Source organism: Natator depressus, chromosome 10 (genome assembly GCF_965152275.1).
Source record: "Natator depressus isolate rNatDep1 chromosome 10, rNatDep2.hap1, whole genome shotgun sequence".
NCBI classification, from domain to species: domain Eukaryota; kingdom Metazoa; phylum Chordata; order Testudines; family Cheloniidae; genus Natator; species Natator depressus.
In genome coordinates, this window is record NC_134243.1 from 45701714 (window position 1) to 45756528 (window position 54815).

The 54815-nt window shown below is 51.8% G+C and overlaps 1 protein-coding gene and 1 pseudogene across 1 annotated transcript; both read right to left on the reverse strand.

Annotated features, from left to right (window-relative positions):
* Positions 1–11833: 11833 nt before the first annotated feature.
* LOC141995122 (COMM domain-containing protein 4-like) lies at positions 11834–23370 on the reverse strand. Its single transcript, XM_074965993.1, has 8 exons — positions 23172–23370; positions 21453–21524; positions 20721–20786; positions 19720–19759; positions 17668–17787; positions 17121–17201; positions 16145–16321; positions 11834–15869 (listed from the first exon to the last, which is right to left on the reverse strand). Exons 1-8 carry the CDS (start codon positions 23172–23174, stop codon positions 15829–15831), a joined length of 600 nt encoding a protein of 199 aa, XP_074822094.1. The 5' UTR covers positions 23175–23370; the 3' UTR covers positions 11834–15828.
* A 2531-nt stretch (positions 23371–25901) lies between these two features.
* On the reverse strand, positions 25902–29392 carry LOC141994664 (zona pellucida sperm-binding protein 3-like; annotated as a pseudogene).
* Positions 29393–54815: the final 25423 nt, after the last annotated feature.

The window sequence follows — 54815 nt, forward strand, 5'->3', positions numbered from 1 at the left end:
TTTGGAAATATAACTTGCCGTCCAGTTAATATCTCCAATGTAGCAAGCCAATGGTGGTTTTGTAATGGACCCTATGGCGAGGGTAATTTGAACAGCACAATTAGAAACACCCCCACTTGTACCCAATCAGGAAGATGGGATGCCCCCTTAGGGGCATATGAACTGTTTGGAAAAGCAGCCAAAGCAGCCTTAAAGATCCCAGGAATCCCCTTAAGAAACAGTCCTTACCGGGCCCTACAGGGTCACTATTTTGTATGTGGCCGAAAGGCTTACAAGGTGCTGCCAGCCAACTGGACAGGTAGCTGTTATATAGCTCATGGAGTTCCTCATCTGTCAATAACTGCCACACTGCCCAAAGGAAAGATTAGAAATGTCCGAGACACCTCTGTTGAGTCACAAGAAAAGACCCTGCGGTGACTGACTACGGCATTGGAGGGCAATATGAAGAATTCCTTCACAACCGAGAAGCTTGTAGGGTGCTCTGTGCTGGGAATAGCGCCACTATTTACCGGGCCAGCCATGGCATGCATAAGGCCGCTATACTGTGAGGCTGCAAATGGTACTTGAGAAAGTTGCCTTAGAGTTAGAGGACTCGGTTAGTGATTTAGGATCAGCAGTAAAAACATTAAATAAAGAGGTACAGGAGCTCAGGACGTTTTCCCTCCAAAACAGGATGGCTTTGGACTATCTCTTGGCATCCCAAGGAGGGGTTTGTGCCCTCGTCGGGCCCCGATGTTGTGTATATGTAAATGATAGCAGTTATGAAATCTATGAAAAGGTGGTACAGGCTGAGGCCCATGCCCGAGCCAGAGCACAGGTTTCCTATACTGCCCCAGAGAGCGATTGGTTGCAAACCTTGTTTTCACGCTGGGCTTTGTCGTTTTGGCTTGGTGGTTTATTTAGCCTGCTATTGAAACTTCTCTTTCCTTTATTGCTTGTATTACTGGTATTATGCTGTGCAGTATCATGTGTTAGGGCCCTTTTGCAAAAGTTAATAAGTCATTCTCTTCAGGGCTATCACAAAGTGCTTATGCAAAGTCCTATTGTAAAGAAATAAGTAGCCCAAGTGAGAAAACTCAGAACCAAGGCTGTTGAGTGTTCTCAAAGGAGGGAGTTGTTGGGGACACTGGGGCATGGCCACTAGGTAACTCAAGGGGATGGAAGATCACGAGTGTCGATGAAGCCCCCTCGCACTAGGCCCAAGTGTCCTTGGCCTCCCCTCCCGCCTGGAGGCACTCGCAGCAGCTCTGCGTACTAGGCCCAAGTGTCCTTGGCCCCCCCGCCAGGAGGCACTCGCAGCAGTTATGCTGAGGATCTACAACAATATGTTGCAGAGTCAGACTGCCTGAAACTAAGCAAGGCCAAACAGGGCAGATATGGAAGAACAATGCTGAATAAAGCAGCTTTATGTATGGTTCAAGAAATGATACAGAGCACAAGGGCACTAGCTGGGAACTGGACTGGCTGGCTATATGGATACTTAGGGCAGCTTGCTATTGGATAAGTATGCTGGGAAAAAGGATGTATAAAAGCCTGTGTAACTTCCTGCTCTGTGTGCAGGATTTGAGATTTTATTCTCCCTGTACCTTTTTGCAGCTGCAAATAAACTTTTCTGCTTCTCCACCCCGTTGTGATTATTGGGTGTAGCACACCGGGTAGCGAACCAACTCCAGCTGTTGTTTAGCCTCTCGGCACTGGGTGCAGGCAACAGCAGGGTTGCTAGCTTTTGCCATTTCATAGATTCCAAGGCCACAAGGGATTATTGTAATCATCTGGTCCAGTGGTGTGCAAACATTTCCAGTCATGCCCCCCCAGTAACAGAATCTGTCTGTGCTTCTCCTCCAATACTGCACAGCCAAGCAGGGCCATCCCTAGCCATTTTGGTACCCTATGCAGCCCCCCCTACGGGGGGGGGAGGGGTTTGTGGGGCCCTAGGCCTCCGTGGGGGGGAGAGGGAGGCTGGCCCCAGGCCTCTGCCGCAGGGTTGGACTGACCACTTCCTGCGGGAAGTGGAGTGACCCGGCCTCAGCCTGCTCTGCTCCCCTGGCTCCCAGCTGCGCCACCGGCAAGTGCTGGGGGGTGGTTCCCCCTCCCCCCAAGCCTGGGGCCGGGTGGCTCTACTTACCAATGCCAGTGAGCGCAAGGAACCCAACCCCTCCTGCAGTCCTCAGGGGAAGGGCTGGCTGGAGTGGGGGCAGGGCTGGGGCAGAGCAGGGGTGGGAAGGGGCGGGGCCAGGATGGAGGCCATGTGGAAAAGGCGGAGCAAGGGCTGGAGCAGCAAACAGCTGCGTATTTTGCATATGGGTAGGGACAGCCCTGCAGCCAAGGCTTCCTCAATGGTGGAGCTGGGGGCAGAACTGGGGATGGGGGAGGAGCTGGGGCTAGAGGCAGAGCTGGGCTGAGAGCAGAGAGGGAATGAGGGCAGAGCTGGGCTGGGGGTGGAGCAGGGGGTAGAGTGGAGCTGGAGGCAGATCTGGCCTGAAGGCGGAGCAGGACTGGGGGCTGAACAGGGTTGATGGTTGAGGGGTGGAGCTGGTCTGGGCGAGGAGCACGGTTGGAAGTGTGGTGCTCCCTCCCCACTGCCCGTGGGGGCTGGCCTGGGCCCCAGTGTGCACCCCCCCAAACATTCCTCCATGACATCCTAGCGGGGCGTGTACACAGTTTGGGGACCACTAATCTAGCTGAGCTCCTGTATAACACTAGCCAGAGAACTTCCTCAAAATAATTCCTAGAGCAGACCTTTTAGGAAAAGCCCAGTCTTGATTTAAAAATTGCCAGTGATGGAGAATGCACAACAACCCTTGGCAAGTTGATCCAGTGGTTAATTACCCTCACTGTTAAAAATATACATATTATTTACAGTCTGAATTGGTCTACTTCAACTTCAAGTCATTGGATGGTTTTAGATCTTTCATTTCTATACTGAAGATCCCATCAGTAAATATTTGTTCCCCATGTAGGTACTTATAGCCTGTAATCTAGTCACCTCTTAACCTTCTCTTTGTTAAATTAAATAGATTGGGCTCTTTTAGTCTATTACTATAGGGCAGGCTTTCTAATCCGTTAAGCATTCTTGTGGCTCTTCTCTGAACCCTCTTCATTTAATCAACATCCTTCTTGAACTGTGGGCACCAGAACTGGACACAGGATTCCAGCAGTGGTCCCACCAGTACCAAACAGAGAGGCACAATAACCTCTCTCCTCCTACTCGAGATTCCCCTGTTTATGCATCCCAGAAGCACATTAGCTCTTTTGGCCACAGCGTCACACGAGGAGCTCATGTTCAGCTGATTATCCACCACAAGCCCAGATCTTTTTCAGAGTCCCTGCTTTCCAGGATAGAGTCCCCCATCCTGTAAGTGTTGCCTGTATTCTTTGTTCCTAGATGAATACACTTACATGTAACTGTATTAAAACACGTATTATTTGCTTGTGCCCAATTTACCAAGTGATCCAGATTGCTCTGTATCGTTGACCTGTCCTCTTCATTATTTACCACTCCCCCAATTTGTGATAATTTTGTTTTCTTCCAAGTCTTTGATAAAAATGTTACATAGCGTAGGGCCAGGAACTGATCCCTGCAGGACCTCACTGGAAACACATATGCTCAATGAGGATTCCCCATTTAAATTACATGTTGAGGCTACCAGTTAGCCAGTTTTTTATCCATTTTATGTGTGTCATCTTAATTTTATATTGTCCTAGTTTTTTAATCAAAATACCATGCAGTCAAATGCCTGGCAGAAGTCTATTACATCCACACTATTATCCTTAGCTACCAAACTTATAATCTCATGAAAAAAAGATATCACGTTAGTTTGACAGGCCCTATCTTCCATAAACCCATGTTGATTTGCATTAACTACATTACCCTCCTTTACGTCATTATTAACTGAGTCCCATAACAGCCACTCCATTATCTTGCTGGGGATCAACATCCAGCTGACATGGCAGGGAGATAGAGTGTGTACTAGTCATTCTGCTCCCTGCTTCCCCTCCCCTCCTGTGAGCCATGGGTCTGTCTGCTTCGTACTGTCCCCCGCTCCTCTTACTGGGTGCAGCACCCAGGATGGGGGAGGAGCTGCCCCTGTGGTCTGCCAGGGAGAGAAAAGAGGATCCTGCTACAAGTTCCCCCTCCCTGGATCTTATGGTGGGGGATGAAGATCACTGGGAGATTCAGGGGGGCAAAATGGATGGCTGTGTGGGGAGGGGGCAGGTGTGGGGCTGGGCAAGGTGGGTCAGGGATGGGGTGGCAATGGATGGCTGTGGGGAGGGGTGGGTGTGGGACATGGAGGGGTGGGACAGGTGTAGGGTGATTGGATGGCTGGGTGGGAAGGGGTTGGGATGGGGTGGCAATGGATGGGTGAGTAGGGAGGGACAGAGCTGGGACTGACACTGGATGGCAGGGGGCGGGGCTGGGTTCCACACAGTATGAGTTGTTTCCAAGGCTGGGCTTGGGAAGCTGGAGGCTCAGCCAGGGCCCATGCAGCGGGGTCAGATCCCTCTATCTGTATGTTAGGCCTGTTGGTGCACTGCAGCTGCCCCACATGCACTAGGTTGGGGGGGGCACAGGGGGAGGTCAGTAATCTAAAGCAGACCAAGCCATGTTATAACCTGGTAGAAAAATCTCACTGTTTGGGGGCTAGTTCTAGGATTGTTGGACCTTACTGATGACAACTGAGCTTTTGGGGTTGGCTACACTGTGTTAGTGCTGCGGGGGTGGGGGGAAGGCACCTGCCCCCAGCCCATTGTGTGGGCCCTGGTCACCGTTGAGCCCCTGGCTAACAACGCCAATGTCAGAGCCCTAGGAAGATGACTCGATTTCCAGGGGGCGGAGCTATTCAAATTTAATCTAATCTGGGACCACAAATTCTGTTCTGCACCAGTCATAACGGAGTTGTTACAGCATGGAGTCACTACAGGGCAGAATTATGGATGTCTGGGAGCCTTAGCTGTGTGCTTCCACACTGTCACATGCTTGGGTTTCTTCTCAGTGTAACCTTGGCTCTGAATTTCTGGGGTTTGCAATGCTTGTTTTGGGGATTAGCCAAGCACTTATTTTTATTCTCAACCAGTTGAATATCATTGTTATTGGGGGGTAGGGCCCAGGAAATGAGCTCAGGAAAGGGGCTGAACGTACTTTATAAACAGTGACTGTCTGTTTGCCTCCTGGTCCCCTTTGAGGAAGTTCTGGAGCAGGCAGAAATGTGGGGCTTTCCCCCACTCCAGTTGGAAACAAGAAGACTGCTCAGGGCTCCCCCCTTGTTAGGGGTAGAGAGGCGAGGAAGAGAGCTCTTAGGCAAAGAAGAGAAAGAGAGCAAATGAGCCAGCCTTGCAACTCTGAGCTCACTGGCAGCTCTTCCATTAACTTTATTGGTGGAGGAACAAACTCAGTGCTTCTCTCGACAGGAGAGAAATTCAGGACGACTCCTCTCTCAGGCCTAGAATAACAAAGCTGCTCCTGGCGTCTCCTGGAGCCTGATACAGAACCAGGGAAGAGATCCCAGCTTCCCCTCTGTAACCTCTGAGGTTCAACCCAGACCAGTGTGAGCTTGTGTCACCCCCTCCCCTGTAACCCCGAGTGCCGTAAATGCTCTGCCACTGTGGCTCACAGCCCGGACACCAACAGCCAGCAGACAAGCATGTAGTTCCCTGACTGTCCATGTGCTGTGCCTCCCTTGTTCAGTGCTCTGACCCAGCAGCCTGCCTAGAACACAACAGTCCCTCCCTGGTCTCCTTTAACTGGAGTGAACAATCATTTCAATTCAAACACAGCACGGAGTTGGATTATAATCAAAATAGAGCATGTTTATTAACAAAAGGACATAGGTTAAATGATACCATGCAGGAGGGACTGAAGGTAGAATGGGTTACAATCAAAGACAAGTAAAAATACACTTTCTGATGACTAAGACCTAACTTAACAAGCGACAGATTCTGCTCTAGGTAATTTTCTCACCATCGGTCTTTGTCTAGCATGGCTGATCAGACCCTCTGGCCAGGACCCCATACACGGAGCACAAAGTGCCTGGTTCCTTTGTCTCCTCAGGTGGAGGCTAAAAATAAATCTCTCTCTGTCCCTTATATCCCCAAAGGAATTGTCTTTGTCCTAAAAGGCAGGAAGGTCTCCTCGGGATTCAGTCTCCTGTGTCTCTCTGGGGTGCAGGAGCCATATTAATTCTCTGTCTCTTGACTTCAGACTCAGAATAGCCCCACTGGTTTAGCTTGATGTCTTTGTTTACTGCTAAAATATACATTAGGGTAAACCCACATTCTTTTGTCTAGGATATACCTGTTTATTCCCTTTACCTAGGCTAGGCTATCTGGCTTTAGATATGTTCCAGTTACATCACACTGAGAGAATTTATAACTTCACATATAGAACCATAGGGTTAGAAGGGACTACAAGGGTCATGTAGTCTAATCCCCTCCAAGATGCAAGATTTGTTGTGTCTAAATGTTGTTACATATATTTTACAATGATATTATTCACCAGTACATTAATAGTTTTCAAACGATAGCTCAAAAAGTGTATTTTATACAGTTATCATTACACTAGTGTGTAGGGTGTGAATAAAGGGGTACGTGGGGTCACACTTTCCCAGCTCAGGAACCAGATGGATAAATATAAATGGACACACCTAGGGACAAAGAATACAGGCCATATGTACAGGATGGGGATTTTATCCTGGGAAGCAGAGACCCTGAAAAAGATTTGGGGTCATGGTGGATAATCAGCTGAACATGAGCTCCTAGTGTGATGATATCGCGAAAAGAGCCAATGGGATCTTAGGGTGCATAAACAGGGGAATGTCAAGTAGTAGATTATTTTGCCTCTGTATTTGGTACTGGTGCTACTTGTGCTGGGATCTGGTGTCCAGGTCTGGTGCCCACAATTCCAGGAGGAGGTGGATAAAATGGAGAGGGGTTCAGAGATGAGCCACAAGAATGATTAAATGATTGGAAAACCTGCCTTCTAGTGATAGACTCAAAGAGGTCAATCTATTTAGCTTAACAAAGAGAAGGTTAAGGGGTGAGTTGATCAAAGCCCATAAGTACCTACATGGGGAACAAATATTTAATAATCAGCTCTTCAATTCAGCAGACAAAGGTCAAACATGAGCCAATGGCTGGAAGCTGAAGCTAGACAAATTCAGACGGAAATACAGTGTACATTTTAACAGTGAGAGTCATTAACCGTTGGAACAACTTACCAAGGGTCATGGTGGATTCTCCATCACTGACAATTTTTAACTCAAGATGGGATGTTTTTCAAAAAGATTGATCTAGGAATTATTTCAGGAAGTTCTCTGGCCCGTGCTATACAGGAGGTCAGACTAGATGATCAAAATGGTCCCTTCTGGCCTTAAATCTATGAGCTCTGGGCTTCTCTCCCTTGGGTCCAAAACAAGGAAGCAGCTCAGGGTTTCCCCACTCTTGGGAAGCAAACGGCTATTGCCTCCCAGCTCGGGAACCAGATGGTGCTCATGGCATCATTCCTTCACAAGATGCACTGTTGCGGGCCATCCAGCTAATTCCTGAGTTTGTGTTGTAGCGGGAGCACATCTAGATATGGAAGATGTCAGAATTTCACTCGGTGACCTGGAGAAGGGCTTGGAGAACACAGCTTTCGACTCCATGGTAAATCTTCCCTTCTCTTCTGCACTGGCCTTTGGACCTGCTCTGAGAACACTGACTAACAGGAAGTTCTACAGGAAGAAGAGGGACTCCCTGAGGGAGCACAGAATCTGCCTCCTCAGAACAACAGAGAGGAGAGAGCTGAACACCCCACCTTCTGGAGGTATAGTAACCCCAGGAAGTGTCACTGCTCCCCATACAGCTCCCATTAACCAAAACACACACACTACAAACACAACAGTAAACCAGAGATTAGCGCACATCCACTTTGGGTATGTCTACACTGCAAGGTAAGCCCAGGCTCAGACTCAGGCTCAAACCCTAACCCCTCTTCCCTCTACTCACAAATCTCTCAGCCTCAGGGCCATGGTGCTATGACCGTATGAAGATGGAAGATCTGAGCCGGAGTCAAAGTGGGGCCCAGAGTTTGAGGCCTGTCATTTTGCACTGTAGATGCAACACCCCTTGGACATGGGATCTTGGAGTCTGCCGAAAGTATCCCACAATGCTATGGGCCGACTTCCTTTGTCCTCTCTCTCCCAAGAATCATTAATCGACTCTAGGGAAACGGAAGCACCTCCCCTTGTTATAGTACAGCAGCTTTGTGGTTAACCCTTTTGTTTTATTCTGACTGCCAAGCTGCAAATATACCTTAGGAGGGCACAGAGCAGTCTGTGTTTGCAACGGATACCAAACAGAAAGTGCTCTGCATCATGGTTGCAGAAGACAGCCAGAGCAAGATCTTGATTAATCTCTGGTGCTAGGCCTGCAAAACAACTGATTTTCGTAAGAGTACTGGAATGCCCCCGTATACCAGCAAATAGCAAAGAAGCTGGTAGAGTTGGAAATTTACCGACCAGCGACCAGTGTGGGGAACAGATGAAGGGACTCAAGAATGAGTTCTGGAAAACCAAGACTACAGCTGCACCTCTGGCAACTTGCCGGCATCATGCCCGTCTTATGATGAGAAATTCATTATTCCAAATTGAGCTTTATACAGCAACCCATATATAAACTTTAATTTCTGCCTAAAGCTCTTACAAAAAAAATATTGTTTTGCAAAGTAGTGGCTGGTGAGAGTATATGGCACAGAACAGAAGAACATACGAAAGAGAAGCATATAAAAAAAGGCAATTTTCAAGGATACACTTCAAAACAGAAAGAGTCAGGAGTGCTACTGAAGTAGAAACAGTAGGGGGGACATTTTGTTTTTAAGTACCCTAAATATTTAAATAGATTTCTTATTTTAGAAAATGTCCAGTTTCAAATTTATTGTATGTGTAATTATCTAAGGTCTTTGTTTAAAAGGGCAGTTATAGTGTGCATATCATTTCTCAATAGCGTGCTCTATGAATTTCCAGTTTCTCCTGTATACAAGTTTACTGGAATCTGATCATCATGACTGACTGCTGCTTACCTTGGTCCCTCCCTCCAGTGCATGCCTTGTGTCAGGAGCAGCGGAATCTCTCTAAACTGTGGGGGGGCCACTAGTGCCTGAATCATGGCCCCACCTCCCTGCACCTCCCTTTCTCCCCAAGCCCTGCCCATCTCCCTGTGGCCCCGTCCTCACACCGCTCCTTCTCCCCAAGCCTCTGCTCCTGCACACAGTCCATTCCCCCTGAGGCCCCACCCCGCCTCTTCCCCGGAGGCCCTGCCCCCCGCTCGCTCCTCTCCGCCTCCTCTCCTCCATCACTTCCCCTTATGGCCATTAAAAAGTGATGGGGCCATGGCCCTCTGTCTCCCCCTGTTCCGGCACCCCTGTCTTGTGTATTCAATTACACATTTGCATGCCTGACATTCCACAAAATGGCTTCCTCCATATGGTGTGTGTGTGGGGTCATGCTGTTCACAGGACATCATTTTAAAATGGCGTCCTCCATGCTCATTCAAGGGCTGGATGGAATCTGCCCTCGGGCCCCCAGGTTTTTCTGCAGCATGGGTTGCATGTGTAAGCGGAGGAATAGTCCCACTATTGTGGGGAACTTTCCTGGCATCAGCACTACCCCGGTGAAGTGGGCTAGCAAAAGGATCTGAGTCTGTAGAAGGTACGCCTTGTGAGGCATCCTTGGAAAAAAACTCGTAATTTGCTGATCAATAATATAACAAAATGCACGTAGCAGCGTTACAGGTGAAGTTATAAACATAAGCTGAAATCATGACTAAGGCTATGTTTATACTGGCACTTTTGTCGGTAAAACTTTTGTCAGCCGGGGTGTGGAAAAAACCCCACATCCCTAACCGACAAAAGCACCAGTGTGGACAGCACTATGTCAGTGGGAGATGCTACCACTGCTCATTAGGGGTGGTTTAATTATGCTGGCAGGAGAGCTCTGGCACCTGATGATGCCTGTTTACAGACAGCTTCGAGTGAGCGAATCTGGGGAGGGAGATGTGAGTGTGTCTACTGAGGGGAACCTGGCCGGCAGCCACAGCTCGCTCTGCGCTGCCTTCAGAGCTGGGTGGCTGGAGAGCGGCGGCTGCTGGCTGGGTGCTCTGCTCCGAAGGCAGTGCCACCGCCAGCAATTGAGAGAGGTGACTATGGGGGAGGGGGACCTAAGGCAAATGTTGGGGTGACTATAGCCCTGCAAGCTCCCCCCCCCCACAGTGCAGCCCCTGGTCTATTGAGAAAGTTAATGTAATTTAACCCCACTACTAAATATGTTTCTGGGGGGAAAATCTGGTGGTAGCAGACACTCTGCCATAGAGCCCAATCACACTCAGCTGCACATGAGCTTAAAGATGATGTAAAGATGTATATGGATACTGTAGATCAGTGGCTCTCAACCTCTCCAGACTACTGTTCCCCTTTCAGGAGTCTGATTTGTCTTGTGCACCCCAAGTTTCACCTCATTTAAAAACTACTTGGTTACAAAATCAGACATAAAAATACAAAAAAGTGTCACAGCACACTACTGCTGACAAATTGCTTCCTTTCTCATTTTTACCATATAATTCTAAAATAAATCAATTGGAATATAAATATTGTCCTAACATTTCAGTGTACAGTATATAGAGCAGTATAAACAAGTCATTGTCTGGATGAAATTTTAGTTTGTACTCACTTCGCTGGTGCTTTTTCTGTAGCCTGTTGTAAAACTAGGCAATTATCTAGATGAGTTGATGGACCCCCGGAAGACCTCTGTGCACCCTTAGGGGTATGCATACCCCTGGCTGAGAACCACTGATGTAAATGCATACAGACCAGTGTCAGAAAAGAGACAACACCAGCTACAACAGGCAACCCTGACAGACATGCAACTTCAAGAAGTTCTAAGTTACATAAGGGCCAGCTGGCCCAAATATCTAAACACCACTACGGAAGTGAGAAGAGACTGCTTTGCAGTACATGGACAATTAAGCGAGTCAAATGGACACATGACTCAAGGCGATTGTGTTGTAATTCCAAATGAAATGAGAGGAGAAATCCTAAACCTCACCCATGAAGGACATACCATGTTGCAGTGTAATCGAGAAACTGAAATGCACTTTTGCTCACTTCCAGAACAACTAATGACAGACAACAGACCACAATTCCCTGCAGCAGAATTTAAGTCATTCCAAATGAAATATGATTTTGACCGTATTACTAGCAACCCACATTACCCACAAGCGAATGGAGAGGCTGAGAGAGCTGTACAGACAGCTGAGAAAATCCTACAGCAGGAAGATCCATTCCTTGCTCTTCTGAGCTCCTGATCAACATCTAATGGGTCTAGTCCAGTACAATTTCTGATGGGAAGACAACTCAGAACTAATGAGCTGACTTACGTTATTTTCTAGTCTCCAAAGTGGCCAGACATGGAGAAAGTAACCAAAACAGATAAAAAGGCTAAAAGAACTTGCACTTTTACAACAGACATAACCATTTAGAGAACTGCCAGATATAGAACCTGGTGACCATGTTTGTGTCGGAATAGGATGGACAACTCCAGCTATTGTAAAAAAAAAAAAAAAAAAAATCCCACTTTCTCACACTCATTGCAACGACTGGCTGTGGTTGGTTTGGAAGCCTTGAGTCATCTTTGTGTTCTGCATCTGCCAGCCGTAGAGTTTGTTTTGAAAACAATCAATCAACACAGCAAACTCTACAGCTGGCAGATGCAGAACACAAAGATGACTCAAGGCTTCCAAACCAACCACAGCCAGTCGTTGCAGTTAATACACAACCAGACGATCAAACTTTCTCATGTTTGGATCATGTAATGAATATGACAAAGTGGGAACAAGAGACTGAGGGGGAGTGGGCTGCTGGACACATGTTTTCAGGACTGGGTCAGGGTAAGTCAGAGGGGAGAGGGCCTCTGGAGTCCGGATTCACCCAGACTTGGCTGTAACTTCCTGTACTAACAAAGAACTTTACTACGCTGTGGTCCAGACACCTAATAAACCCTTCTGTTTTACAACACTGGCTGAGACTCACTGCTGACTGAGGAAGTCGGGGGTACCTGGCTCGCCTTCGGGGTGCGTGTAAGGCTTCCCCAGGTGTCGTATTCGGGTGGATTCGCTGCGGGGAGCTCATGGCGTGAAACAGGGGTGCTGAAGGTTCCGAGGTCCGTCCCAGGAGGTGCTGAAGCCAAGGAAGTGTACCATAGTGAGAGTCCCCCATACAGCCAAAACAGAAGAGACCTTGCCACACCCACGCCCTCCCTCTTTTACATGGTGTAAAATAATGCGGATGTTGGATGTTCAGAAGCTGGGCTGGTTTTAAACTATCCCTCATCACTGAGTTTGTCTGACAGCAACCCTTCTCCTTTGCTAAAACAGGGACCCGGCCTGCTGTTCGACACACTGGGCTAATCCTACTGAGACGAACAGGCAGGCCGAGATGGATTAGTTTATATTCCATTTCTGTAGCATCTTTCAGCCAAACAGCTCAAAGCACTTTTCCAAGGGGAGTAAGCATTAGTCTCTGTAGTGGGGTTGCGGTCATCCCTCCCCTTCTGGGTCGGAGGCAGGCCACCCCCCCTTACTACGTCACTGGGATCACTGCCTAGTCTCAGGGGAATTAGGAGCGCAGGCGTTAATGTCCCAACCACCTTAATGGGCAAAACCCCAGCCAGTCTATAGGCACCGGCCCTCAGGCCCGGGCAGAGCAAACAGGGAGTCTATGAGCTCCGGCCCGGGAATAGCAACAAAGGTTTAGGGGTCCAGGCCTCAAACAGGGCACGGCACCAAACGGTCCAAGACTCCAGCCCTAAGGCAGGGCAGTGAATAGTCAAGTGTCCTAGCTTTGGCGGAGGGTAGGCTAACAATGGCCACCTGGCCACCAGCGGGGAGGTTGACACCCCAGAGGTGGGGTGGCAGTGGGTAGGGGGACCTGGGCCCATCTGACTCCACCGGGTCCCAGCCCAGGGCCCTAACAGTGGCGGAGTGTTCAGTCCCTGGGGCAGCGGGGAATCCCACTGCAACACGCTGATCGCGTTTCGGGCAGCACTACAGCCAGACTGGAGTTGGCTGCCCCTAGGCCACTTCCTACCCTCCCTTCGGGGTGTACCTGGATCAGTGGCTGTCCTCCGTCTCCCCTGGGGCAGGTGGCCAGCATCAGTCCCGACAGCTCCTTTGCTGACACAGGTTCCTCCAGGAACAGAGTGTTTCTTGGCTTGGCAGCGAAGCCAGCAGACTGGAGAGAGCAGTATGCATCTGTCTCCCTCGCTGTCTCAGCCCCAACTGAGCTGGATGCTTCACCTTATATACTTCCTGTCCTGCCTATCCACTTCCGATGAGAGGGATGAGATGGGTCTGACTCTGGACACAGAGGGTGGTTCCTCCCCTTCTGGGTCGGAGGGAGGCCATACCACCTCACACTCAGTGTTGCCAGCTCTCATGATACATTCTTAAAGCCCCAGCTCCTGGAATCATGTGATTCACAGCTTTCATTTAAATAAAACAAAACAAAAAACCTGACAAAGTACATTTCTAACCCTCATGGTTGCTGAGACAATAAGCGAAAACAGGAACCCTAAAGGCTCAAAAAGCAGAAAAAAATAAAACCCCAAGATTTATTATTTTTGAGCCAATCTCATGGTTTTGGGGGACTGATTCATGATATGTGAACACTTGGGGTTGGCAGTGCTGGTTTCCCACAATTGCAGATGGGGAAACTGATGCACAGACAGGCAGAGCTATTTGCCTGAGAATACAGAATCAGTGTCAGAGCCAGGAATAGAATCCAAAACTCCTGCCACTCTGGTTTACCTCCCCAGACCATGCTGCCTGTGATGGACAAACCAACCACCAAGAGATGATGGAAGAGGCAGAAGTGTAAGTCAAGACAAGAAAATGGGGATTAAAAATAACAAAATGGCTTTCTCCCCTCCCTCCAAGAAGAAAATGTTATAAAGGGATACCACATTTGGCCTTAGAAACGAAACAATTTCGGGTACCATTTTAACTGTACTGCCTTTCAATTAATGGAACACGGCCTTATTCTTAACAATACAGGGCTGCCCTGGTCCGTTGCTGTTCAGCAGCAATTTACCGAATGTAGTTCAAAGGCTGCAGTTAAAATGGTTACCCACTTCACCGCCTCAGGGCTACGCGGGCTTTGCACTAAAGAAGCAACTGCATCATCCCCAAGCTGTGACGTTCCTGTAAATCAGAGCCCTGAGCTGTAGCCAGGAAAGGGGGTTAGCACAATAGGGCACCAGTGGCAGGGGCCAATGTAAACGGAGCACAATTTAAATGAAGTTACCAAAACCCAACTGGTCTCCCGATGGCTGTGTTACCAGAGCTGTGCCTGGGGCAACGGCTGGACTAGCCAGGGTTGCTACAAGACAAGGCTGGGGTGAGCGAATAGTTTATGGACTTTGCCTACCCTGGCTCTGGTTTCTACAAAGGTCAGGACTGAAGGAGCGGGGAGGGTGTATGTGGGATGGAGAGACATTGACAGAGCTGCAGGGGGTGGGCACCTGCCGGTGTGATTAATTTTGCCTGTGGCATCAGTCCCTCCCATTCAAATACGAAAGATTTACTCCAGTTATTTAAAGACAAGTCTCTGTTCCCCATCTCATGAGGGTTTCAGAAACGAGGGCACAGGGGTAACGAGGGAGGCAGCAGCGCAAATTAAAAACGCTCCTGTGGGGCGCTGCCTTTTTTAACCACGTGGCTTTACTGGATCCCGCTGGCAAAACAGGAAACATTACATATAACTGGCTTCATGTGCCAAGGCCAACCGTAAACACATGGAGAGATTCGCAGATGCACGTTCCTGCTGATCCTTTATTCCATGCACTGAGCTGCCCTGGAAAAGGTGGTAGGTGTGCGGGGTGGAAGGAAAGATAGAAAAGCTGCATTTATCCCCCCACAGGCAAGAGGCTCCTTTAGAGGAAGTGGAAAGAACAGCGGCAAAGTGCTTTTTAGGGGAGGGATGCGGGGGAGCAAGAAGGGACTAGAGAACGCTCCATCTGCTTCAGCTGGTGAAACTTCCCAACCTCTTATGTACGACTGGGAGAGTTGCCCCAGCCACAGGCATCCCGGATTGCTGCAGGAGTTCAGTCAACAGGTGATGTGGAGCTGGCCGAGCCGCAGCGTTTGGTGGGCTGCAGCGCGCTACGTCTCCAGAGGAGACATGGGAGCCCGCACGCCTGACCTGGAGTAGCCACAGGAGACAATTCAGGCAGAAGCAAAAGGGCAGATCAGCTCCCTGCAGCTGTTCAGGAACAGAGCCACCAACAAAGGGCTGGGCAGAGGATTTCAGGGTCTTTCAGTGTTAAACTAGCCTCCAGCCGGCAGGCCTGGGTATTCTCTGGAAGTGTGTGTGTAACACGGTGGCACGGCCCAAGGGTTTGGACACCTTTGTTATGGGAACTCCGAGCTGAAGCTGGTCTCGAGGTGGAGATCTCATTAGCAGATGCAGAAGCCCCCATCCACCATTGCTCTGGGGATGGGTCCTGGGGTGGGGGTCCTGGAAGCACAAGGGCTTGTAGGCAGGTTGGAGGAGGGGCAGGGAGGAGACTCCACAGCAAGAGAGGTGGGCAGGGGAGACAGCAGCCAGCAAGAGTGGGAAGAGCAGTCATCAGTTTCAGCTGCAGTGGTCTGAGAAGGGAGGAGAGAGCCCAGACCAACCTCTGCCCAGGCAGTGTCTGCGGCTGTGTGCAGCGAGGGGCTTCCCCAGCGGAGGAACCGCACCCACCAGACTCTCCGACGGTCCGCTGCACAATCAGCTGGCTCCTTCCACGCTCGCTGCCCTCCTCAGCTGAGAGTTTTCATCATGGCATGGGCCTGTCTCAGCTCTGAAAGTGGAAGAGAAGATGCAAACAGCCAATGGGGGCAGAGTGACCTGGATCTCAACAGGGGGCGCTGCAGCCAGTTCCCAATTCACTGGTCACAGCAGGGCAGAGAATAACCTCTCCGCTGTGAGCAGGAACAGAGAAATGACATGACAGGAGACAGCCGATCTCTGCCCCAGCCAGTAGGGGGAGCAGAGGGGACACAGGAAAGGAAGCACCAGCTGGCAGGGCAGGGACGAGGCGAGCGATTCCAAGCTGCCCGTTTGCTGTCTACTCACCTGCCAGTAAGACACAGAACTTCTCTGCCGACATGGTCATGGCAAAGGGCTCCGTCCCGCCTTGGTCCCCGTCTCGCACGGTGAACTTCAGGTGCACAAGGGGCTCATTGACCTGCTGGAGCTCGCTGGAGCTGAGTGTGTGATCCACCCTCCAGGACACAGAGTCCAGACGGTTCACTGAGGACAGAGGCAGAGCCAGTCTCAGGTTTGCATTGTCAGTGTAAAACACTCTCTCTATGCACGAGCCGGCGATATGGATTTAGGAAGCATTTTTCAAGAGCATTAAGCGGCTTCTCCCACCCCTGAAATGCAGCCACCTCTGGTGTGTGCGCAACACAGCAACTGTCTTACCAGCCCACAGCGACAATGTAAGACATTACAGGAAGGAAATTTCTCCAGTTGAAATAACAAGGGAGTTTCGGTCAGTGGAGTGGAGCGCTCCGAGATAGCTGTGTTATCCCAGCCACAACCCTCATTGCAAAGATTCCCATGAGTCCAAGTGGTTAGCACCGCCTCAGCTCTGTCTCTCTTTGTGGCAGAGAAAGATAACGTAGAGGGCAGAGCACTGCCTAGTGCATCACCTGCACCACTCCCTGCTGCACTTGGATTATCCTGGAGGTGAACTAACCTGTGCAGTTCCTAATCTACCGGGCTGACAAGGTCCCAGCTCAACAGGGTCGGACAACAGTGTTCTGGTCCCAGCTCCTGGTCACCCCCTCGGTTGCTGCTGAAAACCCAGGCACCCTCAGCAAACTGACCCTGTCCCACAGCCCTCAGGAGCAGGTTCTCCCCAGGAAGTCCCAGAGGAGAATGGCTGGGGAAAGTCCTATTGAACTTCCATCCATGGACACAGGAGAACAGCTGGAGGAGTGGGGGCAGTGGGTACCAGCAGGGCCTGTACCCCTACTGAAGGACCATCTCCCATCCGCGGCCTGGAGCAGTGTCAGGTTTGCACGGCCAGAGGGGGAACACTTACATCTCAGGCTGCGTGCCCTCAGGCTGTCCTGTAGGGGGCTCTGTTTCTCCTCATAGGACCGGCACAATCCTGTGGCATGTTCTACAAAACACGGAGACCAAGAAATCACCCACCAAAGAGCATCAGATCAGTCCCTGCACAACACGACTCTGGTTCCAATGGGCTCAGAAGGGACCCTGGCTGCAAACAGCTGAGTTGGCCTGTTTAGCAGGGGGACTCTAGCAGGATGCTGATGCTGGGGTGTACATGGGATACCGGGGGGACAGTGGTACCCTAGGGCATTTCAATCAGAAGATGGCCCAGGTACTGCTCCAAAGTCCTTCCTGCTGGTTGACACAGCGAGTTCTAACTTCTCGCTGAAGGGAGAGTGCTGGAGCAAGGGTGGAAGGACACAATTATCCAGAGTTACAGCCTGGTGCATGGGGTGCACAGACCGGGCTCCTCCTCTGGCTGACGTCACACCAGACAGGCTGCTGCTACTGACCCCAGGGCTCCCCAGTGCACTGCAGCCCACTCCGAGGGACCCATCCCCTGGCACTTCCCCTACCTTTGGGCAGCCCCAGCTGTTGCAGCTCGCTGGACAGAGAGTCGCTGTCTACGCTGTGTTTGGCCGCGCTGGAGAGGATGAAGCTGAGCACGGCAATAGTGGCCTTCACATCCCCAGACTCTGGAAAGAGGAAGAGAAATCTTTGGGCCTCTGCATGGCAGCAGGGCTCTTCCCCGCAGGGAGGAAGCTTTGATAGACCTTTGCAAGGGTCTGTGTCCATTGACGTAGGATCCGACAGCCCTTGACGTGGCCTGCCCTTTGCAGTTCATCGTCTGCAAGAGACTAGAGAGGGTGCACGGACAGACGCCACCTCGCACTGGGCCACGAGGGGCAGCAGGGAAACAGGCATAAAGAGCTGGACTCATTGTCACCAACCTGGGTGAGAAGCAGCAATGGGCAGGGGACTGATATGTGTGTGGTGGGGGGAGAAGAGTCAAGTGCAACCAGCAGGGCTCAAAACAGGTTAGGATTTAAACAAGCCTGGGACAGGCAGAGGTTAAGTCTAACTAGAATCGACTGATGCTAGGGATCCAAATACTAATAATGGCCAAGGGCCAGAGGAGTAAGGGCCTGTCTAAGCGAACACTTAGCTCATGGCAAGCAGGGGTGTAAAGCTCCCCTGCCCTAGCCAGCTGCGCACTGTCCGTGGACCCTGCTGCTGCAGACTAACAGCTCCCTAGGGCACTTTCACCTACTCCTGTTTCCAAGCAGGGCGGATCCCAGGCGCACTGCGGAACTCGGGGTGTGGAGCAGGGTCCACCCGGTCACCTAGCACGTGGCCGATTTACACCCTGGTTTGCTGACTCTAACCATTCGTACAGCCAAAGCCTAAGGTTAACACTGCACCATAATCGGGCCAGTGGCAGTAAGACAGGGCCAAGCCACAGCACGGCAACTCAGCTGGGGTCAGCTCATTCATAAAAACCAAACCAGACATTTCACAGCTTACATCATGGTCCCATCTGGCCTCGATCGTCCAGTCTGACCTGTGTAACACAGCCCATTGGGCGTCCCTGAATTAATGCTTGTTTGAACCAGAGCAGATTTGGATTTAGAAATCGCCAGTGATGGGGAGCACTTGGGCAGTTGTTCCAACTGTTAAGGACCCTGTTAAAAACACCTTATTTCCAGTCTGAATTGGTCTAGCTTCAACTTCCAGCCATTGGCTCATGTTAGACGTTTGTCTGCTGGACTGAAGAGCCAATTATCAGCTGTTTGTTCCCCATGTAGGTACTTACAGGTTCCCATCACCTCACCCCTTAACCTTCTCTTTGTTGCACCGACCAGGCTGAGTTCCTGGGACCCATCCCCTCCCCTCTGCATTGCCACACTAAGACAGCAAGTTCTGCAGGGCAGGGACGGGGGCTGTTCGGGCAGCGCCTGGGAAGTTTTGATTGCTACTGTGATCACCACAACCATCAGGCCCAGGGCTCTTCCACACACTCAGGAAATGGTGTTATCCCCCAATGCAAGGGCCCAGAACCACCCAAAAATATAAAGCCAGGGCAGTGTTTGGAGTGAGAAGGGGAAACTCGTCAGGCTGCCGATTAGTAGCGTCTCCCCCAAACAGAACAGGGGCAAGGACCCTGGGAAATTAGCAGGGCTCCTGTGCTTGCTCACAAGCAGAGGGTGCCGTTGGTTTCCAATGGCTGAGCATTAACTCTTCAGGCTTCACTGCTTCAGGACGTGCCTCTCCACTCGAGACCCCAGCCAGCGACGCTTTTCAGACAATGTGGCTAACAAAGCCGAGCCCGGCGCCCATAAACACTGCAGGTAAAATGTTCTCAGGCCAGGGCACTGGGGTGTGGAATGGGCCGGTGGGGAGGTAAGAGTCAGCCAAAGCCTGGCCTAGCATCCCAAAGCCACCGGTTTCCCGCAGCCTCCCTGCTGTAAGCACTGACAGAGGAATGTCAGTTCTAGTAATGAAGCCAGCAAAGCTCCCTGGAAGGCGGGTGAGGCAAAGAGCCAAATCCACCGTGACGGCCTCATGGACAGCACTAGAGGAGCCCAGGCTACGGGCACCCAACTGTTCTGAAAAGGAACGACACTCACCAAACTTGGCATCCGATGTTAGCTTCAGGATCTTTTCATACTGCAAGAGAAGAGCAACACCCAGGTCCATCAGCCCCAGGGGACCCTGCTCCCGGCGCACACAGCACGGTGCAGAATGATCACTGAGCCCTCGCTGTGCAGATCCTCCATGGGGCAAGCAGAGCCAGGCTAAGGCCAACACAAGGGGCCTCTGGTTTTGGGTGCACTTGGAGTCAATAGGAGCAGTGGGGGCTCAGCACTTCTGAGTAATGGGGCCAAGGTGTCTCAAGGGGGGACCCAAATTACTAGAAGCTGTTGGATTTAGCCTCAGTAACTTGTCCAAGGCCACATGGCACCTGGCTGATCTGGGACTAGGACTCCTGGGTTCCTGGCTCCCACTAGACCAAGCTGCCTTCACAATGAGCGGGTACAGGATGGGCCATTCCCACTGGCTGCTAGTGCTCCAGGCATGTCCTACAGGGAACCTCCACAATCCAAACAGCGAGTCAGCTGCTGTTTGTGATGGGCGTTACAAATGGCTCAGGCCCATGTCCCCAAGCGGCCAAACCCCCTTGCTGGGAGACTGCAAGGGAATCCATTTTGTCAACCACCGGCCATTCTCCTAGCAATGGCAGGGCCAATGGGTGGATGAGATGAAACAGACCACACACGACCCTTAGAGCAACAGACACTATTATTTACTAGTAAGTATTTAGCAGCTGTACGACCCTTTCCACCAGCAGATCTCCCCGATGAGGGACTATCACTGGCCTTCTTTTACAGATAGGGACACAGGCTTTAGGCACCCTGCCCAAGATCAGTGGCAGAGCTTGGAATAGAACCCAGGTGTCCTGACTCCCACTCTGATACCCCACCCACTCCACCGCACTGCCTGCCCTGAGGCTGGCCAGCTCGACATGGCCCACACCACCCAGCCAGTGGGAGGGGAGACTTGAGTCTCTGCAATCGCAAGATCCCAGCTCAGCTGGGCTGAACGTGGGAGAAGAACGCCCTTCACTTACATCAATCCCCTCGCCCTGCAGGTCCTTGAGCACCTGGCCACAGATGAGCTTCAGCTTCACCGAGGACTGGAAAGGAGAGAGCAAGAAAATAAAACCCCACCACAATGCTGGGCCCGGCGGGCACTGTCTGGCAGGAGTCTGAGCTCCCCTCAAAATACACGCTCTCCGCTACATCAGGGGGACCCATTTCAGCCTTGCCCTTCCCCAGCCAAACAGCCACTGGTTTGGGTTGTTTTTAAACCACTTGCTTCTTGCCACTTTGGGGCACACCATGGTTTGGATTCCACAAAGAGACTCCCTGAGAGTTGGATGCAATGGTCAAGCTAAAGCCCCAGCCAGCTCTTGTGCTGCACTGAGTGTATTGCTCGAGCCCTCAATCAAAGCCTGATCTACGTACTTCCCAAGCCTCTCCCCGCTCTCTTAGAGACGCCCTCTCAACCAGAGACAGGTGCAGAGTTCACACCAGTCGCTCAGGGACCTGAGCTCTCCCCCTTCATCAGACACCTCAAGTCCCAGAGCTCAGATCGGGATGCATCACTCAGATATTCCCATTGCTCCCCCAGGCTGTAGATACCCCTCTCGACAGTCAAGGCTCCATGCTGACTGTCTGGTTTCACAGCACCCGATACTGTCTCTGCGGGGGTTTAAGAGCAAAAAGTGCTCAGATCCCAGGCTGCTGGGCACTGGGTAAGATCCAGAAGAAAACAGAGAAAGAGAAAGCTTCCACTTAACTATTTTGGCCAAGGTGCTGATTTCGGCCAGGACCCAGTCGGGACAGTCCAAGTCTCCGCAGAATCGGAACCTCTGGAAGGAGAAGATCAGGGGCAGTTAGGACCCAGGTGGCCTTTGGGCCAGGGGACATCAGCAGCAGAGAGTCCTTTGCAGGGCAGCCCTGCTCTTCTTGCCAGAGCAGGGGAACCCTCATTTCCCACCGTTATTGCTGCCCTGTCTCCATTGCACCAGAAGAGCCACCCCCCCAGATTTCTCTCCTCTCTGGGTACTTGGCTGCCCTCATCTCCGGTCTCTGCTCTGGCTGAGCCTGCTGCAGAGTCGGACGACAGCTGGGTCGATCCGGAGCTGTACAAATAACTCTCCTCCTCAGGCCCTGGGTCCCCACTGTATAAGGCCCCGTGAACTCAGGTGCAGCGGCTCCGTGCACGGAGGCCGTCAGCCTTTGGAGCAAGCTCCTGGGGAGAACAACCAGACTCAGCTGGCCAAGCTCAGCCCTGGCACGAGGGGATGCAACTACCCTGAATTCAATGGGCTTCCCCCAGGGCTGAACTGGGCCCAGAGTCTGAAGGAGACAGACTCATCCCCGGAGAAGGAAAGAGTTGGAGGGGCCTGGGGTATGCCCAGAGGGATCAGTTTGATGAAGGGGTGGGGTGAAGGTAGGACAGGGCAGACGGCCCCTTCCTGTTCCTAAACCTCTTCCGTTCCTAATAGCTGCCAGTTAGGCCGCAGCTTCAGCAGTTTAACCCAGCAAACACTGGTACAGACCATGAGCCCACATCCTGGAGCAGCTGCTTTATACCCGCTGCAGTTAGGCAGTGAGTGCAAGGGGACAAGTCCCTGGGAGCTCACGTATACAGGTCCACAGGCTACAGAACCAGGCATAAGTCTCTCAGAGCAGGGGGCAAACGGCTAGGTCGAGGGGAGCAGGATGGCGGATCCCCCCAGTGTTTAACATTAACGTGGCTCTGAAATGATCCTTTCCCCTCCCACTCATTCCCCTGCGCTTCCAGTGCTGAAGCCTTTAGTACTCCCTGCTTTAGAAACACAGGTGCTGCAACAGCAACAGCCCATCAGAGCCGGCATCCTGCCCCCAGCCCTGGCCAGTGCTGGCTGCTTCAGAGGAAAGATGCATTACAAGGAGTTGTTACTTGCCCCATCCTGCAGGGCAGTACTCTGGGTGGTGGGAGTGAGGCAGGGAAGGCAGCGTTTCCTTCCTGACCCCTGCAGGCTACTGGCCTGCACCCTGAAGCAGGAGATTCATTTATCCCGAGCACATTTAACTAGGAGAGGTATTAGAACTCAAAGGGGCGTCATTCCATTCACCGGCTGCCACTGTGGGTTCCCCAGGCCAATTACCCACTGTGCAAAGGGGCAGCTCTTTCTATTTGCTCCAACTCCTTCCTGGGACCCCACTGATCTCAGGTCACTGGAGGGAGGGAGCAGTTTTTAAGCCAGACCCTTCACAATGTTTGACCCCAAATCCCCTCTCCCCCCAGCTCTCCCCCTTCCCTGATGCACATGTTAGGAAGCTCGTGACACTGGCCTGGCGAACCCCAAGGACTGGGCTAGTAACGGGGAGCCCTCAGGCGTGGCTCCCGTTGTAGTACCCAGAGTCCCTGCTGCCCCAGGAACTCAGCTCTGCATCGCCCCCGGCCCCCAAATCCCAGCAAAGGCCTAGCACCCCCCAGCCAGCCAGCCATGCACAGCGCCTGCGCTCACCATGGTTTCCTGCTGTCTCTGCAACACCGGGCACGGGACCCCTCACCCGAGCCAGGGCTGGAGCCATCAGCTGATCTCGGAGCGCAGTCAGCTGACCACAGACTTCCCCGCGCCGCAGCCTGTCAGCAGCTCGCTGAGCCGAGTCAGCTGACCGCAGATTGAGTGACACTTCAGCCGCGGAGCCTGCTGACTTATTGCACAGACTGAGCCTCAGCCCCTGGCAGCTCTTCCCTGCTGCCAGCAGGGGGCGGCAGAGGCCTTCAGATCTGGGTCTTAGGCGTTCTAGTCCCAGCTGCGAAGCAAACAGCGTGGGTTGCCCCTGCCCGTTCGGCTACTCTGAAAGGGAAACAGACTGAATGAGCAACTGGATGTCCACTGGCCTGTTAACCCTGCTAGCTACAGCTGTGGCCCCCTGCTGCACAGGATGTGAGCATCTCATGCTCTTAATGTATTTGTCCTCACAAGGTTCCTCGGAGCTGTAGATGCTGGTGCTGGGGGTCGGCCCCACGCTGGCTTGAAGTGGTTCCCATCATATACAGCGTTTACAGTTTGGTTCAATAACTCTCAGCACCCCCACTAGACAAACTCTTCCAGCGCCCCTGCTCAGAGGGAGAGAAGTACATAGCACAGAAGAGGAACCGAGGCAGAGAGACTAAAGCCCAGATCCTGAAAGCTACTGCCTTCCCTTGATTTAAATTCAATGGAAGTTGGGAGTCTAAATATCTTTGAGGATCTGGGCCTAAGTGATTTGTGCAGGGCAGGGACTGGACGGGACCCCCCACTCCCGACAGCAGAGCCCCTTGGAGGAAGGGGACCTCTGCTCTGGAACCAGTGTCTGCCAGGGCTGTCCCGAGGGAGTGAGCTGGGCAGGGAACAAGAGGCAGCAGAAAAACCATTCCATGGACCACCCTTCCCCGGAGAACTCCCCAGCTCCACTCCTGGCGCGGCTGAGAAGAGCTCAGCTCACTGGGTTAGGAGCAGAGCAGGTGGATGCTGAGCTGTACTGAAAGTCCAGCCCTGCTTATCTGACCTTTGTCACCACAGGAACCCAGTGCCTCACAGTCACTAATGTGTACTACCCTCCCCACACCCTTCCACATGCTATCCCCATCATGGGGGGTGGGGAATGGAGGCCCAGGCTCAGGGAAATGAATTGCCCGAGGTCCCACAGGAAACCTGGGGCCAAGAGGGGAATGGAACCCAGCCGCCCGAGTCCCCACCCCGTGCCCCACCCCCAGGGCCATTCTTACAGCCCTGGCACCCGAGTCCCCACCCCGTGTCCTGCCCCCCAGGGCCATTCTTACAGCCCTGGCACCCAAGTCCCCACCCCGTGCCCCACCCCCAGGGCCATTCTTACAGCCCTGGCACCCGAGTCCCCACCCCGTGTCCTGCCCCCCAGGGCCATTCTTACAGTCCTGGCGCCCGAGTCCCCACCCCATGCCCCACCCCCAGGGCCATTCTTACAGTCCTGGCACCCGAATCCCCACTCTGTGCCATGCCCCCCAGGCCATTCTTACAGCCCTGGCACCCCCTGGGTTCTGAGCTCTTGAAATTTTGGCAGCACCTGTTCACTATTGTAATTAGCCAAAGGCTGCTGGGCACAGACCCACCAGGTTTCCTTTTGTAGGACAAAGGACACCCAGCTGCACCAAAATCCAGCCCAAACTCTCACCAAGGGAGGCTGGAGTTGGCCTTTTGAGCAGAGATGACACCATCCACGCACCAGCTGTTCTGAGCAGCTGGGCTCAGCCATGCCCCCCAAGCAGCAGAGCCATGCACAAGACCTTGCCATGCTAGCCCGAGAGCATTAACTCGTGCCTGGCTCCTAGAAATGGCTTACCATGGGATGTCGGTTACTGGAATCAGGGTGGGAAAGGAGGGACCCTCCCCACTAACTCCTCTTCCAAATCCATTCAGCCAGGACCAGGAGCTTGGGGAGGGGACTGAGCCCGGGACCTGTGGAGTCCCTGCTCCCACCCCCTGAGCCTCCAACCCCCTGAGTGGTGGGGCTGTGATGGGCAATGGGGCAGGAACAGAGCTGGACAGTTATCCCAGCTGAGCGGGGTCTGTGGTCTCCATGGTATTCGTGAGCACACTAGGTGGGGAGAGGCGCTGGAGTGTCTCCTAGCAGGAGGCTCTCAGGGTAATTTCAATGGAGAGCTAGAGGTAGGTTTAAGCTGACCCCTTCAGATCGCAAATCCATGAAGGCCAGCGGGTTTGGGGGACTCCTACCTTCCCCCCTGCGACAAGGAACAGACAGCAGGAGGGCTGAGTCCGCAGCTCCAGGGCGGAACAGGAACACATGAGGTGCTGTTGACCTCACCTTCATCCTGTGGCAGCTAGTTCCCTGGCAGCACCACACAAGGATTTCCACACATACACCCCCAAGAGTAGCAACATGGGGCTCCTGGGAAACAAAGCCCCACTCTGAAATGCAGCTCCCTGCCGCATACCCTGCCTCTCCCAGGGAGGCTCCTGAAGGGGAATAAAGGTGTTTTCCAAAGTGCCCAGGGGTCTGACCTCCTGGCCCCCTTGCTCATTAACAGCATTCACAGCAGCATTCCAGGCAATACAGGGGTCACCCCCGCTCCAGCCCACCCCAGGGAGGAGCTTCTCGTGGGAGAGTCTGGGATACAGCTAAAGGGGTCACCTCCTTCCTCGCCCATTCACTAGCGGGAACATCGCCCTCAGGCAGGCAGCAGCCACCTCAGTCTGCTCAGTGCTCTTCATTTACTCTGCACTGATGGCAGTGTCACTTGACAGCTCGGGCAGGGACTGGCTGGAGTTTGTGCCTACAAGAAAAGGTCCCACAGTAAGACAGGCCAAAGCTGGGGTAGCAGCTGCCGCGCTCAACCCCACCAGCAGCGCAGGATCTACGGCTGCTGGAAGAGGAAAGCCAGGGTTAGAACTGGAACCGAGAACTTCTGCCACATCCCTGTCACTTGCACATCCCACAACTGGGAGCTCACTCTGCTTCATGCATTACCAGACACTGCATCTGGAGCAACTGGGAGTTGTGTTTGTGCAGCATGGCTTTTGGAGGGCCCTGGGGTGGTGCTGCCTAGTATGATGGGCAGCAATTGCTTTATAATTCAGCCTACAGAACTGTTGATCATAGACCACAGCTTGGTGCATCAGCCTAGCCACCAAGGCTCTTCACAGCCTAGTTGTGATGGACTGGGGCAGGTATTCAGTGGAGAACCCACCCCCCATTTCAGAGTGGTAGCCGTGTTAATCTGTTTCAGCAAAAAGAACGAGGAGTACTTGTGGCACCTTAGAGACTAACAAATTTATTTGGGCATAAGTTTTCGTGGGCTAAAACCCACTTCATCAGATGCATGCAGTGGAAAATACAGTAGGAAGATATATATACACAGAGAACATGGAAAAAATGGGTGTTGCCATACCAACTATAACGAGACTAATCAATTAAGGTGGGCTATTATCAGCAGGAGAAAAAAAACTTTTGTAGTGATAATCAGGATGGCCCATTTCCAACAGTTGACAAGAAGGTGTGAGTAACAGTAGGGGAAAAATTAGCATGGGGAAATAGTTTTTACTTTGTGTAATGACCCATCCACTCCCAGTCTTTATTCAAGCCTAATTTAATGGTGTCCAGTTTGCAAATAAATTCCAATTCTGCAGTTTCTCATTGGAGTCTGTTTCTGAAGTTTTTTTGTTGGAGTATTGCGACTTTTAGGTCTGTAATTGAGTGCCCAGGGAGGTTGAAGTGTTCTCCGACTGGTTTTTGAATGTTATCATTCTTGACGTCTGATTTGTGTCCATTTATTCTTTTGCGTAGAGACTGTCCAGTTTGGCCAATGTACATGGCAGAGGGGCATTGCTGGCACATGATGGCATATATCACATTGGTAGATGTGCAGGTGAACGAGCCTCTGATGGTGTGGCTAATGTGATTAGGTCCTATGATGGTGTCCCTTGAATAGATATGTGGACAGAGTTGGCAACGGGCTTTGTTGCAAGGATAGTTCCTGGGTTAGTGTTTTTGTTGTGTGGTGTGTGGTTGCTGGTGAGTATTTGCTTCAGGCAGGGGGGTTTACAGTCCTTCTGTAAGCAAGGACTGGCCTGTCTCCCAAGATCTGTGAGAGTGAGGGATCATCCTTCAGGATAGGGTGTAGATTTTTGCTACTTCCCTCTTCAACCCTCACTGTTATGAATAATTCCCCCCACCCTGCCCCAGGATGAGACTTCAGGATTTTTCCCAGGTGGGTGGAAGCTCCCAGTCCTCCACCAACAGAGAAATAGATTCATAACACAATGCAGAAATCTCTCCAAGATGCATGCAGGTCAGTCACTAGGTACCATGTGATGCTGCCTGCATTGCTTCATGTTGGTCTTCTAGGAGATCCTTGGACCCTTGCTAGGCATCTAGGATTAATAGGGGTCCTACCACAACATGAGCCTCTGCTACCCTCACTGAGGACTCACCTGTGTGGGGATACAAGAGTGTTACCAAGAGCACATTAATATTTCATTAGATACACCCTCCCCCACTCATGTTGGGATGAGGACCCCTTAAAATAGGGGGTCAGTTTGACCAAGCCAGCCTCTGTTCTTCAGGGCAAAGGTGTATACCCTGCCCCCCTACACAGGTTGGGTGGGGAATCACAGAACCTACCATGCCCAGGGGCCACATCTCTCTGGAAGCATCTCCCTGGTCCTTTGTCCAGAGGGCTGCCTCTCCTGGACTGTCCCCCAAGCCAGGGCTTCTCAACCTTTTCCTTTCTGAGTCCCGTCCCCCGCATGCTATAAAAACTCCACAGCCTACCTGTGCCACAACAACTGTTTTCTGCATATAAAAGCCAGGGCCAGCATTAGGGGGTAGCAAGCAGGGCAATGGCCTGGGACCCCACACCACAGGGGACCCCGTGAAGCTAAGTTGCTCAGGCTTCAGCCACAGGTGGCAGGGCTCAGGGCCCTGGGCTTCAGCCCCATGTGACCAGGCTTTGGCTTTCTGCCCTGGCCCCAGCATATCTAATGCCAGCCCTGCTTGGTGGACCCCTGAAACCTGCTTGCAGCCCCCCAGGGGGTCCCAAATCTCTGGCTGAGAACCACTGCTCCAAGCAACCCACAGTTCCCAGTCTCACCACAGCCGTAGATATCTCTGGTGCCTTCCACTGGAGACCAGCTAGACCAGGAGAAGTGGCAGAGTCACTTACAGTAAGACTTGTCCTCTCCAGGCTGCCCATCCCACCAACCCCACCTGCTCACAAACCATCACCTCCATAGGGTCCTACTCCAGCTGCTCACGTCACCTGCTTTGTTGAAGGGATAAGCCTTGTTCAAGGAATCTGGGGCTTGCTCAGCTGCAGTGACTTTCAGATGGCAGGTGATCTAGATCTGAGGGGAAGTGGGAAGAGGGGTTAGAACCATCCCAGGGGACACTAACACCTGCTTAGCCTGGAGATCTGACTGGAGCAGAAATCTGGGAGCTCACCGTCTCCTGCAAACCTGAACACATCCACCATGAACTGCAGTGTGTCCTGCCTGGGGGATATGAAGGCTGAGGGGATGTCATCTGATCTCCCATCCACCAGGCACCTGCACACAAGAACCAAGGTTCAGTAAGAGTCCCTGATCAGTCTTGTTTTAGACTAGAAAGGGCTCCCAGCTCTTACCCACTGAAGTCAATGACAGCATAGCGAGGAGAGGAGTCCCTGTCTGGGGTCAGGGTGGCCACACAGTTGTCCACAAAGAGCCAAAGAGCCACATGATTCCCAGTGCTGACATCAGCTTGGATATGCATGACCTCCCCCAGCTGGAATCCATTGGAGGGTCTCTCAGCACTCCAGTCATCTGCAAGGCAAGTTCACAGTGAGCAGGACAGACAGGCAGGCAGTGCTGGGCTCCCCTGAAGGCTCCTCCCACCTACCATTCATCAGGTGCAGGGAGAAATCCAGCCTCTCCTCAGCAGACAGGGTGGAGCTGAAGGGAACCCACATCAGCTTGATGGCTTTACTGCTCACATTGTCCTTCCTGGGAGAGGAGCAAACCTGTCACTGAGCTAGATCCCACAACAGGGACTGAATGGGAGGGAGGGATCTGACCATCTCAGACATTCAATGGGAATAGTGACACTCAATGGGAATCACAGCTGGATTGGTTCTCAGGATCACTTGGTTGCTGGCAGGGGTGGGGTTATAGTTCAGGCTTGTTCTGTAAACCAGGGAGTCTGGGGTCATCTGGGAAGAACCAGACATGGAAGCGTTAACACTAGCATACAGGTCATTTGAAAAGCCATTGAGATAAGCTGAGAATGAGCCTCAGACAGACAGAAACAAGATTTAAAGAAGGGGTCTCAAACTCAATTTACCTTAGGGCCAGTGCCAGTCCTCAAATCCTCCCCGCGGGCCAATAATGTCACTGAAGATGGTGTTCAGAAAAGAAAATGTTTATATTGTATTTTTTATTTCGAATTTCTTAGAAATAATAAAACTTTCAAGTCATACAACGTTCTACAATTCTTCGCCTGCCAGAGAGTGTTTAGTGTTTGCCAGACATCTGGCAACGTTTCAGTTCTGTCAGTTTGTTGATGTTTGGCCTCAGAGACTGAGCAGTTGAAACCTTCAGGATTGCAGCAAGGTGTGCGCCAGAGAGTTGTGTTCGGTCGTTGTGGTTGACTTGTTTATATTCATTGTGAAAAAAAGGGATGCTGCCCCCATGGCTGACTCTGCCCGGCAACTAATGATGCTGCCTCCATGGCTGACTCTGCCCCGCAACTAACGATGGTATCTCTGTCCATCTCCCCCAGCCAATTGGAGCTGCGGGGCACAGTGCCCGCAGCAGACATCGGGCAGCATGTCTGCACACGTCTCTCCTCCGCAGACCGCAGTGGGAAGGTTCTCGGGCCGCAGATGGCCAGCGGGGCGGGACTTTGAGACCCCTAATCTAAAGTTTTCCAACAAGTGCCCAGTCAACTGGGAACTGCCTTTGAAGGACTGGACACTAGAAGCAGGGGATTTCAGAGTTCAGTCTGCTAGAACATCCATAGGAAGACTAGCGCCACAGTGGTGCCATTTTACACAACTCTACTCACCAGTTTCCTCTGTGCACATTGTGAAGGAATATCAGACAGTAACCCCCCCACCCCCACCCCTGCCCAGTATAACCTGTTGGCTGCTTGTAACATACCGGGGTGCTATCCACAGCAGTGGGAAGCTGTGTCACCCCTTGCCCTGTAACCAGCCACTAGCATGCAGGTCACCACCAGATGTTTTTGTGTAACTGCAACCTGCCAGTCACACCTTGGCTCTCACCAGCCTGGTTCTACTGCAGGGGGACCCCAACACACTCCCAGTCCTAGACTTCCCCCACAAATGTATGTACACAGACCCTGCTGGAGGTTGGAAGAATTCCACTTTTCAGATGTGGTTTTCCATCCTCTCTGGTAAGTATTTTTTTAAAACTGTATCTGTGTCTTTATTTGGCCTTTTATTTTACTTCGGTTTAAAAAAAATCACCCATTTAAGTTGCTTATGTCATATTCCACTGGTTCTTTATTCTGTCGCTTCAATATTGGCTGAAGCCCACAGACAGGCTTCAGGCAAAGTCTGCTTCATTTTATACCGTAATACCTTGTTTATTTGAACTACATAAAAAAGGGGAGCGGGGAAGTGTTGAAAAAACCACTTATTTTTGCTTCACAGTGTTTTGTATGTTTTTTTGTTTCATTAATTGCACACGCATTCACTGCATCATTGAAAGGCACTTCAGTGCTGTCTTTGAAAAATATTTAATACAAATATAGTAATCAAATCAAATCTACACTATTGTTATATTATTTTGTTTTTATGCTTAAAAGCTTTTTGATTTTTTTCCCCGTGTACAATGGCACCTGTACCACTGCAGCAGAGGAATACTTTTTAAAAAGAATGGCCCCTGACAATGAAAATTGTGAAAGTGAAGAACCATCCTTGAAAATGAACTGTGTAAATGCTTCCTCAAGTAACATTGTCCCTGCAGTCAACACAACAAAACAGACTGGATAATGATCATGGGTGGTGCGTAATGGAGGCTTGGGGAGGCAGGGCTCAGAGCTCCTCCAGGTGGCCAAGGCTCGAGACAGGCCGGGGCTCTTCCGGCCACAGTGAGGGGCTCGGGGCTCCTCCAGTCCCAGCAGGCAAGAGCTGGGGGACAGAGCCTTGGGCAGAAGAGGCGGGGTAGGGAGCTAGCCTCCCTGAATGTGGGGTTCATGCACCACTTATGATAACGATCCTTGTGCCAGTACATCAGTGGCCACCAACTACACCTCTAAGAATGTCCTGAGTGCGCTGACCTCACCAGCAAGGGTAGAAGGTTGTGTTAAACAGAGTTTTACCTGTTCATGTCAGGAAAAACAACATCTCCACAGCCATAGATATATCACTGCACAAAGAGGAACAACCAGTACAGCCCAAGATGGATTCATATCCTTCTGCAAATGGTCGGCCTTTCAAGTGTGGTTGGATTTCTTTATATCCCTTTGCTGAAAGCTCAGTTGTAGAGGATTCTGTTTTTAGCTTTCCACGCCATCACTTTGCTAGTCAAAGTACAATCGGAGCAGAAGAACAATTCAACAACAGAACATTCACTGAGCATGATGGCTGCTTGTGCATTTGATGGAGCTGCAAACTTCTCTGGAAGACATGGTGGAGTACAAACTTTGCTCAGACAAAAGTGTAACCCTAATCTCTCCTATACACACTGCAGAGGCCATCTACTCCAACTAGCACTAGTACGAGCTGCAGACTCTTCAAAAGACATTTTAAAAAGCTATACAATTAATATCTTCATTATATTCTTTTTTCAACAAGAGTCCAAAAAGACTGAATATCTTGGAAAATATAGAAGATATACTGGGACTGAAGTTAAATTAGTCCAACCTGGGAAAACCCTCTGGCTTTCTCATGAGCGATCCTTGGCTGTTGTCTTAATTCCAGCCGTTATTACTGGCTTTGAAAAATATCTACCAAGATGGAATAGATCTAAGTAGTGAGGCTGGTAGATTACTTTTGCTACTACATTCAGAGAAGACTATTGCCATTCTCTCTCTTGTAAATCTACTGTTGAAACCACTCGGATCATTAAACAATGCCATCCAGGCATCTGCTACAGCAGTAGTAGATCTTTGTCCAGAAGCTACATTTGGATCAATCAGAGAGCTATCCACTGAAAAAGTACTGGAAGAAGCAAAGACTTCAGTCCAGAAGTTGACTAATGAAGGCATTTATATTGAACCCTTAAGTGAAGAGGACAAGAAGTGTGTGTTAAGACAACTGAAAAAGTACAGACTTGATTCTTAAAAATTTACAACAGCGACTTCTAGATTCTACTCAACCTCTACGTAACTTTTACAGATCCCTGTCCTATAAAACACCGACAGTTGAGTGGAGTGAGGCACTACCAGCAATGGGGCTGCCATGTGCTCAGGACAGAATAGAGAATTTGAACACAGAGTGGAATATCCTACGACAAATGAATGAAGATTTGACTTCAACTTCTTTTTTTATCATCACTAGTGGCTCGACCTGATCTTTATGCTATGTTTCCTGGGCTAAAAGAAGTAGGAATTCATCTCTTGCTACTCCCAGTCACAACAGCTACAGTTGAGTGTTCTCTTTCATCATTGAATAGAATTTTGTGTTTGAAAGAAGTCGCCTTCTGCCTGATCATGTGAATGAACTAATGAGCATATCAATTGAAGGAATGGAAGTACTGGACACATGAGAAGCCACCAAAGATAAACACATTGCATTCAAGAAGTTCATTAACAGAGTTGTGCAAAATTATAACAAGAAACAAAGAAGGATGTAGATGCAGTGCTTCATAGAAGGCTTGAGTAGCCAACTTTAATTTGTGTGATGATTTTAAAACATGAGTTAAATCTAATAAAATGGTCATGAAATTTTTTTTGAGTTTTTACTATGGTGCCATACTGCCCACCTTCACCCTCAAGGTCTTACCCTTCATCGGCCTTGACCTCCACCCCCCGTAAATTCGAACACCCCCCCTAATTTCAGTTCCTGGGGAAAACACTGTAAGGGTAGGCTTCACCACAAAGGGATCCAGGCCCCCCAATCCCAGATTTAGGCCTGTAAATCCTGGGTTTGGCTCCACTGTGATCCACAAACTATACAGCAAACTCTGTAGGTGCCTAAATTCACTTAGTACCTACGTTTTTACAGTATAAAGCTCCCTAAGTGCCCGTGTTTCAGCCTCTGGGCATGTGCACAGACACCTGGAGGAAGGCACTATCTCCCCGCTAAGCCCCAGAGTGAATCGTGAACTGGGGGAAGTTAGGTGTTCCTCTGCCTAAGTTGCATGTGGGGCCCCATCCAATAGGTGTGCTTAGAGGCTGCTTACCGGATCAGGCCCCATTCACAATTCCAGTGTGACCCTGGCAGACCAGGGGCCAACTCATGCCAAGGCGCAAGCCTCACTGCACATTGACAAAGGCAGAGCTGGAAACCAGTCTGGCTCCCCTGTGGGTTACGATAGTTAAAACAGATACTAGAGTTATAAAAGTGTGTTTAGATTTTATGAAATGCTCGTAGGATGCTGCCTGTATTAATCTTACCTACAATATCTGTACCCCATGTTATAAGGTAGTGTTCAATGCTTACATTGTAACTATAAAAATGTTTGCTAAGATTGTAAATCCCCCACAGCCAGGGAAGAAGCACAACCACGTGTGAAATACCTGTTCACCATAAGAGGCGTTACCTCCTCCCCAGCAAAATAAAGACTTGCTCCCCCCGAGCCCTGAAGAGGGTGCAGTGCACAAGCCTTCGTCCCGTCACAGCTTGAATGTTGGGTGAAAGAAATAAAAATGCCTGTTAAGGAGAACTTATTGTTCCTTTGCTGATTGATCTCTGAGGGGCGAGGATTCCTAAGCATAAGCAAGGAGTCCCCAGGTGTTTTGCCTGGGTTACCCTAAAGGCCATACAGAGTCTGTTTATTATAGAAGTTGCCACTACCTTGTGTGACCTGACTGTAACTCATTTGTGTATGTGTGTGTTTACCTGCTTTAACCTTGTAAATAACACATAACAAATGACCCAAAGGGTTGGGGGTTAGTTAGCCCCTTCCCCGTCCCTAGTTACAGGCAACACATAACAGGACACAAACCCAGGGCCAGGCAACGGAGGAGCAGGGCAGGAAAGATCCATCTCCATTTTGAGCTCCCCCCTTGCCCAGTGAAGTTGGGGGAGCAGTAGGAGCTTAGCCTCTCTGGGCGTCAGGCCCCAAGCAGCTGAAGTGGGGCCCCTTGGAAAGTTCTGCCCCTCCCCTTGGTGACACCACTCCAATAGCCTCCCTTCCCCCGCTGGGGCAGGATTCCTTCTCATTTGGGGAGAGGTGGATGGGGGGAGACTGCCCAGCGTTCACTAGCAGTTGGGTCAGATTCTGCCCCCAGTGTCAATTAGGAGAGACCCCACTGAAGTCAGTGAGTGACCCTAGGTGAGTGGAGCGCAGAACCAGCCCGAATAGAGTGACCACGGGGAGATACTGTGGTGACTGGGATGAGGCCCCTTGGTTGTATGAAGCAGCAGGCTGTGGAATCTGCAAACCCCCAACCCCGAATTCCTTTCATTTGTGTTTTCCCGGGGTCAGAGCCAACCCACCCCCGCCACCGCACTTGGCCAGTGTGACCCCCTCCTCCTCAATGCTATGGGACCTCCGCCATTCCTGCCCCCAGCCGCTGGAAAAGCAGAGCACGATAGCTGAGGAGTGAGTGGCTCCTACCTCTGCTGCTGGCCTGAGAGCTGGGGGTTTGGCCGCTCCCCTGGAGCTTCTGCAGGGAACAAGACATAAGGGGCGCCTGGGGGCGGCTGGGCTAGGCCAAGCCAAGCCATTGTGGTGCAAAACCCCCCTCCCCCAGACAGCCTGGGCAGCGGGGTGGGACTGCAGGTGAGGGGGCGCCCTGGTTCCAAGGAGAGAGAAGATGCTCCCCCATCTACAGCCTTTTGGGGGGCATCAGATCCAGCCTGCTCATGCTGAACTGAAGCACCAGGTGCCTCCCTCTGGGCAGGGGAAAGAGGAGGCCCCAAAGGGGTGGGGGAAAGAAGGGACACACCACATCCCCCATCCCCTGAGGACCAGGTGGAATATTTGTCCCTCCCCTTGGAACCTGCCCAAACTTTCCCCAGGGTTCAACCCTAAACCAGAATATTTTCTGGGCTTCCAAGACAGTGGATGGGAAACACCCCCCTTCCAAGTCTACACCCACAAACCATCCATTGCCCGCGCAGCCCCAGAGACACAGCGGCAGTCAAGCCAGGCTCCTACCTGAGACTTTCGGGCCCCGGAAACAGCTTCCAACGTTGGCTGAAGAGTTCTCAGACCTGGCCCCTGGCTGGAGAGAACAGACCCAGCCCTGACACCTGGGGGATGGGCCCCCAGACCAATCTCTGCTGAGAGCTCCCCCTGGCGCGTGCTAATGGGGCCTGGGCACAGGCACTAGGAGGGAAAACCCAGAGCTCAGTTCTGGCATGTCCCAGCCAGGGCCCCCCATGCCCACTGAGACACACATCATGGGGCCCCCACTCCCTGCTGATGGGTTCACCAGCCCCCACCCAGTCCCCACCCAGTCCCCACCCAGCCCCCACCCCCCATCCCTGCTACAGAGACTGCCCCATTCTCACCCCACCCCACCCCGCCGTGCCCAGCCCCCGAAGTTCCAGCAATCAAGGGCTAAAGCCAGAAGCAGCTCCTATCTGGGCCCCTGAGGCACCAAATCACCAGATCCCTCTGCTCCTTCTGGTGGGCAAGGCAGGCACCTTCGGCTGGGGACAACACCAGGGATGGGCCAAGCCACACGGCTAGAAGAGGGCAGACCCTGCACTCACCCCCCCCATCACAGACCCCACTCACCCCCCATCCTGATTGTGTGGGGCTCCAGTGGGGCTATAGGGATGCACAGGCATGAAGGTGGTCCAGTTCATGACATGTAAAGTGCCAGACACCTGGCCACCCTTACAGCGTAGTCATGCTAAGGCCCTCCTCAGCAATTCTTGCTTAGCCCAGCACAGTTCCTCAGTAGCAACAAGGCCCTCCATCCATGTAGGTTCTTGGTCAATATGGTGCATTAATGGACAAATCCTCAGCCCAGGGCCCAGCCTGAGTAGCTGGCCCAGGCAGTGGGAAGCTGGGCAAGGGGACAAATCCCCTCTCCATCCCCCACAGGGGATGGGGAGGGCGGGGGAGGGGAAGAACAGAGGGTGCCACGCAGCAAGAAATGGGTCCTCCAACTCCACCCATCTCGTCTCCTACCCCGTCCTCATCCACTTTGTGCCCCGGCACGCCCGGAGCTGATCCACAACTGAGCTCTGTGCGGTGCCAGGGCGCTCAGGCCTCCTGCAGAACTCGGCCTTCCCTCCCTTCATGCAGCAGAACCCCGCCGCTTCCCCGATGGCCCTGCCCATTGCTGGGACGATGAGGGCACCATTCTGCCCTAGATGCCTGCAGTACTGTGCTTCCCTCCCCCACACGGCCTGTTGTGGAGAGAGCTCCCTTTGCAACACTTCATTGCTGCCGTGACCCTTTCGAGAGCTGCTCCTGTGACTGAAGCAGCCCCGAGCGGCTTTGAGATACTTCACCTCTCTTCCCCCATCCACCTGCCTGGCCAGGAACAATGGGCGGAAGGGAGAGCAACAGCTGCAGCCTGGAAACTTGCACCAGAACAACAACATCCCAAAGGGAAGCGAGAACACCACCATCCAGGCAGAAAAGAGAAACACGCCTCCCCTCGCCTGCCAGCGAGCTAAAGCCAGACTCCTCTCCGGGTCAGTGAGGGCTCAGCTTCGGGAGACAATGTGATCCGCAAAAAGAAAAGGAGGACTTGTGGCACCTTAGAGACTAACAAATTTATTTGAGCATAAGCTTTCGTGAGCTACAGCTCGCTTCATCAGATACATTCAGTGGAATTTCCACTGAACGCATCCGATGAAGTGAGCTGTAGCTCACGAAAGCTTATGCTCAAATAAATTTGTTAGTCTCTAAGGTGCCACAAGTCCTCCTGTTCTTTTTGCGGATACAGACTAACACGGCTGCTACTCTGAAACCTGATCCAGTTGCTCCCTCCTATGCTGGGCAGATTATCCGATGTACTCAGTGGTGAGCTGGAGCCGGTTTGCACCGGTTCGCTAGAACCGGTTGTTAAATTTAGAAGCCATTTTAGAACCGGTTGTTCCGCGAGGGACGACCGGTTCTAAAAGGGCTTCTAAATTTAACCCACCAAAAGTGGCGCCTTTGGCCCTGGAGCACCCAAGGGGAAAATTTGGTGGGTGCAGAGCACCCACTGGCAGCTCCCTGCCGCCCCCACCCCCGGCCCCAGCTCACCTCCACTCCGCCTCCTCCCCTGAATGCGCCGCCCCGCTCTGCTTCTCCGCCCCCCCCTTCCCACGAATCAGCTGTTTGCGCGGGAAGCCGGGGCAGGCTGAGAAGCAAGTGGCGGCTTCCCGCTCAGGCCCAGGGAGGCGGAGGTGAGCTTGGGCGGAGGGGCGCAAGGAGGGCCGCCCGCGCCGCAGCAGATAACCCCGTGGGGGGGGGGGTGCAGGGGAACCGCTCCCTGCCCCAGCTCACCTCCTCCATCCTTGGCCTGAGCGGGAAGCCGCGGCCTGCTTCTCAGTCCTCCCCAGCTTCCCGCCGAACAGCTGATTCGCGGGAAGCCGGGGGGGGGGGGGAGGGCGCAGAGAAGCAGAGCAGGGCAGTGCGTTCAGGGGAGGAGGCAGAGGCGGAGTGGAGGTGAGCTGGGGCCGGGCGCGGGGCGGGGAGCTGCCGGTGGGGCTCTGCACCCACCAATTTTCCCCGTGGGTGCTCCAGCCCCGGAGCACCCAGGGAGTCGGCGCCTAAGGAGCAACTTTTGATGTGATCAGAGGGGGAGCAGCTGCTCCCCATGCTCCCCCCCAGCTATGCTCCCCCGCCCCTAGGAGCCAGAGGGACCTGCCGGATGCTTCCTGGGAGCTGCCCCAGGTAAGCACCGCCGGGACTCCCCACCTCACCCCCTGGCAGGTGCCTCTGGTTCTCAGGGGTGGGGTGGGCACCCACTACGGTGGCCCACGAGACCCTCCTGCCTGGTTCTGGGGGCAGTCAGGGGATGGGGTGGATGGGGCAGGGGTCCTGGGGGGGCTGTCAAGGAACGCGGGGGGGTTGGATGGGGCAGGAGTCCTGGGGGGAGGGGGTGGGCAACGACCCCCTCGTGGGGTGAGGAGAGAACCCGTTGTTAAGATTTTGGCAGCTCATCACTGGATGTAGCCCCTGCCCGGGTGAGCACAGACCCTGCCCTGGGGCCCCAGGAACTATCAACAGTCCCCCCTGTGCTGAGGGCTCTGATGCCACACGGTGCCCAGATTCCAGGAGGAAAAACCCAGAGCTCCCCGCCTGCATCCCCCCCTACTCCTAAGCCAGGTCAGGACCGAGGTGCCTGGGCAGGGCTGGGATCATGGGATGGGGTTGGAGGAGGCTGCAGGTCAGGACTGATGGGCATCAGGCCTGCATTCCTTCTGGCTTAAGTACCAGGAAGCACTCCAGCTCAGTGTTAAAGTGCATTAGCCCCAGGCAAGTTCACCCAGCCCCTGCCCATGCCATGCCTAGCCCTCCATTATCCCCTCTCCTTGGGGAGAAGAAAACCCAGGTAGCAACAAATGGGGGAGAAGGGGGAGGGGGAGTGCACAGCTGCAGGGCCCCCTCGTCCCCCTCCACCAGCTGCTGATTCACTGCCTGGCACCTCTGCCCAGCTTCTGGTTCTGAGCTGGGGGAGGATGCACCATGAAAAACAGTCCAAAGAGAGCAGAAGAGGAAGCTCCTCTTTGCAACTTGCACTCCTCCTGGCAAAAACACCTGGCAGATGGACGTCCTAGAGGAGGAGTGCACGGGGGGGCATGCCGTGGGAAGGAAGGCCGCAGACTGGAAAAACCCCTCCCTTGTTCCTCTCTCACCCTGGGAGCACCGTCATTCCCAGCTTCCCACCGCAAGGAATGGGGCTGATAACTGAGGACACGTCCCACCTCTAGAGACAACGTTAGCATCATCATCCTTTCAACGCGCCTCCATAGCGATTCAGGGCCAGTGGAAGCATTTTGCTCAGAGAGGAGAAAGGCTCATGATCCACGTTATTGCTTTCTGTTTTGTTTCATCATGAAGCTGGAAGACTTTCATTTGCAAGACCAGCAGACAGAGCGATTGCTGAGAAAGGCGGGGCCCGTGGGGAAGAGACACAATCTGTGGGTAACGTTCCTTTCTGTAGCATGCATCTAATGATCATTCTCTTGCGGGGCATTGTCAGAAAATGTCCTACTCACAGTCAGCCTCGACATGCACGTCAGCAGAGTCCAGACCTGCCACCCTGGGCTGTCGTCATGGACGAAACAGGGGACGGGCTTGTTAGTTCCTGCCTGGGAGATGGCCACAGAACCCCTGCGTGACACAGTGGAGCGTGCTTTTCCCTCGGAGCCAATGCCCCGCAGCTGAGTTAGCAGGCACTGTGCTGCTGGAGTCGCTGTATTTCAGATTAAATGAAAAAACGAGGTCCTGTCTGCTTGTGCCCGTCAGCAATCCCCCCAATCTGAAAGCACCAGGCTGTCAGTCTCATGTTATTGCTTGTATTGCTGGAGGGCCTGGGAGCCCTAGCTCTGAAAGGGCCCCATTGTGCTAGGTGCTGTACAAACACAGACCAAAGATGCTCCCGCCTCTAAAGAGCTAACCACCTCCAACTTGGGTAGCTAGGTTCCGCCTCCCTAATTTCCCTCTGCAGTGTCAGCTGGAGACAATTGTTTTCTCCCCTTCCTGTCCTAAACTGCCACGCAACATTGCTGTGTTTTAGTACAGACTTGAGTGGAATCCTCCGGTAGGCATGGCCAGCTCTGTATCACTCCCTCCCAGCCCGCCGCAGAGGAGGCACAGGAAAGGAGGTTGTGGCCAGTGTATCCTTGTGCTTCAGCCATCTGGCTCCTAAAGTGGTCTCATAGGGGCTATTTCAGCCAGGCCTGAGAATCAGCCATCTTAGGGCCCTTCCACCCCCTTTTCAAGCTGCACCACTAAGAGGGGGGTCAGTTCGGAGGATCTGGCCCAAGCTGCAAATCAACAGAGACTCAGGTCCACTGTTTCCATATTTGTTGCCTCTTTGGCTTCCTCCCACTGCTCCACCAACGGTCCCTTGACCATCACAATATCTTTGCACACTGACAGTGTACGCACTGCTCCTCACTGGGGAGTCCCTAAATCTCTCTGGTTCTAGGACCCCATACAACCCTAATCAAATGCTGGCTCCAATCCAGACTGAGGGGGGGGGAAATACAAAAAGGAAATTGAGCTGCCCCTGCTTTCTGTTCTGCAAATATCGCCCCTGCAAGGAGCTCGGAGGGGAAGCTGGTGGTTACACCGACTGTGCACTATGCTCGGATGCACAGCTCGCAGGAACTTGTGTCGGGGTCCCTTGCTGAAGTGAGTTTAGTGGCGTGGGGTGAGGTTTTGTCTCCTTGCAGAGTCACCCGTCCACACCTGCCTGTTGGACTTGCATGTATTAGATCTGTTTGCTCCATCTGACTAGCTGTGGTAGTAACTCTGACGGAAACACTAGTGTAGACACGGCTCTGGCATCTTTGCCAACCTGGTGTCTCGCTCAGTTCAGAGCAGGTCTGCACAATGCAGTGCCTAGTGCCGCAGTCTGCACCAGAGATCATGCAATTGCTATCACTGGTGGAGGTGAACCTTGGGCAGTACTGGTGAGAAAGGGCCTTCAGAGGCCAAATCCCGCTCAGTTACACTGGTGTAATAATAGTACTCAGCTACACAGATGGCACTTAATGGGCCAGATCCTGCGCTGGCGTACAGTGGCATAGTTCCAATACCTTAAATGGAGCAATGCTGATTTACATCAGCCAAGGGTTTGGCCCTATGCCTCAAAGCACTTATTCCCAGAGAGTTCCTCCTAATACCCCCGTGAGGTAGGTGCCAATGACGTCAGCAGAGTCGCTCCAGATCTGCGCAGAAGTAGCTCAGCGTAGCAGCTGGCATGGCCGCTGCAAAGCTCAGAAGCTTTGCCCAGCTGTACAAAACAAAACCCTTCTGCTTTTCTAACCACTTCATCTTTCATGCTGCTGTTTTAGCTCTGTCTGGTTCATGGTCTCGCCACCCTGTGCTCTGGGGCTTGGTTGGTTTTCTGGCGCTGGCTCTGAGCCAGCCACTGGGTTTGAGAAGTGAGTGGGCCTGACCCAAATACCACCAAACTTTGCAGTGGCTTGAAATTCAGATCTCAAATTACTGCCACAGGCCCAGCCCTTCTCAATCATAGAAGCGGATGACTGGAAGGGTCCTTGAGTGGCCAGCTAGTCCAGTTCCCTGCAGTCAAGTTGGTGCTCACGATTTGCTATCCATCTGTCTGTCCAGATGCCCCAACCTACATCCAGTAACCACCTGAGGCCCCTGCTCCCCAGATCAGAACAGCTGCATTTCAGCACCCCGCAGGTATAAATAACAGCCCAAGAAGGCGTGAAGAATCAAGCGTCTTCCACAGACACAGCTAGCACTTAGCCCAGGTTTGCCCCGTTTCTCAGCTGCGCTAACAACATATATTAACCTGCAGCCAATGAGCCAAAGTCAGCTCCCGCTTCTTCGGCGTGCTAGTGATGATAATGTAGCAGTCAGGCCTGTAGATTGGCCTGAGATAGAATTTTGGGTTTTGTTTGCCCATTTGACTTTACATATTTGTATATTCTTACTCGTATGTGTGAACAACGACACTGTGTATTACATCTGCCCACAAGCAGATGGGGTAAAAAGAGAGAGAGCTTGTGTGTTACATGGTATAGTGGGAGCGTAATATATAAGTGTACACTTGAAGACTACCTCGACTCCTATCTCAAGACAAGGTCAAGCAACCAGTCAAGAGGGGGCAAGGAGGGGGCGGGGGAGAAGGCATAAGAAACAACAACAAGCCAGAGAAAAGGTATCCCTGCCCGGTACATACCCTCACTCCCTACCCCTCCCGTGGGATACAAAAGAGATGGTACCGAAGGCCCCAGACTCAAGACCCTCCAGAACAGAATATGACCATGAATAGTAAGGGCTGGCACTAGGGGCATGCACTGCAGGTATATTTGGGCCTGCTAAGGAGGAGGAAAGGGAAAAAGTCTCTGCAGCATACAGAGCTGTGGATATGCTCGCTGGGATTAATCCCAATAAACATCACATTGCCTGCACTTCGGACGTCTGGTCTTCTGCTTTCTGGCTGCGTAACAAGAAGCAAGGGAAGGGCGAAGGGAAAGCCCTTGACACCGCTTACACCTGCGTCACCCGGCTGACGTCTGTGGGAGCTGCACTTGCGTTTCTGCCAGCATGAGTGAAAACATCCAGTCCCATTTTTAGGCAAAGCCTTGATGCTCTTTCCACATTGATACTTGGTGACAAGCTCCAGGCAAGATGGGAAATTGCTTCTCCCTGGCTTGCAGCGAGACACTGGGGCAGGCAACCCCTCGTCCAAGTCTAAACCCACGTGCGTGGCCTACGGCAGCTGAAACTGGAATCGGGGCTCTGCGGGGTGAACCAAAACGAGGCCGCCTCCTGCTTGAGCCAAACTCATCTCAGCTGGAAGCAACTCTAAGCTGCATGGAGCATGGGAGAATGAGCACGGGAGTGCTTGTAAAGCCAATGTGGGTGACTGTGGTTGGTAGCCAACTGAAAAACCAAACAAACATGGGGAATGAATTCCCCTCTGCTAAACAGGGAAGAGGGATCTTTCCAGGCTAGACGACAGATACATTGGCAGAATCCCAGCTCATTGCAGAGGATTCTCTTGAAATTTACACCAGGAATTTAACAAGCAGCTTGTGTTTAGCTGCAAGCTCTGGGGCTTGACCTCATTACCACCCATACCAAGAGCAGCCCTGGGATCCCCATGTGATAGGAACTCAGGCTAAATGAAACCAGGCCCCTCGTGCCCTAGCAGCTCAATCCCAGGACAGAGCAAGTTGCACAAGGAGTTGTGTGGTTAGCAATCAATTGCATCTGCAAGCTCTCACAAATCTGCAGCAGTATCAGCATTGCTCTGCAACGAGCCAGGCAGGGGAGAATGAAGGTCACAGCTTCCTCAAATAGAACAGTCTGATCAGATCAAACCAAGGAGCTACTGGGCCAGATTCACCAGCATGCTCGAGCTGTTTGCACCACTCCAGTAACAGCAGGTCTTAAATTCTCTCCGAGTATTTCCTGGAGCCCCAAGGCTTCAGCCCTGAGCGGGGAGGGGAGAGCACCAGGGCTCCCACAGGTTTGAAAATATTTACTGGAGCTCGGCTCCAGACTGCTCCAGCAGAATTTACGCCTTGAGTGACAGAAAGCAGCTGGAAATCCATTTTACCCAGCCAGTTAAATGGATTTTGCAGCTGTTTTGCATCACAGAAGAGTCAATGCAAGGGAGCCATGCTGTGAACCTGGCCTATTTATTTTCAGGCACAGCAGAGACAACTATAGAAGTCATTTCATGTTGCTATTTTGGGCCTGAATGCAAGGGCTCAGGTTCTGACCTATGCTATGGCCTCTTAGTGCCACTCGCTCACCTCAGCAAGGTCATAATCCTGCCCTAATCAACCCACTGGCAATTCCCTCAGCATAGCGGGCAATCTGCAGCTGGCAGAGGGCCAGCTCTGCAGTACCCTACCCTGCCACTCTAAAGCCAGCAGACCTTAGAGCAGCCCTCAGGCTGCTCTAAGTTATGCCCAGGGTAGAATCAGCCTCTAGCTGCCCTGAAAATTGGGAGAGCATAAAAATAGTTTAAATCCACCTATGCCTCCTCTGGTGTGTCAAGCAGAGCTCTGGTACTGTGGACAAGCTATTCCATGCTATTATACCCAGCCCCCATGCAGGGGCATAGCGGGTAGAGGACAAATCCTTGTGCCTGCTTCTCCACCTTGCATCCACTGCAAGGCAAAGCGCAGCCTGACCCCAAAGGTGTAAGGCACTGAAAGGATTAATGAGCCACACTCAGCTACTATGGGACAACCAGCACAAGGGTTTTAAGGGAAAGATAATCTGCTGGAGACAGCCCTGCCAGGAGCCGGCTGTGAAACAGGGGGAGCGATGCTCCAAAACAGCCATGTTTCTGGGGCTGCAGTTCAGACCCCCTTTCCCACTTTGAATCATGTGTATTCCAGTGGTGCAGAAACACCCACCAACTTCTCCATTCAAGCTGAACAGGTCCAGCTCCCAGTCCTAGCTCCAAGCCAAGTGGGCACCTCAGAAGGGGGCTGGGGGTATTTCCTGAGCTATTCTGGTCTCCGAGGGTGGATATGGTGATTTCACTTCCTCCCCAAATGCACTCAGCTCCCCTCCTTAGTCAGCCTGGGGATTCACACCTTCACATGTCACCTCCCAAGCAAAATGATTCTGCTGTTTCGACAGCTAATAACCCATAGGGAGGAGAGATCATGCAGGGTTCACACTGAGATCAAGGCAGCAGCTGTTGATTACAAACCATTCAGGAAATGAATCTTTCAGGAGAAATCCTGTTCTTATGGGAGCAGGAATAAAAAGAAAATTATCCTGAAAGAGAACCTGGTAATAATAAATATAAATCACATTCCCCCAGCCAGCCACCTCTTGCCTTATGTTTTCCCTCCCCATAAAGTTACTAGTTGGATTGTTACGATACTACAGTCCTTTATTATTTATTAGTGAGGTAACCAAGAGGGCTCAATTATGCTAGGTGCCGTATAAATGCCAAGTAGCATAGTCCATGCCCCAAAGAGCTTACAGTGTAAACTGAGAAGCTGGGGAAAGGGCTGGGGAAAGAGATAGAGAACTCGTTGATTCCCTCCCCCGCCGTCACTGCCTCCATCAAAAAACAGCATATATTCAAATCTGAAAACTTTGACTATTCGGTTCCAACAAGATGATTTGGTTGCATGATAAGTTTAGTTGAATCTGGGGGTTTTGGGGTGGCTTTATTTTTTTTTCTAAAACTTTTTGGGGTTTTCTAAATTCTTCTCATTTTTGGTTTGCCATGTCATTGCGTGGGGTTTTCCACACTCCGTGTTTGCATGGGCACACACACAAAATACTTGAGAGGCTTACTGCTGCTAGGTCTCATGCCTGGGGGCAGTGGGGAGGGGTCTCTTTGCAGTTTGGAAAATTTTCAGAAGTCACAAAACAAAAAAAATTTGGTAAAAAACAAAAGATATTTCCATTTCCAAAACGTTGAAATGGAAACACTACATTTTGAAAAATAAAATCAAAAATAAAGAGTAGGGGGAAACTCAACCAGCTCTAGATTTTGCAAAGATAACCAATAACATTACCATAGTGCCATGAGCCCTAGTCATGGTCCCCGACCCTATTGAGCTAGGGGCTGTACAAACTGAACAACAAAAATGACAGAGTAATGGCTTGCCAGCGTCCTGTTCTTACTTATGCAAGCAGCCCCATTGGCTCCAGGGGGACTACTCACATGATTAAGAGCTGCAGGATTGTTGTATGTGGCATGTACATACACACACCTGCCTGGGTATCCTTCCTCAATGCAGTGGAATCATATTACAAAAAATTCTTCAGACCATCTCCATTTGGATCTGCCTGAGCAATCGCTGGATCCTGTACACCACAGCAGGCTCCAGCCTGGACTGGGAGGGGAACAGGAACAAAACTGCAATCTTGCAAGTGCCAGCAGGCATTTTAATTAGAAACCAACCCTTCCTGCCCTCCCCGCCCCCCCGGGCAACTCTTAGCACCCCTCAACTCTGGGGAAATGGGAAGGAAATTGAACTTTGGGGGTCTGGCCCGTAGGTTGTGTTTATGCCAAGGCAGGTCAGACAGGCTGTAATCGGTTCTAACCCATCTTCCCTCAAGAAGCTGCATTGTGGGGGTAGTGTACAGCCAGGGGGTAGTGGACCCTTTAAGAAGGTATGTAGCACGTAATCTCCTCTATGGCTGCCCAGTGCTACTGGCTGGCAGAGACTTGGCAGCAGGATCATGGATCTGCCCTTCTCCACCTTTCCAACCCCTTTGGGATGGCTAATGAAGACAGAAGCATTGGTCCTGCAGAGTCCTCGCACTGCCTGAACACAGGGACCCCCACTGCCCCAGTCCTATTCCTGGCAGGACAGACCCTCTCTCTCTTTGGAGCAGGTGCACAAGGGCCTGGCCCCACCTGTATTGACACCTCAGCAGAAATCAGGATTTCCTACATCAGCAAGACTCCAAGAAGTTACGTCCATCTGATCCTTCCAAATTCTCCCTGCTCATCACAAGCAGGAGCCATCGGAGGCACCAAGGAGGAGCGGCTGTGAGTATGGACTGCGCGATCAACAGAGTCAAACGCACATTACCAGTGATGAGCCCTAAAGCAGAATATGCACCTGTGCACATCACCCATCTTCCTGACAGGGCAGGTCTCTTAGGCCTTGTCTACACCAAAAACTTAGGTCAACCTAGTACATCACTCAAGGGAGTGAAAAATTCACACCCTTGAGAGAGGTAGTCCAGCCAACCTAAGCCCCAGCATGCACACCAGCAGGCTAACGGAAGAATTCTTCTGTCACCCTACTACCATCCCTCAAGGGGAGGGGTTACTGCAGCATTGGAAAAACCTCTGGCATCACTGTAGTGAATGTCTACACAACGGGGGTGCAGCGGCGCAGCTGTGTCCCTGTAGCACTTACCACAGACGTACCCTTTGTAGGACAGGGCGGAGTGCTTTGAGAACAGCCCACACGGTTTGACTACGGAAGGGGACTGAGAAGCCAGCCAGTTTTGTTCTCTGACTCGCTGGCAGGTGAGCCTCCTGTTACACACCAGCTCGGGAAACTGAGCTTCACTGTCACTGAGAGAACAAAGTGCAATTTGCTCGGACGTCATGAGCAGATGTGAAATAGGGCTCACACGCTGGCCAGCTGTGCACGCCTGCCAAAGCTCACACACTCCTGAGGAGACTCCCTCCTGTAACTGAAGGATAATTAAGACACTCCCCATTGCAGGGAAGGATTTTTGCAACGATGCTTCAGTGAGACATTTAGGGTACGTCTACACTGCGACAAAAGACCCACGGCCCGGCTGGGGCTGGCCCGGCTCAGCTGACTCAGGCTGCAGGGCGTTCAGCCTGGTCTCTGAAACCCCATGACGGGGGTTGGTCTCAGAGCCCCTGCTCTAGCCTGAGCATCTACAATGCAATTTGTAGCCCCTCAGCCCAAACCCTGTGAGCTCAAGTCAGCTGAGCCGGGCTCTGAGACTGGCTGCCGTGGGTTTATCATCTCAGTGTAGACGTACCTTTAAAATCTCTGTCAAGATTTTAGGAAACCTCCTTCATCCTGACAGTCACCATTTTACCACCTTGGATCACGTAGGCAGGAAACCCTTGCGTGGCGAGCCAACAAGAGGCCTTGACACCCCATTAAGTCCCACTTAAACCAGAGTTTAAATGACGCATGGGCCACATCCAATCCTTCTGCACAGGGGTGAATTTCACCCCCTGTGCTTGATTATGGAGGACATGATCATAATCAACGTGCAATATGCTAAGAGTCTAGGAACATCCATGGGCCCCAGGCAACTTCCTGCACTGAGATAATTATGCCTATGAGAATGAAAAGAGATCAGGGACAGTGTCTGACTGATGGGCAGAGTGAGTTCACTTAGTCCATACAGGGTGTGAATGCCTTCTGCATTAGCTAATCCCTTTCCGCATCTTTTCCAAAACCCCACACCACCTCAGCTGTATTGTAAACAGAGATAGGCCATGTCCATCTCCCCTGCAGAGATCTTAACTAGAGGTTCAGAGCTGGTGTTGCAGCCTGAGCCATTCCCATACTGTGAATAAGGAAGGATGATTCACAGGGTAACTTGAGCTCCTACACTCAGTGGGAAGTTGCTCTGTAGAGGAAGGTTTTAACCATGGAATTAGCGAAACACACAGCAGAAGGTGGGATCCTAGGGACAACTCCAAACCACATCTGCCCTAGAGGAATCACTTCCCATCACATCAGTGTCCCTCCCCCCATCAGTTTTGCTATGATTTCTATCAGACATGTGCAATTGTGTCTAATTCATCCATGTAATTATCATGGCTGCACATGCAACCTGGGTACCTGCACTCACGATTGCACGGACATGGCCCAGGCCAGCTGGGAGAATGACAGCCGTCGTGGGGATAGGAGATTTGCCATGCAAACTATTAACTGCACTGGTGCAGCATCAGGCCCTACACATCAGTGTGTGGTTAGACTTGTAAACATTTTCACACATCCAACTGCACACAAGCACACTCTTCTGAAATCCCACTGACGGTTACTGGACTACCTGCTCCTCTGGTCTCAGAGCACCCAGCTCAGGTGCTCAGCCTCTGGCCCTTACCTGTCCGGCAATTCTTCCCCTCTTAGACCAGAGTGGGCCCAGGTACGCTCCCCCCCATACCAGTCTCTTTTCACTCTGCAGGCTTGACGGGGTTTCAGGCAGGAGCGTTTCCTCCCGGTGACCAGTGATCTAGCCCATGATCCTCAAAGATATTCAGTCTCCCAACTTACGTTGATTTCAGGGGACATTAAGAACCTAAATACCTCTGAGAAGCTGAGCCATAGTGGACGGCCTTCTTGGGGGGAAAAGAAAGTCTCTTATTTAGCAGTTGGAACAAAGCAGCAGAGGAAAGGGATTTTAAAAATAAACAGCCTGCTTGTACATTTACCCTCATCTAATCTTATGCTTCACAGCTAGCGAGACAGGCTTTGCCCTTACATTACAGGACCAGAACCAGCTCACAAATCTCATGTCCTAGCAAGCCTGAGCCTCCCATGACCCCTCCCCCCGTCACCACTCCCAGCGTTCCCTGCTACTCTTCCCCCATTGCTTGTCTGAGGGTCTCACTCTGGTTCTCCTAGACCCACCCTATTCAACCCCCCCATATATCCCACCCGTATTCAGCGGGAGCAGCCATGAGGGCCTACCCAGGAGAATGCCCCTCTGAGACACCCATTCAGTCGCAGTGGGTTATAACCACCGGCTTGACAGCTGTGTCTCCCCACAGCCTGTTGATAGTGTCTGATCCTATTAGGAGCCAAGCGCACACATCACATTTTGGGATGCAGATCAACAGATGCAATTAATAAAAAGAGCTAGGACCACATTTCATCACACCTGCCTTCAAGGCTTATATGGTTAAAATATGAATGGAGTAAAGGGGGAAAGTAAGTTATGCCACTTCGAACAGCCTGACTAACCTGGATAGTAAAAAGGGAGAACTAGAAGGGAAAAGAGGGGACACGCAAACAGGGACGAGAGAACAATAGCAAAGGGAAAGAAGGAAGTTGATTTCTTAAAAGAAAATATTTATATACGCTATTTAGGAAGAGACTTCCAGCCAACTCAGAGCTCATCTCATTTATAGTAAGTGACTCCCATTCCCAGGAACAAGCATCTGTCTCCTCTCTGACCCAGCAGGCCTCTGACTCCTACACTCAGAAGGGGACATGGGAACAAGCACTTTGTACTGGGTGGGGAATTCTGGCCACCATGAGCTAAGCCAGAGGTGTATCAAAGGGAATCTAAGCTATTGTCATTTACACCTCCTTCATGCCCCCCTGCAAGCCATTAGGAGGTAGGCTTTTATGGTGGGGGGTGGCACCATCTTTCTGCTGGTGTTTGTACACCAACAAGCACAATAATAATAATTAGTAGTAGCCCACAAACCTCTTCTTGAAAATCACCCCTATAGCTTATTATCAGGTTTCAGAGTAGCAGCCGTGTGGGACTGTATCCGCAAAAAGAAAAGGAGGACTTGGGGCACCTTAGAGACTAACCAATTTATTTTATGTCACTCCCCAAAGCAGCATAGGCTATATCACTGTAATCCAGCAGGCCCAGTCTCCAGCCACAACCCCAGCACAGCACAGAGAAAGAAACATGGAACAACCAACAAACACTAGTTCTGGTCCCAGACTGGGCTGCTACCCTTAGTTAGCCTTTCAGGCAGCCACTGCTTCAGCCCCAGACAAATCCAATCTCATCCCTCTCCTAGTCTACTACCAGGGCCCTCATTCATATTCCCTAGCTGGGACTCATCACATCAGCCCCACTCATTGATGCAGGCCAGCTGGGTCACACAATTCCCAACACCTGTCTGCTGGACCCTTCACCAGACCAGGGCCGGCTGCTCCCCAGCCCCCATGGCTCCTAAAGGGGTGGACAGCCCTTTTACAACTGCCAATAGCACTTCCATGCTGGTATAACTGCATCTGCCCTAGGAGGGCTTGGATGGTACAGCGATCCCAGCAAAACTTCCCTACTGTATACTAAGTGTGAAAGTATCTCCAAAGCAACTTACTCAGATCCCCTCCCAGTCAAAGACAATGATCCTAACGCTGAGAGTTTGTCTACATGGGGAAATTGATCAGAATAGCTGCTGCAGAATAAGTGCATACACCCAAGGAGCTATTTCACAATAGCTATTGTGCTTTAAATCCTCACCCCACCTCATTGCAGAATAACTTCCCCAATTGGACAAGCCTAATGATGCACTTCTCATGTTCAAAGCCCTTTACAGACAATACCTAACTGAAGTTTACAATGGCTCTTTGTCATAAGGAAGCATGGTTTTTCTCATTTACATGTGGGGAAACTGAGGCACAAAGCAGTGCATTGAATTGCCCAAAGGCCACAGAAGAAGTTCGTGTCAGAGCTGCAGTTAGACATCTGGACTCATCGACCACACCTGCTCTATGACATAGGAATCAAACCGGATGTGCGAAGTCTGTTTGCTGTTCCAAACCCTCTAGCCCTCATTCACCCTGTGACATCCAGGAAGCAGTGAAACCTTCGCTCTCCCTCCTTGCCTTGATTCCCAGAGAGAGGCTTTGACTCGGATTGCGTCATCCAGCATTCCTGACTGTGTCACTGACAGTATCAGCCACAGAGACCTTATCAGAGTAGCCTACATACTTGATACCTGCAGTCACAAGGAAATAGTCAGTCACTAGTCATAGATGCGGTACTCCAGGGAGCCTTACTAAGAGCAGGATGGGGATGGAGTCATGCTGGCTCACAGCTCTGGTCAGCCCCATATTTAGCTGTATCCCAGGATCATCTGTGTTGTCAGCCTCCCTCCTGCCCATCACTGATGTCAGCAATGCTGAACCTGGAAAGGGAGGTCACAGGAAACATTGTACAAGTTATAAGCGAGACCTCGTGCATTTCCCAGCTCCCACCTCCGATGCCATGTGCTGCTCTGTCCCCAGGGGCTGGAGCTTACCCCTTCTTACATGGTTTGTAGTATCCATAGCAACAGCTGAGTTCAAAGCTGGGCTCTTTGTCAGGGCTCTGCGGAGCTTCTTATCTGGTCCCCATCACCTGAGCACCCAGGCACCGACTCCCTGGGGGCTCTGGGTCTGGAGCACCCATGGGAAAAAAATAGTAGGTGCTCAGAACCCACCAGCCACAGCAGTTTGGCAGCGCCCCCCATTAGCTGATGGGCGGCACTGCCAAACAGCTGTTTGGTGGCTGGGGGAGGAGCTTGCGGGAGGGTGGAGAGAGCAATGAGCCGGCGCGAACCTTGGGAGGGGGCAGAGCGGGGTGGGAGGAACCGGAGCTAGGGTGGGGCCTGGGGAGGAGGGCGGAGTGAGGGCATGGCCTTGGGGAAGGGGGTGGAGCGAGGGTGGGATGAGGCTGAGCAAGGGCTGGACCTCAGGGGAGGGGTGGAGTGGGGGCAGGGCCTCGGGGCAGAGCAGGTGTGGAGCACCCCCAGGGAAAAGAAAAACTCAGCACCTATGCCTGAGCACCTCATCTTCATTAATGAATTTATCTTTACAACAGCCTGTGAGGTAAGGAAGGATAAGCCCCATTTACAGATGGGGAAACTGAGGCACGATGAGGCAACGTGACTTGTCCCCGGCCACACAGGGAGTTTTTAGGAGAACTGAACCCAGGTCTCTGGAGTCCTAGGCCCAGAGCCTTAAGGGTAGTGAGGCTCCCAACTTCTACTGATTTCAATGGACATTAGGAGCTTCCCTGCCTATGAGGAACTGGGCACCACAAGAACTTTCTGCCCCTTGCACCAGCCAGGAGCTGGTCTAACTTCCACTCTCATCTGGAGTGAGGCACACAGGGCTGAGGAGTTTCCCTGGGTGCTGTGAGGGCTGATTGCAACCTTGGCAGGAGGTGGAGGGAGCGACACAGGACCCTTGGACTGGCTGTGGCCGTGCAGGAAGGGAAAGGAAAGGCAAGACCCTGCTGCAGGTCAGGGGCAGGGGCAGAAGGACTTTGCAGGCAGGCTAAGCCCGAGATCTCGGTGCTGTGCTCAGCCCTACAAGTAGCCAGGTCATTAGCCCTCACAAAACCTGTGTGGCTGTAGTTACACCACACATTTCCTGTGCCCTCCAGGCAAGGAACTCCAAGCACTTGGCAAATATCGCCGAACAGCTCTCGCCACACCCAGGCTGAGCTTGAACAGCATGTTCACGCCCATTTGACCAGCAGGGATCTGGGGCACAGAGAGGGGAAGTGACATGACCGAGGTCACAGAGCAGTTCAGTGGCAGAGCAGCGAATAGACCCTAAAACTCCTGATTCCAACCCTAGGCTAAACCACAAGCCCACCTGCCTTATGACATGAGGGTTAATTAGTGGGTTCCTCTGCTCTCTCACAGTTTCCAATGTAACAAGGTGACAAAGAAAGCCCCGGGGAGGAAGGGGGGTGGGGGATTGGCCCTGCACAAATCACCTCTTTCCTGACCTGACCAAGACCCCACTGTCTCCCCGCAAGGAAGAGGAAGCCAGAGACCACAGGGTGGGAGTGTTGACTTTCACACAGGAACTGTTGTACCTGGCCTTGCACTGTGAACAAATTTGTCACGTAAAAATAGCCTCAAAATAGCTGCCACGGAACAATTGAGTTATTGTCTGCATGAAGGGTTGATGTACGGGTTTTTCCTCTTCCATGATCTGCCTTTTTCTTCGCTTCCAGAGACAAAAATAACCCTGGCATGCCCCAGAGAATGGGCTTTGTTCTTTTTTTAACAATGCCGCTGCTCTTTGGGGTATTGTCTGCATAGGAAATACATGTGGTGCCATGGAAAATACTGCTAGGAACCAAGAAGTAGCTTGAGTCATAGACCCCCTATTTCATGCCATGAAGGGCAGCGGTTCTCAAACAAATTCACAGTGCCTGCAGTTAAAACCACGTACTAACAACACTTACACATACTTATTTGGAAGTAAATAAAATAAGCTTTTCCAGGTCAAGAATAATATGTACTATTAATAATACCACAAATGTTACACAGTTATGTCTAATTATATCAATTTTTTTAAAGGTTTGTTGTAACAAAATTTCTCCCATGAGGACCCTGGTGACCATACTTGTGAACCCCCGAGCTAGGGTTTCTTTCTCTTATTAAATGGAGAGGACAGCACTGCTTCCTATTCTGGCAGCAGATGGGGCCTTAAATGCGACACAAGGAGCCGGGAGGCAGCCCCACGCTGAGCCCCTAGCTGAGGGGATGTGCCAGGGCAGGCGGGTGGAGCATGTTGGGGGCAAAAGGGGAATAGCTGTAATGCTCGCTGGTGCAGTAGATTCTGGCCTGCTGCACGGCCCTTAGGTAACCCTAGGGAAGCTTCCTAGAGTGGTCCCAGGGCTGTTCTAACTTCCATCAAGGGCTGTTTTGGCCCATGCAGAAGTTGGCTCTCTATTTTCTGTCCATCTCCATTGCAAAGATAGCGCTCAGCCTGTGAATCAGTGGGTTGCTGTCCCATTAGCCCAGCCTTGCTGAAAATTATCTCTAGCTAAAAGAGAAAGGGGAGCATAGGAGCAAGCCAGTCTGGCGCCTGGGACAGTATGTGGGCCCCCACACGTAATCGGCAGCAGAACCCCACCCCATACTGTAGAAATGGACTGGGCTTCTTACCCTGAACAGATGAACCAAGTGTAAACCGGCGCAACATTATCTTCTGCAGGCAGCCTGAAAAACCAGCTGCAAGCGGCGTGCCTGTCAGCTCCTAGCAATGCATTGTTAACTCTGAGACCTCTCAACCTCCCTTTCCGCTAAACTATAAAATGATAATTGTAGTGATTTCGTGGCTAATGATTTTTACCAGGGTGTGCTCACATTTAGCTAATGTACTCACCCCCACAACCCTAAACTGCTTCCCACACCTCCCTAGGTGACCAAACCCCCAAATAGCGCCCAACCAGATGCCCAGACCTCCTGCTTCCCCTTGACAGCTTCTAAGATGCCGTGAGTCATTGGCATAGTCGAAAACATATGTGGACACAGTGTAAAATACATTGCCTTTAATAGCAACGGTGATAACGCTGGGGTTGCTGCATCAATTGAATTATTTACATTCCCTTTTACTTTATTAAAACCCCTCCCGTTTATAACGTAAATGACAATGATGACGATGCAGAATGTCCACGCTGCTGCACCAGCGTGTTCCCTGGGGTTAAGCTCACGACATGGCACCTAGGTTTGATCCGGAGAGCGGCAGCACGTCATTGCATGTTGAGGGCTGTCGGCACCTCTCCGGTTTGCACTGCCTGGTAGCCGCCAACACCTGCTGCTACGAATGCAGAGTCTAGTGTGTATAGAGACGTGTAGAGCTGCACCCCCAGCCGCGGGGGCTTCCTCCCTGCTTCAGCAAAGGTGTGACAGCATCGACCTAGCCGTGTCTACACTGGGGT

Bases quoted from the DNA above. Each gene is read 5' to 3' on its own strand.
- LOC141995122 (XM_074965993.1), bottom strand. The intron at 19,760-20,720 runs GTAAGTGAAGGG...CTTCTCTTGCAG, and splicing joins TGCAGGGCGAGGGGATTGAT to TATGAAAAGATCCTGAAGCT. The intron at 17,788-19,719 runs GTGAGTGTCGTT...TCCTCTTTCCAG, and splicing joins AACATCGGATGCCAAGTTTG to AGTCTGGGGATGTGAAGGCC.